We start from the raw sequence: 69,711 nt of genomic DNA on the forward strand, positions 1-69,711 counted from the left end.
GTGGGGATTCGAACCGCCGACCATGCGATCCGCAAGCCCTAGGCACTGAGGTTTTACCCACAGTGCCACCCGCGTCCCCATTAGGCTATATCCAGTGTTATATCACAGCCAGGGAAGACCCACTGACAAAAATGGATATGGGTAACTCAGGCCCATTAATTTCAAGGAGTCTACTCTGCTTAGAACTTAGCTAGCTGGCTGGCCACTACTGCAGCCCGTCTTTTGTTAGCCCAAAAATGGAAAACAAGCGAGGCAACTTAAGCTGACGGAATATTGTGCAGCTTTCAAGCTTAACATATAGAATAAAAGAACAATAAGAACATCTGTTTAGAGAAGATTGGAACATGTTTATTGAATATATGGGAGGGTTGTGTACACATAGAAACTTTGTCAGCATTAAGATGAATTCAACAGTGTAAATAAGTTTTGATGGATGTAATTATGGAATACTGAATGGTTTAGTTTATGTAAAAAATGCAGAGATTTATGATATGCAAAATGAACCTTGGAAAGAGAAGAAGGGGGAGTCATTGATATTTTAAGGATGTTTAAATGAGTATTCTAAATTGAATGAACTTAAATGCCTACATCCCACTAGATGGCCCATCAGGGGCCATCAATGGGTCCAACAGCAGAGGAAGACAAAGAGGAAGAAGTTTTCCTCTTCTCTCTCACTAACACTAGAACTCAGGGGCATCCTGTGATGCTCTGTGTTGGGAGATTCAGGACAGGCAAAAGAAAGTAGAAAGATAAGAGCATTATTGATTAAAATAAAGCAGGCATAGCTTAAGTTGTCATCAAACCAGTTCGCAAAGACCCTCGTGGTCAGATAGAATTCCTAAGTGTTTGTTGCTTACTGGTTTGAGGAGGAAGTATGCAGTTAACTTGTGAAGCTGGCTACTGCAAGGGGTAGTGATGGTCAGGAACATGGATGTACTTAAAAGAGGATTAGACAAATTCATGAAAGAGAAGGCTAAGTTCTTCCTCTACAGTTAAAGGCAGCATGCTTCCAAATGTCAGCCGCTATGAGCTTTCTCAGGCACTGCTTGTGCGTGTCCCAAGAGGCATCTGTCAGGAATGAGCCAGCTCCCAGTGTAACTTTGCATCCGGCTGCTGAATACAGTCAGGAACAGAGAAGTTTGGAGTCGACGCCGGCTGAGCAGAGCACACAGCTGCCAGCATCAACTCCCTCTAACCTTGGACGGCCAGTTGCCAAGGGAACAACTGAGAGCGGGCTGGAAAACAGCCAAAGGTCTCAGGAAGCTCAAAAAGGCTTGAAAAGCCACACAGACAGTTTTTCGGAAGAGGCTGTAGCTGACAAAAAAGTCCAAGGCAGAGGTGAATTGGGGGGCTGCTAGACAGGAAGCAAAATAAGAGACGTAAAGGTCGAAACTTCAATATCTTCTGTCGACACCAGAAGGAGTCTTCAGAAGGGTCATTTGGAGTGATAATGCTTGGCTAGAGCCATCCAGAGTTATCTGTTTGTTTTTACAATAAATCCTCCTTTTTAATTACCTACGCTTACTGTGTTATCAAGCTGGCAACCTGGACTCTTGACAGCATCTACCTGGTCATTGTGAGAACAGTATGCTAGACTAGGTGGACCATTGGCCTGAATCTGTAGGGCTTTTCTTATGTCCAGCACATTGACTTTAATAAATTAGACTGTGCCAAACATTTGATCTGACTTTCAGTTTTTTTAATGTTATGATTGGGAGAGCAGGGCATGAAAAAGAATATGCCTGCACAGAAGGGGAAGACTACCAGCGCTGGACAAAACAGGCCATTTATTTCTATATACGTTTTAAGAAATCTGCTACGTGCTGCAAACATTTCCTTGCAGCTGGAAATTCAAATGGCCCCAGGCCAAAAGATACAGTCATTCCATGGAACCCATCCTGAAGATGACACCATGTCACCGGCACACCATTGTCCTCTAGACGTTTCTTGTATAACAGTCCGTCGTCCCGGATAAGATCATACTCACAGGTTAAAATGAAAGTCTCAGGGAGCTGGCAGATGATGTTATCCTCCTCTAAGAGGGGGGAAAACATTGTCTCAAAACCTCGTTTGCAGAGTTCATGGAGCTTTTCCGAAAATGGAGGAGGTACTGCCGGGACATAGCCCCTGCCCTTAAACTCTTCTGGGATGTTGTCAGCACTAATCCATTTCCGGTGCTTCAGCCATATATCTGCAGAGACATGGGCGCCCTTTATGATTCCATCCACATTGATCATCTTCCCTGTGAGATACTTGAAACCGTGTTTGACAGCTCGTTTCCTGAACAACAGAGGAATGGAACGGTTTTGCTGATAGGAAGGCAAATTGAAGTCCACTGCTTGGAGGAAAGGGTAGATCAGGAACTGAGCTCGCATTCTTGGGAGATCCTTCCTTGCCACTAGTTGTTGACAGACGGTTGCAGCAATCGTGCCCCCGCCACTGTCCCCTCCAATGGCAATTTGGTTGGGGTCCACTCCGTATTCCTTTGCATGCTTCAAAAAGTGGATTGCAGCAGTACGGCAGTCCAATACCTGAGTTGGATACAGATGCTCAGGAGCTAACCGGAAACTTACATGAAAGAGAGAGATTTTATAAATTCAACAGTGTACATTGCATAGAAAATGAGCATGTTTCTTCATGGCATATTGAAGGTTTGTATGGGGGGGTCTTTTTTTACCCCATGGGGCAAATTCCTGTCTGTGCAACCTTCTGGGGACTACATGATGGGTGGAACCAGAGCCTAAGCAGACATAAAATGTACTCGTAGGCTACTTCCTATGAACACCACACATTCCTCCAACTTTGCAAAATATGCACATTCCAGCCAGGCAGATGAAGTGTGTGTGTGTGTGTGTGTGTGTGTGCGCGCGCGCAAAACAGGGACTATGGAGGTGGTCATCTGGGGTGAGTTCTGAGGGAAAGAGTGCTCCATTCAGCCTGCATCCCTGAGGTTTCCAACCCTGGTATATTGCTTTGAATTTTCAAGCTATCTGGGTTTTATTTTAATCTCTCAGTTTAGGGCCACTGTTTTTAATTTTCTCATCAAAATAAAGCACCCTCAGATTATACTAGTATACTGTGGAGCTAAATAAATGCCACAGCTCATCTCCAACTAAGAGTAAAACAGTGGAAATCTAGAAAGAAAAGTTGCTGATTTTCCTGGACATTTTGTCATTTTCCACCCCGACATTGCTGCCGATTGCAATATTTTGGATACGTCTGAGAAATTCCAGACATATGGCAAACCCTAGAACTCCAAAAAAATAAGGTAAAGCTGAAACATGAAAACAACAATAGGGTTAAGGGGTAAAGGTAAAGGACCCCTGACAGTTAAGTCCAGCTGCGAAGGACTCTGGCGTTGCTGCGCTCATCACACTTTACTGGCCAAGGGAGAGACGTTAGTCTGCAGACAGTTTTTCCATGTCATGTGGCTAGCATGACTAGGCCACTTCTGGTGAAACCAGAGCAGCACACGGAAATGCCGTTTACCTTCCCCCTATTTATCTACTTGCACTTTGACGTGCTTTCAAACTGCTAGGTTGGCAGCAGCTGGGACCGAGCAATGGGAGCTCACCCTGTCGCGGGGATTCGAACCGCCAACCTTGCAATCGGCAAGCCCTAGGCTTAGTGGTTTAGACCACAGCACCACCCGCATCCCAAGAAGGGTTAAGGATTACCTATGTATATTCTGAGGTATTCTTGCAAACTGTGCTATGCCATTATGATGTCTGTTTCTACTTCAATTGAAATGAAACAAAAATATCTACATGACACTGAGAAAGAGAAATGATAGTTGTGGACTGAGATTCTATAAGATTTTATAGGAATTTTGCTCCTCTCATTCTTTTCATGCTCCACCTTGGGTAGCGTTGGGGAAGAAATTCCAGTTCAGTTCACCTCTGCAGATAAACACACCTACTGTATTTTTCGCTCTATAAGACGCACCAGACAACAAGACGCACCTAGTTTTTGGAGGAGGAAAACAAGAAAAAAATATATTCTGAATCTCAGAAGCCAGAACAGTAAGAGGGATCGCTGCGCAGTGAAAGCAGCAATCCCTCTTGCTGTTCTGGCTTCTGTGATAGCTGTGCAGCCTGCATTTGCTCCATAAGACGCACACACATTTCCCCTTACTTTTTAGGAGGGAAAAAGTGAGTCTTATAGAGCAAAAAATACGGTAATTTGAAGTTTCCATACACAGTGCACAAACAGAAACACAATCATCCTTTGAAACATACACAGTGCAGTTTTCCAGCCGAGGAATGTATAGAACTAAATGCTTTACTGGGGTAAAGTGGGCATAAAAATGCATATGTATATTCATGAAAATAACATACAAAAATAAGGGTGAATTCAAACAAGAATTCAAACAGTTTTTATGAGGACTCTTTTTTAAAGGCAAGCTTATGTGAAGAACTGAATTTAAGACTTAAGCGAAAGGAAGAAACCGAGAAAAAATGAAATGGACAAACTAGAGGCCAGGGGTCAGCAATTTTTTTCATCAAGGAGGGGGGACGGTCCACTGCCCCTCAGACCTTGTGTGGGGCTGGACTATATTTTGAAGGGGGGGAAACAGATGAATTCCTATGCCCCACAAATAATCCAGAGATGCATTTTAAATTAAAGCACACATTCTACTCATGTAAAAACATGCTGATTCCCAGACCATCCGCAGGCCGGATTGAGAAGATGATTGTGCTGGATCTGACCCCCGGGCCTTAGTTTGCCTACCCATGAACTAGCCCATCGGTCCACACTAGGGGTAGGAGAGGTTCAGAGGTTTCAGATCATTCCCTGAAAGTGGCTGTGCTTGAACAAACGCTACAGATGATGCAATATGCACCTGAATATGACTTTCTGAGAATCACAACTGGGGAGAGGGCTGTTGCACTTGGTTTCCGCTTGCTGGCTTCCCATGGGCAACTGGTTGCGAACAGGATGTTGGATTAAATGGGCCATTCACTGACCTGATCCAGCAGAACTCATCCTATGATTGGGGCCTAGAACATAAAAAATATCCAAATGCAAAACGGAATGTCCATTTGAGAGGTTGGCCAAATTGCTATGTAAATTTTAGCAGGCTTCTGCCGGGCTCAGGTCTTAGGAAGGATTAGAAGCTGAGGGGACTCTCACACACCTTTTTTTTACAAAGAGAATGTAAGCACTTACTTGACATTCACAACCACTGACTCACTTTGCTGGGCAATATAGCAGCATGATCTTTCAAAGGCTCCTGGGGGGTGAAAACACACAGACACACACAGTCAACAGCTATAGGGGGCAGGGAGCGTCCATAACAAAATTTCCTAGTCATTCATATTGAAATCGTTTTGAGTTACACCCAGCGTTAGCCCTCCTCAAAGTAAATCCATTGAATGAATGAATGAACTTGGGGGGCCACCAGATGGCACGTTGGAAGATGGCCGACAATAACATCTCTCTGACCCATACGAGGTAATTAAGGGGCTGCTATGGGAAGTATGCAGTCTTCCTACCCCCCCCCCAGGAGATGGGGGGCACTGGCTTGCCAGCGGTGTTCACAATCCTGATCCGAGAGATGGGGGTGCCGAACATTTGGCATGAGCCCTCGGTGAAGTCAGATCTTCCTGACGCCAATTCCAATTAGCGCGTGCTGCTTGCTTCAGCTCGGAATTATAATTGGAAACATATGATTGGAATGAAGCTGAAGCACATACATCAAGTAATGTGCGAGAGATAAGACTGCTGATTAATGGATCTCTGTGACTGGAAGTGATGGATGGATAAGTAAATCTTCTGATGAATCACCACTAGGAGACTGTATGTTTGGAATGAAGGGGGGGGTGGAGGAAAAAACTTTTTTTCCTCTTTGCACAATGTGATATTAATAACCTTTCACCCCAGATAGAAATAAGATTGTTGCGTTTTTATTAACCACAAGCAGGAATTCAAGAACTGTGTGGGATGGATTATAACAGGAGAGAGGATTGGTGAACGGTGAGAAAGAGGAAAAATGTTATGACGCAGTTTAAAAATGGCATCTCGCCAAGACAGACTTGCTGGAGAAAGAAGGACAGAGGGAGGAGAATCAGGATCGTTCAAAAGAGAAGGAATGTTGGAACGCAAGCTTGACCTGACAGAGCCTCCTGATTCATTTGATTTATTTGGCAAGCCTGAGAAAAGTAAAGGACAGACTGAAGATTTTTTTTTTTTATGGAAGCGTTTAACAGAGGCTGTCCCTGAGCGATATGATCTTTGAAGAGTACAAAACCCACACAGAGGATGCCTGTTTTCAATCTGCTTGTGAAAATTATCAGAAATCGCAAAGAAAGGAATATACGATAACAACAAGAAGAGAAAGAAAGTAATAAAGGACTATCTGGATTGAACTGGATAGAGCTGTCTAATTAAAGCAGTAATATAAGTGATGTTTGGACTCGTTCGGAGTTTTGGACTCGTGCGGAGCTTGATGTATGGGTATCCCCAACAAAATTTAAAATTTGGCTGTATAATTTGGAACTAATGTGATTTGGATAATGTGATGTGATTGGCCTGTTAATAAAAACTATTTTTTTTAAAAAAAGAAAGAATGAATGAACTTTATTACGTTCACAGACCAGGATAAAAAACAAACAAAAAAACATATAAATAAAATAGCAGTTAGGATTTTTTTAACTGATAAATGTTGGAGCAGATAAGGACAAAGAAACAAGCATAGGATAAAAACATCTTAATAAAATACAAGATTAAACATGGATAATGGGTGGATAAAAACTGATAATTAAAACAGATAAGAACTAAAAACAAATAAAAACATGCAGTTAAAACAACTGTAAGAGCATAAGAACTAAAAGACTCGCAGTTAAAACAACTAAAAGAGGCTGCAGAGTAGAAGCCTCTGAAATAGAGGACACTCACAACATTAGAAACTGATGTGCAGATATGGTTAAAACAGACAATTAAAACAATGTACAACAATAAATTTAGAAACAATGTACAACAATAAACTATCCCAGGGAGTTGACTCACAGTCACCCATGGAACTGAGTTTGGGGATTTTCATGCCGGACTATTTTGAATTGGGCAATGGTCTGCGCCTACAGATATGTAGACAGAATCTGGCGACCACCCAGGTCATCTTCTGATCTTTGCCTAACAGCAAAAGGTCAAATATTTGCTTTTGCAGGAGGTCGACGAACCTCACCAGTAGGGGATCAATCATCTTATTACGTGCCTCTTCATAAAAGGGACATCTAAAGAACAAGTGTTCTGGGCTTCCTATCTCTCCCAATGGACAGGTGCAAAGTCTCTGAGCATAGGGGATTTTTCTAAAGGCTCCATCCAGGACCAGCGAGGGAAGAGCCGAGCTTCTGGCGAGTGTAAAGGCCCTTCTTGTATTTCTAGATACGAGAACGTAGAGATATGCTGCCGGTGTGGCTATATATCTCTCAATTTTTCCAATTTTATAGTCGGGGCACCTTGCGCAGTCCTGTTGTCTCTTGGTATATAATATTCTTTGCCTGACTGTGGCTTTTGCCTGGCCCAAGCCCAGACTTAGAAGGGCTTGAGGGGCAAAACCCAGTTTCTGGAGGGTGTTCAGGACTGCAGTCTGCCAGCCTGACTGGAATTGGTCGCAGAGGATGAATGGGGCTATCCCTCGGGGGAGCATATTCAATGTCAGCCATTTGTAGATTGATGTTAGGCAGATGCTAGCCTCCACTCTCATCATCCCCATTTCCAATCTCACCCAGGCCTCACTATACCCTGCCTTCGTTGACCTAAAAGCAGCCTTTGATACAGTCTCCAGAACCAGACTTTGGGACAGACTACAGGGTACCAATATAGATAGAAGGCTCCTGCTCTTAAAAAAAAAAAAAAAAAAGTAAATCCATTAAAATTAACAGATATGACTAATTTGGGTCTATTTATCTTATTTTACTTATTTATTGAATAAAATTTTATTTAATAAAATTTATAGGCCACTAGATTGTAAAAAAAAAAAGGAAAACAAAACCCTGAAACCTAATGAACCTACTCTGGGAGAAACTTAGTTGGATTGAACCAAATAAATATATATATAAATATAAACAGGACCAAGGCTCAGTCCACATTTCTGCTTAATTATTTCTGACCATTTCTGGAACCTCTTTTCAAATCATTTGGCGTACAAAGCAGAAACATGCTCTTTGGCATTTTAAGGATTTTTCATTGACCATTAAGGCTGGTGAGAATACAGAATTGGTCACCAGTGTGAATGGATTTCTCTGTCTCATTTTCTTGTAATAGAATCCCATCCTGCCATGTGAATTTAACTTGAGCTGCATACAGGGGCAGTACAAACCACTCCCACCAAACCACTTCCATGGGAAACATTTCAGGACTCCCAAATTATCCTAGAACAATATAGTTTTAAGATGCTTTCAAAGAACTTACGCATTGTTCCGAAGAGAGCAATACCTCCATGAAAATACATCACTCCTCTCCTGTTCTCAGCAGGTGATGTTTGGGGCCAGTGCACCCTGACTGGCACCCCATCGAAAACCAGGTCCTTTATTAAGATCCCTTGGTAGTGTTTTGGTGATATCCAAACATCTAAGATCCTCCAGATCATATACCTGTGGCAAATGCCAAGTTTTTCCAGGAGCAGCCCCTATTTGGACCAAAACATTTAGCATTTATGATCCGTTTCGGATCTTTTTGCATTCACAGTGAAAAGCCCAAAGCCCAACCTCCCGCCATGGAGAGAACCATAACTGAGAGGCAGAGAAATGCCAACGTCCACCTTAGGTAAAGGTAAAGGGACCCCCGACCGTTAGGTCCAGTCATGGCCGACTCTGGGGTTGCGGCACTCATCTCGCTTTATTGGCCGAGGTAGCCGGCGTACAGCTTCCGGGTCATGTGGCCAGCATTTCTAAGCCACTTCTGGCAAACCAGAACAGCGCAAGGAAACACTGTTTACCTTCCCACCGGAGTGGTACCTATTTATCTACTTGCACTTTGAGGTGCTTTCGAACTGCTGGGTTGGCAGGAGCAGGGACCGAGCAACGGGAGCTCACCCCGTCACGGGGATTCAAACCGCCGACCTTCTGATCGGCAAGTCCTAGGCTCTGTGGTTTAACCCACAGCGCCACCCACATCCCGACTTAAAATGGCACAAATCAATCACATCTTTCCCCCTTGCCAGCCCTGACCCTAACAGTTGGGATCACTCTCATTTCCCGAATCTCTTCTGGCTTCACCCACTTTTTGTCACCTGTAGTGATAAATAGGGATGGGGGAAATTAAATTTATTTGCCTTTTAACAACAACAACAACAACAACAACAACAACAACAACAACAACAACCCTACCTAAACGTCTTACCTAATGACATATGAAAATACAGCACATTAAGGTCCATTGCTTGCAAATACGTTTATTAGTCACAACCGAGCAGAAATAATAGGAGGGATATTAGATGCTTAGGAGCCAAATCCTAGGGACCAAGGTCCCTACCCTAAGATATTGGAGGGGGCCGAAACACCCCACCACCACCACCACCACCATCCGGTTGATGGGCTTTCAAATATGTCACATCCCAATATTTTATTCAAGTTGGCACCCCTGAAGAAGTATGTACTAAAATGCTCGTGCATTTTCACAAGGATTAACATTTAATATTAAGAGGGGGTGGGGAGAAATGGAGAGAAACCAAACCTGAGCGCTTTTTTAAAAAGTTGGGGTGGGCAGGATGAGTAGCCGGATGGAGAAGAGGTTTCAGAATCAAAATGCAATGGAAAGAGAGGTGGGTTTCCCCCTTTAGGTAGGAATGTTCTAACACCACAGTAGGACACAGTCCTCTTTTTATGCTCCTCCTGATCACAGCCGTATTTCCCCGGGGGTGCAAGGGGTGAGGGGCACCCGGGCGCTGAATTCTGGGGGGCGCCAGGTGCCTGCCGCTGAAGCCGCCTAAGCTCTTAACTATCTACCTGTTATGAAATTATAAATGATTTTGATCAAGCTAGAGAAACAAAATACATATATACCTAGGTATTACCGAAATGTATACCTACTGTTTCACTAAAGGACTTTCGATTTTGTGCGCTCGTTTACCAAAGACGAGCCGCACCAGCGGCGCCGCTTGTCATTTACAACAGTGGCGCTTGTCAGACTCAAAGGCAACGCTTGGCATTCACAATGGCGCTGTGCACGCAAAATTAACTCTTACATCAAAATATTATGGTATGTACTGCATTGAGCTGCTATGCGGCAGCGGCACCTTTGACACGACTGATGTTTCTCCTAAGCAGGTGCCTAAACAATACTTATGTTAAATGTGGTGGTGTTGTGTACTTAAGTCTAAGTGTATTGTAAATAAATGAGCAAATAAAAAAGTTTGTTTCTTTTTCCTCCCTTCTCTCATAAACAAGAGATAAGGCATGGTGTCTGACATAAACATAATAAAAGTTAATTTGGGGGCTACACTAAATTTGGGGGTGCTGAGCGAATCTTTGCACCCCAGCAGTGCATATGCTAAAGACGGCCTTGCTCCCAATGGAAACACGCCGATGGGGACAGATATAACCCTGCTTTAAGCCATTTACATACTGTCTTCTCTTGTATATTAGTTGCTACAAAACTCAATGACTAGCTATTTAGGGGCAAAACGTCGGATTACTGGAACAACGTCCGAGCACTGAACCACTGAGATATCACAAGTGGGCTCTTTATTACTGCATTTTCAGAGGGAGAGACTTGTAACACTGTAAATATGACAGCTGGACGGAATTCGTGTAAGTACTCTGAAAAGAAAAACCACTACTCAGGCTGCATGCAAGAAAACCCCCCCAAAATCCCTCATTTGCTTGAAGTGTGGAAGGCATTGTCACAATGTGGTGGGGGGGGGGTGGAGATATTACAGATGGGCAAAGTAATTCACAAGACACAAGTTGGAACTCAAAGATGCTCCCTCTTCCCTTGACAGACACAGGCAGTCTGTATCCCATACAAGTTGCTCAGTAAGAGAAAATGATCATACACACACTTACCAGTCCGAAGAGATATCCCGAAGCCATACTTATAATTTGTAATTTTGCACCATGGGTGATTCCTGGAGGAATGTGGGTCCTGGTGAGATGGTAATAAACTCCCCATGCAAGCAGCAAAGAATGGATTAAAATGGCCACATATAATGTCAGCATCCACAGACTTTCACCGAATGCCATTCTCCTTAAGCGAAGAAGCACCAAAGAAGGGAATTTCCTTGTAGCCGACGCAAGTGACTTTTGGCATGGAAGTACTTCATGCCTTGTGAAACACAGCATCCCTTGCCATCCCACACAGATCTCAGGTGAGAGGGGAGAAACTAATCACTTTAATAGTCAGGTCATACATTCCAGGCCATCCTTAATCCTAGAACATCACAGCTATTCTTCAAACGGGAAGTATGGGTGTGTCAGGAAAGATGAGTGCTGTGTGGCTGGAATGATGGAGCCAATCCTGCCTTGTCAGTTGCTCTTGCCAAAGACCAATTGCTGCTCATACAACTCCACTTTTTGCTTTTAGAGTTGGTTAACATTAGAGTTTAATCCTTACGCTGAAGCCCAAACCCCTCCTGCAAACACAGTGATAAAAACACCGTGCAGCTTTTATTAAGTCACTTGGTTACAGTAACATGTTTGAAACCGACAGATTCCGAAGCGCAACAGATTCAGCGTGAGCAATGCACTTCATATTTCTTTCCCAAAGATGTCAGAGCTGAATACAGCACTAGCCATCAATCCAGGAATAAATGCACTGGAATAGAAGAAATGCAACAAGATAGCTACACCGGAAATACAACAATTTAGAAAAAGAGTAAACATGAAAGGGGTCCCCACTAGCTCCCAAAAGCATGTGTACAGTTGGATCTAACTCTACAGCTCTACATCAGTTTTCTAGAAACTTAACAAAAACACTGGCCAGTACAGTCTTTGGATATTTAGACAAAGGACATCCTCAGGACAGTGCTGCAGAAAGTTTACCATCTCTTGGGATGGTGACTCTCCTGTGAGCCATATCTGATGCCAGGAGAATTCTTTTGAACCAGGAGAAACACAAAGAGGCCGCAAGCACACAGATATGCCTTCTCTGGGTTCATCAATGGCTTTGTATCCAGAGCACTCCAATGGACAAATGCTTCGGTTTCTATGTACAGCTGTTCCATGCATGGCACACTGAACTCCACAATGTTGTGGTTGGTGATCTCCTGGGCAGAGACCTGAGGGAACCATCCTTCCCCCCGTCATATAGCTGCTACCTTAAGTAATAGCCTTCTTCCCTCGGCAGGAACAAGATAACATTATCTTACCTTTCCCGCCCCGACCTGGCCACAGTGATCCATGCAACGGTCACCTCCAGGCTTGACTACTGTAATTCGCTCTACGCGGGGCTGCCCTTGAAGCTGTCCCAGAAACTCCAGCGGGTGCAGAATGCAGCAGCGAGGCTCCTCACGGGGTCTCTGCCATGGGAGCATATTCACAAAGTGCTTTTCCAGCTGCACTGGCTCCCGGTGGAGTACAGGGTCAGATTTAAGGTGCTGGTTTTGACCTTTAAAGCCCTATATGGACAAGGACCCTCGTATCTACGGGACCACCTCTCCCGGTATGCCCCACGGAGAGCCTCAAGGTCCATAAATAGCAACACCCTAGTGGTCCTGGGCCCTAAGGAAGTTAGATTAGCTTCAACCAGAGCCAGGGCCTTTTCAACACAGGCTCCGGCCTGGTGGAGCGCTCTGCCTCATGAGACCAGGGCCCTGCAGGATTTGATTTCTTTCCACAGGGCATGTAAGACAGAGTTGTTCCACCTGGCCTTTGGCTTGGAGCCAGTTTGATTCCCTCCCCCTCCCCCTCCTTCTTTTTCCTTTTCCTTTCTCCTCCTGTGATGAGGCTGCATTTTAATATTTTAATATTTTAATGTTCCAATATTTTAATTATTGTATTTTAATCTTGTTTTTAAGCTGTATTCATTCAACTTGTTTTTATTATTGCTTGTTAGCTGCCCTGAGCCCGGCCTTGGCTGGGGACGGCAGGGTATAAATAAAAATTATTATTATTATCAAGTGGAAGGGAATCTCATCTGTCTGCTTCACCAGGTGAACTTATGGAATCGCCCCCCACCTGAGCTCTCCACCCATGTCTTATTTGTGCATCAAAGTCATGATCCATCGGTGCAATCACTCGGGTATTCTGTGTCCACAGCAGTCTTCTGTTTGCCTTCACTGTCCTTGCTCATGATTGCTCAGACACATGGTTTCTGTGCAAAGTACAACTTGAATCTGGTTCGGTAGCATCTGGGTTTTCAGCTTTCTCTACTGATAGCTAGCTGAGTGTGGCATAGCTGAGGGGTGGGCAACTCTTGGTGATAATCTGTAAGAGAAGCATAGCTAACATGAAGAGGTAGCAGTTTCCACATTTAGAGCCCTTCTGGACTGCCTCCCTTTTGCCACGCTCAAGGAGAGGTTCTTTCCCCCCTGTTTTCAGCAGCCACCGGGAAGCAAAAATCAGTGGGGAATTCTATTTTTTTCTGAAATCCAGCTGCTTCTGCAGTGCATGTTCCAATAGTGGCCATTAGTAAAATAGGGACCTCTCCCCAATTACATGGTGTTCACCAGGAGCATGGAAAAAAAGACAAGAAATTTTCATAGGTGTACATGTGTACAAAGAACACCTCAACCATTAAAGACAAACATATCACATTTTTGTCACCACAAACGGATGTGGCCCAGACTAATTCATGCAGTTGTGGTGCAGGTATACATTTAATGTAGATTGTAATGCCAACACTAAATAAGTCAGAAGGATGGAGGAAATGGGTGGGATGGGAGGTTGTGTTATATTCTTGTGTAATCTTCTCCCACAGAAATTTAGGGAAAACCCAGCCCTCTGCTCATCTGCTGAACTATGTGTGGAGTTTTATAATTTGTGTCTATTCTGACTAACTGTGGAGATCAGGCAGGCTTGATAGGGTGGAATGTCCTGCTTTGCCCTCCCGAAATGTTGGATGGTATGTGATTCTATTTCCTTCTGTAATTGTAATGATCTCAGGCAGTCAAGCAAGCTCCGGTAAGAATGAATCAGTCTCTGGCAGTTTTATGGTACGTTTATTTACAATTAACACCAAGCTAGTGGCTCCGAGCTTGCCACTCTTAGCTATGAGTTGGTCACCCTGAGTCTCTGCCCCTTTTGCAGCACAAAGGGAGTTAGGGGGAGGCGGGTGGATGCTATCTAGAGACTGTGAATCTGTTAACTCTCTCTGTCTTTTGGTTTTCTTCTGCTAGCTGTTCTCCATCCAGTGTATCCCAGCTTCTGCCTTCTGAACTATGCCCCTCTGCAAAGACTCTCCTCCCTGCAAGAGAGGGGAGTGGTTGTGGGCGGGAGCCCAAGCACCGCCCCTAGCAGGGGGCGTTAGCCCCCTACCTCCACCTCACCTGGCTGGCACCCACGCCCCTCGGCAGGCATCCAACCAGGTGCCACAGAGGGGGCGTGTTCAGCAGCCTTTTGCTGCAGTGCCAGCCTCTCCCTGGCCTCATTCTTCGCTGCCGCCTCGTCGCGAGTCACCCACCCTCCACTCCCTTTGAGTTAGGGCTTAGGTCATTGGCCTTGCTATGGACCTTAGGTTGGTCGCCCTGGTTGCCCAGGGGGCCTGGTAGGAGTTTTTCCATTTGGCATTAGGCTTTTTGGTTTTTTCGCCTACCTCGTAGCAATCGTCACAACTTTTGTGGTATTGGTGGGTAGGTTAGGCATTGGAATAATGGGTTGTGGTGTGTCGAAGGGCTAGGTGTGGCCATCGCCTATGCCTTCAATTTTTGGGTATTCCGTTAAAGGAATCTGGTGGTCATGTATTCTGTCCGATGCCTGCTTGGCGGGAGGCCATGGCACGACCCTCAGTGACATCAGGGGAGAGCCTATAGTTGGATTAGCATCAACAGGCTCCACCTACTGGTGAATAAACCCACTTGTTTTAGAGATCCAATGCCTAAGCCAATACCTTTTCACTGCTGTAATCAATAAAGTTGTGGCCTTTCCTTGCCCATTAACCTTAAATCATGTGTCCTTGTGTATTCATTTCACATTGCGGGGGTTGGGTCCTCGAACCACAATGCCACTGTTCCAAATCTATACTGTCCTCCTGCTCCTGAGAAGATTCAGGATCAGTGTGAGGGGTGGCTCCCACCATTCTTCCTTGGTGCAGCCCTCCTCAGAATGGTCCCTGACAGTGCCAGGGCTCTAACAGGATGTTGGCGTCCTCCTGCCTCTTTCCAAGGAGACACCAGGGGAACACTGTGCAAAGAATGAATCCTGCTAGGTGGGCAGGAGCTGGGACCGAACGACGTGAGCTCACCCCGCCGCGGGTATTCGAACTGCCAACCATACAATCGGCAAGTCCTAGGCACTGAGGTTTTACCCACAGCACCACCAGCGCCCCCCCCCATATATGTGTGTGTGTGTGTGTATGCCCTTTTGCAGGTTGTGAAAACAACCATGCCACAAAAAAATACATTGATGCACAATTGAATGAACTTTATTACGGTCACAGACCAAGATAAAAAACAAAACACACACACACACGCATACACAAAAAAACCCCATATAAATAAAATAGCACTTAGGATTTTTTTTTTAACTGATAATTGTTAGAGCAAATGAGGACAAAGAAACAAGCATAGGATAAAACATCTGAATAAAATACAAGATTAAACGCGGATAATGGGACATTTGGACTTCCGGAGGCGGCGCGAACGGCAATGGCTGCCCTCTTCTAACTGCAGAGAGGGAGCTCCGTTGAGAACGGGTCGTCCGCTACGGCGAAGCGGAGACCCACATTGGAAATCCACAGGCAGCAAAAGCCTGTGGTCTCGGGACCCGGCGGGCGCCAGGAGCAACCCCCGAAACGTTGAAGGAACCCCGTAAGGGGCTCCGGAACGGGGAGGGGGTAGCGGCGCTGTGGGTCGTTTCGCATCAACGGAGTGAAGCCGCGCTGCTGCTGTCGGTGAGCGCTGACCTCTCTTCCTGGAAATTTTTGATTCGGAAAAGCAACAACCCGTGAGTAATAAAGGACTCTATAAAATTTCGGGATTTAAAAATATTGAATTTGGCTGAAAGCGGAGTGACGAAAAACAGAAAGTCCGTCTTCCGCTGTCATTGAACTTCAAAGCAAAGAGCTGGAGGAGTGGAGGCAAAGAGAGAACTTTTAACCTAATTGATCTGAGCACCTATTGAACTTCCTTGTAAGCAGAATAAGGACTTTAAGCGTTGGATTTTATGCTCTTTATCTGTATTGTGATACCTTTCTTCTACTGGAACTACAATTTAAGTAAGAAACCCAGGTGCTGGAGCTGCCTGAGTAACTGAGCAGCCAGTTTGCAGATTTGGATACTTTGAATTTAAATTTTGAAACAATCTGAGGGAGTCTGGACTTGCTACTTTGAAGCATCATTTGGAATACCAGTACGCACTGTCTGAAACATTGTGGCTACTAATACTAGCTCTGCTAAAACTTATTATTGAAGGTTCCTGGACATTAAATTTGACTTTACTAATTTCACCGGAATTGATCTCTTCCCTAAAGACATTTTAAGCTCCCCCTAGAGGATTTGGGATTTACAGCAGTGACATTATTTTACTTTCCTTTTCCCGGCCTCCTGTTTGACTGCTACCATCTGGGCTGTTGCTTTCTCATGGGAACAACTCAGCTTGACCTTGACTTTTAGATAACTCTGGAATGAGTGGCACAAGAAAGAGGGGAAGAACTAGACAAACAACCTTAACAACTTTAACTGCAGCCTCACAGACACGTAGATCATCTGTGCCTACTTTGCCTTCTGAGGAAGAAGCTGCCTCTCTACCACGGGCAGGGAAGGGAGAAACTGAGGAACTACAACTGGAAGATATGGCCTCAGGAGTAACTGCTACTATTTTAGAGAAAATCTATGAAAAATTGGAATCTTTGGATAAGAGAGTGGAATCTCTGGATAAAAAAGCTGACGAGCAAACAGCCAAAATTGATCAAAACACAGAATGTCTAAATAGATTAACTGGACAAGCAGCACAGAACGTACAAGCAATTGGAGAACTGACAGAGGCTACAGGTGAAAATCGGAAATTGGCTGAAGATACTAGCCAAAGACTTGGAAATTTAGAACAAGAGGTAAGACCACTCTGTAAACAAGTAGGTGAACACCAGACCTATCTTTCTATGATAGAACTGCGGAACAGGGAGAGCAACTTAAGGATAAGGTCGGTACCAGAAGCGGAAGAAGGCAACTTAGCTGAGTTTTTGACTAGAGAATTTTCCAAGTTTTGGAATTTAGAGGAAAAGGACTTTAAAATTGTATCAGCTTTTAGGCTTGGAAGTCTTATAAAGAAAGAGAAGCCCAGAGACTGTTTGATAATATTGAGATCAAAGGAGGAAAGGGACAAGATTTTGGGCCTACACTACGGAAAGTCACTGGACATTTCGGACAAAAGAATTGAAATTTACAAGGATATTCCTAAACAACTGCTGGACCTCAGATCTGACTATTGGAACTGGTTAGACTGTTGAGGAGCAATTCAATTATCTTCAGGTGGGAATTTCCCCAAGGACTATCTTTCACTTTTAGAGGGAAGAAGGTTAAAATTAGAACATTGGAAGACAGAGATAAATTTCTGACTGCATACGGAGAGGACCTTCAAAAAGGAATTGAACTACCCTCTGGGCCTGGAGCACCAGGGGTACCTGCACCCTTGGACTCGGAAGATCCAGCGAATAAGGTACCACCCCCAGGAAAATAACCAGATTTATTCAGGATGTCTCTGCAACTTTTGAGCTGGAATATAAATGGCTGTAACATCCCGGAAAAAAGGAGGAAAATTTTTCATATATTAAAAAAGGAACAATTGGACATTATTTGCTTACAAGAAACACATGTGACTAGGCTCCACAGAAAAGTGTTAATAAACAAAAGACTTGGCCAGGAATTCATATCTTCGGACAGAGTAAAGAAGAGAGGAGTGGTGATATATGCAAAAGAGAGCCTGTCACCTAAATTTTTATTTAAAGATGAACATGGAAGAATTTTAGCAATTGAGATACAACATCAAGGAGAGAAGATTTTGATATTGGGAATCTATGCACCAAACGAGGGGAAATCGGAATTTTACAAGAAGTTGCATGAGAGTATGCTGGATTATCTGGACTATAACAACATCATTATGATGGGAGACATGAACGGGGTCGTATCAACTAACATGGATAAGTCACAAAGCCAAAATATTACAAAAGACGGCAGACTACCAAAGACTTTTTTTGAAATGACAGACAATATGGATTGGATTGACATCTGGAGAACGAAGAACCCCTTGGGAAGAGAAGGAACATTTTTCTCTGAAGCCCAGCTGACTTGGACAAGAATTGACCAAATATGGATAACTAGAGGTCTGGCACCCAAGGTCAGAAAGGTGGAAATCTGCCCAAAGACCTGCTCCGACCATAACGCACTGAAGATGGACATGACACTACTACCAACCGGCTCCTTTAGATGGAAGATGAATGACAATTTGTTTAGAGATCAGGAGATTATTAAGAAGGCCCAAAAAGCTTTGAAGGATTACTTTGAGATAAATATGAACACTACGGTGGAAAAAAGAACTATCTGGGATGCAAGCAAAGCTGTGATGAGGGGGTTCTTGATACAACAGAATGCTGTAAAGAAAAGGACACAAAATGAGAGGAAAGATAAGATCTTGGAGAAAATTAAAGAACTAGAGAAGAAGTTAAGATCAAATCCGAAGTCACAGCCGATTTTGAGAGAAATTAAACTTCACTAAGCACAATATTCTAAACTGATAAACCAGGAAATAGAGTGGAAGATTAAACTAATGAAACAAAAAACTTTTGAATCGGCAAATAAATGTGGGAAACTGCTAGCTTGGCAGTTGAAGAGGAGACAAAAATTAAACACAGTCACAAATCTAGAAATTGAAGGAAGAAACATTCAGAACCCCGCGGAGATCAGAAAGTGCTTCCAGAGATATTTCAAAAAATTATATACTCAAGGGCCGCAAGACGAGGTTGAGATTAAACAATTTTTGGAAAAAACTATTTGATACAACCACTGATGGAGGTCAGCAATGAAATTATGGAGGGGAAGAGGGCGCCGGAATTGTGGAAGGAAGCTTTCATCACATTGATACCAAAATCGGAAACCGAAAAGACACAACTCAAGAACTATCGTCCCATCTCCCTCTTAAATGTGGATTACAAAATATTTGCAGAAGTTTTGGCAAGTAGACTTTAAAAAGTTCTAAATGAAGTAATTCATAAAGACCAGGCAGGCTTTCTCCCAGGTAGACACATGTTTGCTAATACAAGGAACATTATTGACATTTTGGAACTTTTGCAAACAGACATAAACACAAAAGCAGTGTTAATCTTTATAGATGCGGAGAAGGCCTTTGTTAATATCTCTTGGAAATTTATGAAGGGAAATTTAAAAGAAATGGGAGCGGGATGGGGTTTTGAGAATGGGATTGATGCAATATACTCAGAACAAAAGGCTAAATTGATAGTTAACAATGTGGTTACAGAAGAGTTCAAAATTGAAAAAGGAACACGACAAGGCTGCCCGATTTCCCCTTTGCTATTTATCTCGGTTCTGGAGGTGCTCTTGAATATGATCAGAAGGGACCGGTTGGTGGAAGGGATTCAGGTCGGAGCGAAACAATATAAACTTAAAGCCTTTGCAGATGACCTAGTTTTGACCCTGCAGGAGCCAGAATCTAGTACAAAAAGAGTATTACAATTGATTCAAGACTTTGGTCGGGTGGCGGGATTTAAATTAAATAGACAGAAAACCAAGGTGTTGGGAAAAAATTTGACAGATACAGAGTCAGAACGGTTTCAGAGAGAGACAGAACTAACTGTGGTTAAAAAAGTAAAGTACCTAGGGGTAAACATAACAGCAAAAAATCTGAGTCTATTTAAGGATAATTATGAAAAATGTTGGTCTGAAATCAAGAGAGACTTGGACAGTTGGACAAAATTAAAACTTTCTTTGCTAGGCCGAATTGCTGCTATTAAGATGAATGTATTGCCAAAGATGTTGTTTTTGTTTCAAACACTACAGATTGTGGACAAGACGGAGTGCTTCTGGAAGTGGCAGAGAGATATCTCTAAATTTGTCTGGCAGGGCAAAAAGCCCAGAATCAAGTTTAAGATATTAACTGATGCGAAAGAAAGAGGGGGCTTTGCCCTGCCAGACCTAAAGTTGTACTATGAAGCCGCAGCTTTCTGCTGGCTAAAAGACTGGCTACTTCTCGAAGACACTGACGTACTGGACCTGGAAGGTTTTAACAATGCTTTTGGCTGCCATGCATACTTATGGTATGAAAAGGTTAAGATCAATAAGGCCTTTAAGAACCATATTGTCAGGAAAGCAGTGTTTAATGTCTGGACAAAATACAAAGACTTATTGGAAAATAAAACTCCAAGGTGGCTTTCACCTCTAGAAGCTAAGGCCCGAAAAAGACCCAATATGGAGGCCAAATGGCCAAAATATTGGGAAATACTAGAAAAAGATGGAGACAATTGGAAATTGCAGAGTTTGGAGAAAATGAAGGATAAAGTGCGAGACTGGTTACACTACGCTCAGATTAAAGAAGTCTTTAAAAATGACAAAAAGTTAGGGTTCCCGGTGGAGAAATCGAAGTTGGAAACAGAACTGTTAGAACCTGTCAGGGGTTCAGGGAGAGAGACGCAGATGAGGGAGGAGACAGAAAGTGAGGGGGAAGGATTCCAGACTGACGAGGAAGAGGATGACAATGACCCAAGATTGTCCATGAGTCCGTCCAGTGAATCGGAGGACTCCCAAAAGGGAGCCCCTCTGGTCAAGCCAAGGGGAGCTAGAGGGGGAAGCAGTCAGGAGCAGGGAAACGAAGGGGGAACCCCCAGTGGGAGTTGGAGAGCGAGACCGGCTGCTCCGCTGGAACGGAGTGAGGGGGGAGGAGTGACCAGTGTGTCAGAAGGAGCAGAACAGGAAGCAGAGAGGGGAAGGAGATCAGGGCAAAACGTCCTGCCGGAAGGGGAGGAAAGTAGTATCGAGGGCAGTGTAACTGTCGAAGGGAAGGTCAGGAGCAACGTACGCGCGCCAAGTTCAAAATGGGAGGCGCGCGAAAATGAAGAGAGTCCTGGTCCCAAAGCCCGAAGGAGGGGGGAGGAGGCGGCAGAGGATTCAGCCTCTGGAGAGTCCCGAAGGGAGAGAACACAGGGGGGCAGAAAGACCCTGCGGAAAAGGAAAGAGAGAAAGAGGTGGACCAGTACAAGCCTCTTAAACTGGTGTAGAGGCAGTACTGACTCAGAGGGGACTTCAGCGGTCTAAGCGTAACAGACGTAGAGTCACGGACCTCGGATGTAAAGCTACTAATGTTCTTCAATAAAAGCTTTTGTACATAAGCTGGAGTGGACTTTGGTCTCTTGTGAGCTGGGACCACGGGTGACTCTGACAGAACCTAAGACTAAGGTACTCTCAAGAATGTATAACTTGCTGTTAAAATGGAACACACAAGATGAAATGGTTAAATCGGCTATGATAAAGTGGGCGCAGGACATTGGGCATAACATTATGTTTGAGGACTGGGAAAGGTTGTGGACCACTGGGTTGAACTTCACTGCATGTAATGCTCTGAAGGAAATTGTAATGAAAATGGTATATAGATGGTACATGACCCCAGTTAAACTTGCCAAGATATACCATTTATCTGATAATAAATGTTGGAAAGAAAATGAAGGAACATTCTTTCACCTCTGGTGGACTTGCCCTAGGGTGAAGGCCTTCTGGGAAATGATATATAATGAGCTGAAAAAGGTATTTAAGTATACCTTTACCAAGAAACCAGAGGCCTTCCTTCTGGGTATTGTCGGCCAGAAGGTGTTAAAGAAGGATCGAACATTTTTTATGTATGCAACAACGGCAGCAAGGATACTCATCGCTAAGAATTGGAAAACTCAAGATCTACCCACACTGGAAGAGTGGCAGATGCAACTGATGGACTACATGGAACTGGCCGAGATGACTGGCACAATCTGAGACCTGGGAGAGGAGAGGGTTGAAGAAGACTGGAAGAAATTTAAGATTTATTTAAAAAAAACAATTTGGTTGAATGTTAAGAAAGGATGCTAGATTATAAATAATTGTGCACCACTAAACTAGATGGAATTAAGATGACAAGTAAGTTGAGGAAAAATTATAAACCTATTTGTGATGGGATAATGAGCTGCTTGTGCGTAAAAGCTTGATCCCTCTGGGATTTGGCTGGTCAACCAAACCGAGTCACTAACGGAGCCCCCAAAGCATGACTCCGTCAGTCGCTGGTAGAATCTGACAGTGGGCGTCTACGGAATTTACGCCAGCATAAAAGCTGTTTGACGGACATGCGCCTCCGTGACTCTCTGCGTGACAGCTTCCGGCGAAGGGTGGGAGTTCCCAAGGGGGGTCCTGTTACCTCTTCACTATTCTCACTGGAAGTATCCCCGAGCCTCCCCCTCCGACTCCCCCTCCGCCGGAGCTCCTGCTCTCCCCCTACTGGTTCCTTCTTCTGCTGCAGAATCTCTCCTATTCTCCTGGAGCCTTTCCACCACCTGTTCCTCCGATGGCAGTTCCCTGACACTATTGAAGAATTAATAGGCTATATTTAAATGAATGGGACACAAGATTTTAAACAAGATGATAAATTGCGGGCAAGAATTGACAATGATGCAAGTGGGAGCGGGAGATGTGAGGGAGTCCAAAGAAGTTAAGAAAGTATGTTATGATATATGTTACATACATATATATGATATATGTTACACTGTTCTTTATTTTTGCATTTATGTTTAAAAATCTTAATAAAATATATATTTTAAAAAAAATAAACACGGATAATGGATGGATAAAAACTGATAATTAAAACAGATAAGAACTAAAAACAAATAAAAACATGCAGTTAAAGCAACTGTAAGAGCATAAGAACTAAAAGACTCGCAATTAAAACAACTAAAAGAGGCTGCAGAGTAGAAGCCTCTGAAATAGAGGACACTCACAGCATTAGAAACTTATGTGCAGATATGGTTAAAACAGACAATTAAAACAATGTACAACAATAAATTTAGAAAAAATGTACAACAATAAACTATCCCAGGGAGTTGACTTACAGTCACCCACGGAACCGAGTTTGGGGATGTTCATGCTGGACTATTTTGAATTGGGCAATGGTCTGCACCTACAGATATGTAGACAGAATCTGGCGACCATCCAGGTCATCTTCTGATCTTTGCCTAACAGCAAAAGGTCAAATATTTGCTTTTGCAGGAGGTCGACGAACCTCACCAGTAGGGGATCAATCATCTTATTACGTGCCTCTTCATAAAAGGGACATCTAAAGAACAAGTGTTCTGGGCTTCCTATCTCTCCCAATGGACAGGTGCAAAGTCTCTGAGCATAGGGGATTTTTCTAAAGGCTCCATCCAGGACCGGCGAGGGAAGAGCTGAGCTTCTGGCGAGTGTAAAGGCCCTTCTTGCATTTCTAGATACGAGAAAGAAGAGATATGCTGCCGGTGTGGCTATATATCTCTCAATTTTTCCAATTTTATAGTCAGGGCACCTTGCGCAGTCCTGTTGTCTCTTGGTGTCTAATATTCTTTGCCTGACCGTAGCTTTTGCCTGGCCGAAGCCCAGACTTAGAAGGGCTTGAGGGGCAAAACCCAGTTTCTGGAGGGTGTTCAGGACTGCAGTCTGTCAGCCTGACTGGAATTGGTCGCAGAGGATCAATGGGGCTATCCCTCGGGGGAGCATATTCAATGACAGCCATTTGTAGATTGATGTTAGGCAGATGCTAGCCTCCACTCTCATCATCCCCATTTCCAATCTAACCCATGCGTTTGAGACACATCTGGGGACTTGTAGGAGAGCTCTAAGAAGTCTAGATTGAACTCTCTCAAGGGGGGAGAAAGCAGAAGAAGGCAGACCCAAAAAGGAACCATAAAGGAGTTGTGCCAAAGTTTTGGCCTTGTATAATTTTAGAGCTGCGGGGACAAAGAAGCCCCCTTGTGCTCTGAAGAATTTAAGGATACAATTTGTGTTTTTTCCCACTGAACTCCCAATGGAGTTTATGTGTAGTTTATTGGTTCCTGAGGCCTGTACCACCATTCCTAGATACTTGTAGTTTGTGACTTGTTCTAATTTATGGCCTTGGAGTTCCCAGCTTCTAAGCTTTGGTTTTTCCACAAAAGCGAGTATCTTGGTCTTTTGATAGTTGATTTTGAGACATTCAGATTCACAGTATGCTGTGAGCTTTCTTAGTGCTCTTTTTAGTCCAATGGGGGTTCTAGATAGAATTACTGCATCATCGGCATATAGCAGGACTGAAATATGCTGATTTGCGAGCTTCGGTGGGTGGAGTTCTGAGTCATTGAGTGCAGATACTAAGTTATTTAGATAGAAATTAAATAGTTGTTGTTGTTTAGTTGTATAGTCATGTCCGACTCTTCGTGACCCCATGGACCAGAGCACGCCAGGCACTTCTGTCTTCCACTGCCTCCCGAAGTTAGGTCAAACTCATGCTGGTAGCTTCGAGAACACTACCCAACCATCCCGTCCTCTGTCTTCCCCTTCTCCTTGTGCCCTCCATCTTTCCCAACAGCAGGGTCTTTTCCAGGGAGTCTTCTCTTCTCATGAGGTTGCCAAAGCATTGGAGCCTCAGCTTCAGGATCTGTCCTTCCAGTGAGCACTCAGGGCTGATTTCCTTCAGAATGCAGAGGTTTGATCTGCTTGCAGTCCAGGGGACTCTCAAGAGTCTCCTCCAGCACCATAATTCCAAAGCATCAATTCTTTGGCGATCAGCCTTCTTTATGGTCCAGCTCTCACTTCCATACATCACTACTGGGAAAACCATAGCTTTTACTATACGGACCTTTGTTGGCAAGGTAAATAGTAGAGGGGCCAATAGGCATCCTTGCCTGACTCCTTTGAAGGTTTTAATAGGGTCCATTAGGTGTCCTAGGCGGCTGCACCTGACTCTAAGAGCCGTGTTTGCATGCAGTGCCTGAATTAAGAGCAGGAGCCTTCTATCTATATTGGTACCCTGTAGTCTGTCCCAGAGTCTGGTTCTGGAGACTGTATCAAAGACTGCTTTTAGGTCAACAAAGGCAGCATATAGCGAGGCCTGCCCTCCTGATTTGTATTTGTCGATGAGATGTTGTAACATTAGGCAGCGATCTGTCGTGGACCTTCCATGTCTGAAGCCTGCTTGTTCTATTGGCCAGGATATCTTCATTCTCTAGCCATTCTGTAAACTTATTAAGGAGGTGCTTTGAGTAGAGTTTACTAATCACACTTAATAGGCTAATTGGCCTATAATTCGCTGGGTCCCCTCTGTTGCCCTTTTTATAGATTGGAACTATTATGGCTGTTCCCCATTCCCTTGGGATGCGGCCAGTGTCATCTATGTAAGTGAAGAGGTTGGCTAAGAAAGGTGCCCACCAATCCGCCTTGATGCACACTTCTAGTGCAAACCTATCAAGGCAGAGCCTGTAATTCTTACATTTGCTCACCAGGGGGTGCTCCCATAAAGGAGACAATTTGATGCCTCACCAGAAATGTAAGCGCTGGAGAGAAGAGCAATTTTATAAAAGTGCATCATTTTTATGATGATTCCATTTTGTTTTGAGCCTATGACCTAGCTAAACTGAAAAGGCCTGTGCTTGCCTACCTTTTACAGTACAGAACAAGTACTGTACATAGTGAATGTTCGTTAAGTTTGCCATATTTCAAAAAGTGAAAATCCAGATACAAAAGCTGTTGAACTCTTTTTGGCAAAGTTGTTGAGCTGTTTTCGCAAAATCTCAAAATAATTATAATGATGATGATGATAATGATGATGATGAAGATGAAGAAGAAGTTTTTGAGCTATTTTTAAGGTAATTCGGTAAAATCATGACTTCCGAGGGTTGCCATAGGTCCAGATTTTCACAGACATTTAAGTGATTTCCACACAGACCCTTCTTTTGACTGCTCTATTCCAGCTATGTCCAGGAAATTCTGGATGAATAATAATAATAATAATAATAATAATAATAATAATAATAATAATTTATTATTATTTATACCCTGCCCATCTGGCTGGGTTTCCCCAGCCACTCTGGGCAGCTTCCAACAAAAGATTAAAAATACATTAAAACATCAGTCATTGCAAACATCCCTAAACAGGGCTGCCTTCAGATGGCAACCCTAATGTCCATTCCAGAGCACTGCAAAGAATAAATTCTAGGAATCATGGCCACTGTGTGCATGAAAAGAGAATAATCCAGGCATGACAATTGTGATTAACCCTGAATTGCTTTGTAGACAGATGAAAGAGGATACTAGGAGACATTTAATGAATAGGAAAATTAGTCAAAATCTTAATAAAGAAAGACTGTGAAATGGCAGGACATTATGATGAGGGCTGGTTCAGAATGTTGACATTGTGTTGAACTATTAATATTGTGACGTTGTGTTGCAACCATAAGATTGTGATTAAGATTGTGACATTGTGTTGCAACTATTAAGATTGCTGAAATCCTTTGATGGGTGGCTAGTAATCTGGAAGTGTATTTAAAAATATATTGTTTTGGATGTGGTTCTCTGCAGCCACCTCCTGAATGCTGGGACTATCCCTATGCACATTTGTATTTCAGCAATCTTTTCACTCGGAGCCTGCATCATTTTCTTTTGGGTTTCTGAGAGGGATACCTTCAGTCTAGGAACCCCCTTTTAAACTTCTCTAAAAGTTTGGGGTCAGGAGTGGGATGACTGGAACCCTGTGAAGTCTCAGGAACTGGACTGGATTGGGGAGACTGGGACTGGCAGAGGTGCCTCAGAAACAACCAGAGTGGTAAGGGATCCAACATTTTTTTAAAAAAAACTCACTCTTTGCCTGTCCTGCCCTCACCATCATTCAGCTCTAGCTTTTCAGAGGCTTGCATGAAGGTAAGTCTTAATTCCTATGTTATTTAATGCAGGCTTTAACTGCAAAATTTCTTTCAATTTGTTTCACAAGGTATTTTCAAGCTGGTTTGTTGTTTTTGTTGAAATAATGTTTTAGTTGTTGTAGGTTATATTGCTGGATTTGCTGCTTGTCCTGGATATGCAGGGTTGCAACCAAAATAATTATATAGGGGAATTTTCTGTTGTTCTGATTTGTTTTGTTAATATGAAAACCACAGATAAAATACAAAAAGCTAAAAAGGTGCAAAAGGCTATCATTTAAAAGTAATTAAACCCCTATAGAATTAAAACCCCCAAAATCAAATCTATTAAAATACAGATAATAAAAACAGCACTACACTATTAAAAGAGCTTTCCTTAGTTCCTCAAAGCCTATCAAGAATAAAACAGTCTTTGCTTGCTGGCAGGACAACAAGTAGGGAGCCCAGTGCAAAATCCCCTAGACCTATTTGTTTGGAATTGAGTGACTACTTTTCATCCCCCACTGAGCCTGCAAAATTCATCTAAAAGCAGTTATAACCATTTTTTAAAGCAATAAAAGTTGCCATAATAATTGGGGAAGCATAAAGCTTCTGTTCACTCCATTGGGATTCAGATTCAGTCCTGAGCTAAATCAAACAGCTCCCTAATCAAATCAGTCCAAGACAAATCAGGTTTTTTTCCAGAGCACCAAACGGGTGTCGGAAATTAATATTGTCATCAGCACACCCTACTACTGACTATCATGTTCACTTCAAAACTCATCAGTTTGCTGCATCCAGTGCCAGTCCTATTCAGGGTTGACCCACTAAAGTTAACAGGCACAGCTAACTTGAGTCTATTCATTCCAGTGGGTCTGCTCTGAGTAGGGCTTAGTTGGCTACAACCCAGTATGTTTTGCAGGAAGCACCTGCATAGGTAAAAATGGACATATTATCATCCCAATTTAAAGGTGTTAGTGTTGAGTTTGTGTGCGAGGAAAGGTTGCTGCCTGAATAGCTCAGTTGGTTAAAGCGTGGTGCTGATAATGCCAAGGTTGCAAGTTCAGTCCCCCTATGTGGAAACTGTATATTGCTACATTGTAGGACATTGAACTAGAATTACTAGATTATTCTCAGGGTCCCTTCCAACTCTACAATTCTATGATTCTATGATTTGAGGGTGGCCATGTAGCTTGTTTCACAGAAGACAGCCCTCAGTTTGAAGGGCTACTAGAGGATAGGCTTCTATCTGAAGGGTTGATTTGTCCAAGTCTGGTTTAAACATACAGAACTTTAAGAAGGGAGAGGAGGGAGGCCTTGAAATTGTCTGTCAACAGGTGCGGTGCCAAAACTATGGGCGTTTAGCCAGGAATTTTGTGCAGGGTGAGGCCTCCAGAGGGCGCCAGTTAGAATTGTTTCACCAACTCTCCCAGTATCTTTGCTGAGCTTTACCCCTCAACCTTCTATTTTCATCACAGGGAAGGCAAATGTCAGTGACCCCTTCCCTGCCACAGGCCACACCCCCCCCCCCCGGCTAAACCACCATTCGTTTGGATGCAGTTCCACCTTGGCTTCGGCTTGCAGAGACAATCCTGCAGCTTGGCCTTCTAAAGATTAAAATTAAGCCGACTCAGTTCGTATAGAGGATAGGAAAGGAATGTGGGAAGGAGGAATAAACTTGCAGAGGAAATAGTATTTTCTCTCCTTCCCCCAGTCCTTTCCATGGCCTTGCATTACCTTTGAACTCAACAGTTCCTTTCCTGCCAAGTTCCTGGCCAGAGTGGAGTGGCTTCTGTCACTCCTGAGCACTGCATGAGCTACCGGGCCCAATCGCTGTGCCTTTGGATGAAGGGGAGTCCCAGGGCTGCAGGGATCTGCAAGGCAGGAAAGTGAGGAGGGGGGATGGGAGACAAGGGTGGGTGGTAGTGTTGGAAAATTCCATTCCACCTTAAGTTGCAGACTTTTGAGATTGTTACATGCACTACAGACTCAGGATCACTAGTCAGAAGTCTGGGGGTCTTGAGATGTTTGCAGATGCAAGTTTTAGAAGTGACACCACAGATGGCACAAGCACTTCCGGGGTGTGCTACATGTACAACCAGTGTCTGTTTGACTGGTTGTGCAAGAAGCAGACAACAGTGAGCCTGAGTTCTTGTGAAACTGAACTCAATGCACTGACCAATTCACTTATGGATTGTGAATGGTTGTTGCAGCTGTTTCAGGACGTCAGGGTTAATGTGAAATGTCCTATACAGGTTTATCAAGGCAACAGGTCCTGTTTGGCTTTGCTAGCTTCAGAGAGTTGCAAGCAAAGAACCAAGTACTTGCAGATAAAGTTACATAGTGCAAAGCAGTGTATTCAGAAAGGACTCATTCAGGTGTCCTACATGCCAGGAAACGAAATTCCTGCAGATCTGTTGTCTAAAGTTGTTAACAGGGAACACCTTCAGGTATATGTACAACAGTAGCAGCTAGGTTGAAATACTGCATGACAGGTTACATGGAAAGGGGGAGGATGTTGGAAAATTCGATTCCACCATAACTTGCAGACGTGTGAGATTGTTACATGTCACATGTCTGTTTACATTCCAGCACAGTTTGCTGGGCACATCCGTTGTGTGTAGCTGTTGCTTTTGACTCTCTCTGAAGAGAAAAGAGATGACATGTTTCATTTGTCCTGATTTATACTCAATAAATCTGTAGCTTGTTAGTATGTTTCCACAAGCCTCACACCACTTCTGTTTGCGCAGTATGCTCTACTGATATAGTGTGCTCGGGCTTTGAAGTCTGAGTCGCTGATTTACGTCACACCAGAGGTTGAGGAATCATCACACCTGGAAGGGCATGATCCAGCTGGGGGCTAGCCAGCTAGCATCTCAACCCCCAAAGGATGCCGACAGGTAGATGCCTGGATTTTGACACCAGGCAGTGAATGAAGGAATAAATGGGGGACTAACTGACTGGGAGAGCTCATCAGATGAGATCCTCCCCCACTGCATCTCATAGGATGGGAACCTCCCACAACAACACCCACATCAGAGCTTCTACCTTTCCTCTGCCTGTGCTGTTTCCAGATGCAACAAGGAAATGTTACTTGGTTTAACTGTAAATATATATTTTTAAATTTCTAGAGGACACACACATGAAACCTAGGTTTTCTGCATATGTGGATAATGTTATGCTTCTCTGGTTATTCTCAGATCCCAGAAGATGCAAGCCTCTCGCCAGTGCAGGGATTACGCTCTTAAAGCCCAAGGCATTTCAGCACCTGTGGCGAAACACCCATTGCTGCACCTGCAATGGGAATGCAATCTCCTAAAGGAGTCTCCCCTGCTCTCCTCTTTCCAACTCAGCAACAGGGGAAGCGTTCCAGAGAGATCTGTTTCTAGTGCCCCTAGAGACAAGGGAGACCAGAAAGGCTTTTTTAATCAAACCTCTAAATTTGAAAAAGAGCTGTTAGAAAATAAGATTATGTTGCTTTCTAAAATGCATAAATTAATGCATACAAAAGATAAACAGGTTAAATCAGCTATGATACACTGGGTGAGGGACTTCGGAAATAATATACAACTTACAACATAGCAGAAGTTATGAAACTGAGACTTGAGGTTTACAGCATGTTATGAAAATGATGTATTGTTGGTACTTAATTATTAGTAAATTTGCTAAAATGTATAAAACAAGGTCACATACATGCTGGAAATGTAAGGAAAAAGAAGGTAAATTTTATCACATGTGATGGACATGTAAAGTAGTAAAAGAATTTTGGGAGATGATATATAATGAACTGAAAAAAAAATGTTTAAAATAACCTTTCCATTAAAACCCCCTAAACTTTCCTTCTAGGAATTCTGGATGCCGAAATACCAATGGGTCAGAAAAGACCGTTTATGTACACGACCACTGTGGCTCGGATGTTACTAGCGCAGAGATGGAAAGAAGACATATCAGAGAAGAATGGCAAATTAAACTGATGGCGTATGCCAAAATGGCAAAAATGACCAGAAGAATTAGAAAGCAGGAAGACCAAAATTTTAATAAGCAATGGGGAAAATATATTATTTACCTTAAAAATCACTGTAAACAATTAAAATTATTATTAGGATGGGAATGATACTTTCAGTTTAATGTTGAACTTTGCTTGTAATGGAGATTTAACAGATTTGGATTAATAGTGAAGTAACAGGAGGAAAAATGTTAACATAAGGACCCATAAAGGGGCGGAGGGAAGTTCAGGGGCATCTATGGAATTCTCTTTTTATTGGTTGTTTGATCATTGTTTGTAAATTTCAAAATTAATAAATCTTATCTAAAAAAAGAGATTCATTTCTAAATCAGCATATGCAAATGTTATAAGAATCACTGTCCTCTTTTCTCCTTTCCTCCCACCCATGGTGTTTATGGTGATCCCTGCTTGGCCCCTGAGCCGTCTATTCAGATGTCATTTTTTCAGATGTATTCAGATGTAATTCTCAACTGATTTCCCCCCTCCAGATTCATGCTGGAGTACCAGATCACATCCACATCTTTTTGAAGTGATGCATTAGGATTTCTTCGTTGTTCTCCCCATCCCACTCACTTTTCATCCCACTGTTGCTCAGTTTTGTTGTTGTGGTGGTTGCTAACTTTTGGATTCTGCAGCATGGAAGGCCGCTTTCCCAACACACCACCTTTGTTGCATCCACAACAACTGCATTCTATAACATGCTTTGCTGAACACATGACGTACTGTATAGATATACAATGACCATGATACAAGCCAGAGTTTATTAAAGGTTTCATTTCAATTAAGCTCTCTTTACTGATTCGTATCGGTGTGGAGGTTGAGAGAAGCAGCAATTATGTACACTTGAGAAATTTGCTTCCTATATGACACATTTGGGGAAAGTCTAAACAATTCAAAAGACAGGTACATCCATACCTCTTGTTACATTCGGTTCAGGTTACGTCTTTTCAGGTTGCATCCCGCGGAAGTACCGGAAAGGGTTACTTCCGAGTTTCACCGCTCGCTCATGCGCAGACACGCAAAATGATATCACACACATGCACAGAAACATCAAATTGCGACCCACGCACGCGCAAACACGGGTTGCGTTCCTTTCAGGTTGCGAATGCGGCTCCAGAACGGATCCTGTTCACAACCAGAGGTACCACTGTATTTGAATTCTGGACAATGATTTGTTAAGAAATAATCAAAATACTACAATATTCAATTCCAGCTTCACTGCAGATTTGTTTACTAACTCTTTGGGACAATCACCTGAAAGGTTTCAGTTCTCAGGAATTATTGATGTGGGTGCTGATGGGTGCCAGAACTTCAAGTGACCCCAAATGGAAAACTTACCGGAATTGCAACTTTCGCTCTGGGTTAAAAATATGTGGCGTTTCGCACAAGCTGAAAAATAACACATAAACTACATGTTGACCAAGGCTTGGAGAATCTCCAAAAATTCTAGGCTGCTTGGTCAGATTTTATCACACATACAACAAATGCAGACACACTGGACTCCTTCTCAACATGAATCTTGGCTTTCCTTGTGGTCTTAAGTTCTCTACCTGCCTGATTTAAGTCTTTTCCAGATATTCTGCACTACCCTATTTTGTATTTGTGATCATGAAACACAAAACCTCATTCTCTTCTCTTATCTACTCAATGAAAGCAGAATATTGCTGAAATTTTTGCACGACAAAGAAAAGTTTGTAAATTTATAACCTTTAATAAGTTTACAAATGTACTGAGTTAATGAAGACATACACAAACAGCATTCATTGGGGAATCATAGCTATGTCATAGCGTTACCCTGTATACAAACTCAGAACAGTTTCTTTCGAGCTCATTTGGATGCAAACTTAACAATTAAAATCATTAAGCCACATGTTATCATTTTCTGTGCAGAGAGTGCTTATATAAGACAACCATTGGGGACATTGTTGACTGTAGATCATTCTTTATCCTTTTTTTGTCTAGGCAACAATCTTTTGCCAGTACAGCTTGTAACCATTAAACACAGGAACAATCTGAACATTGTTTCCACATCTGCAAATTTTCTCCTGGAATATTATTTGATACATATCTTGTGAGGCTTAAATTTTCTTTTTCAGGTTGAGCTTGCTTGGCGTACAAGTGGAACTGCAAGAGTTCATCAGCCAGAACCAGGTCAACACCATTTGAATACTCTTGCATCAACATCTTGATGCCATTGTGAACCTGTTCCTTGGTTGTTGCAGGTTTACCAAAAATAAAAAACTGCCAGCCGCACTCCTTTACACTGTTACTCTTCTGTCTAGGTTGGCTTCCAGAACTACCATGACAGGGATAAATGAATTTATCCTAAACTTGTCTCTTGCAGAAAATTTGTCTAAGGCTTCAGGTGCTGTCCAATCATTGGGGGGGGGGTGTTGTGTGTTGTTGTTTTTTTGTACTCCCTTCCTTCTTTTGATAGTTTTGTACTCTGCATCTGATAAGAGTAAATTTTGCTTGCTGTTCAATTTCATCTCAAATCCTGTTCTCCAAATGGAACTGCCTTTTGGTCTTGCAAATATTTCATGATGTCTTCTTTCTAACTATATCATTGTTTTTTGTGCTCATGAGAGAGGCATTGTAGGTGGTTCATGGCGGCTTACTCTGCCAGATCGGAGCCCCATTTTCCATAAACCACTGAACAGTTGACTTTGCTTGAAATGCATTGAAAGTGACACGTTTCCTTTATAAAATAATAAGAATAAGCATAATTCTATTATTTATTCCCCAATATGCTTTGTTTGACCTCACCCAGACAAACACCCCAGGTATCTGTGCTTTGGGTTGTCCCTTTTAAAAATAAAATTAAATGGGGGGGGGGTTTATTGGGTTGTTTTTTTAAAAAAAAAATTATTAATGGTTTTTTTTAAATTACAACATAATAAACAAAACGTACAAGAAATATCACATTTTATAACATATTTTCTTATCCTTTTTGGACTTCCTCACATCTCCCGCTCCTTCATTCCAAAATATAAAAATTAATTCAGCAATTTATCACCTTATCCCCATCTTATCTAATTTTCCAATGTTATATCTTGAATTTTAGATATATTCATTTGACTTTTTGAAACTTTTAGTTTAGCCTAATCATTATCTAAAAGTTGATTTTTTCCTAAATTTAACTTATCTTCATAGTTCACTTTATCTAATTCAATGGTGCCAAATTGTTTATGATCAAGCATCCTCCTTAACATTCATACAGTTTACAATATTTTTGCAAATAGTCCTTAAATTTCTTCCAATCTTCTTCCACCGTCTCCTCTCCCAGGTCTCGGATTCTGCCAGTCATCTCAGCCAGTTCCATATAGTCTATCAGTTGCATCTGCCATTCTTCCAGTGTGGGTAGATCTTGGGTTTTCCAATGCTTAGCAACGAGTATCCTTGCTGCTGTTGTAGCATACATAAAAAATGTTCGATCATTCTTTAGCACCCTCTGGCCAACAATGCCCAAAAGGAAGGCCTCTGGTTTCTTAGGGAAGGTATACTTAAATATCTTTTTCAGCTCATTGTATATCATTTCCCAGAAGGCCTTAACCCTAGGGCAGGTCCACCAGAGGTGAAAGAACGTTCCTTCACTTTCCCTGCATTTCCAACACTTATTATCAGACAAGTGGTATATTTTTGCGAGTTTGACTGGGGTCATGTACCATCTATATATCATTTTCATTACATTTTCTTTCAAAGCATTACATGCAGTGAAATTCAGCCCAGTAGTCCATAACTTTTCCCAGTCCTCAAACATAATATTATACCCAATGTCCTGTGCCCACTTTATCATAGCCGATTTAACCATTTCATCTTGTGTGTTCCATTTTAACAGCAAGTTATACATTCTTGAGAGTACCTTAGTCTTAGGCTCTAACAGTTCCATTTCTAACTTCGATTTTTCCACCTGGAATCCTAACTTTTTATCAAGTTTAAAAACTTCTTTAATCTGAGCATAGTGTAACCAATCTCGCACTTTGTCTTTCATTTTCTCCTGACTCTGCAATTTCCAATTATCTCCATCTTTTTCTAATATTTCCCAATACTTCGTCCATTTGGCCTCCATACTGAGTCTTTTCCGGGCCTTAGCTGGGTTGTTTTTGTTTTGATCATGGATTTTTTGTTTTTATATTTGTAATACAAAGCCCATTGTAGCATAGAAGCAGCTGTATAGTGGCATGCCACTCGTGGCTTTGTGTCGGAGGCTGTGGACAACTTAGGGTTGTCTGCCAAAAGTGGGAGTTCCTGCACCTCTTTTTCTAGAAAAAGAGCTCTGGCAATTAGTAATTACCAAGCAAACCAATGATGATGATGAAGATGATGATGATGATGATAATTGATTTGTACCTTGTGGCAATTAGTAATTACCAAGCAAATCAATGATGATGATGAAGATGATGGTGATAATTGATTTGTACCTCGCCCATCTATGGGGTGGCCCCAGCCACTCTGGACAGCTTCCAGCAAATATAAAAGCATTATAAACACCGAACATTAAAAAATACCCGAAGGGCTGCCTTTCGATGTCTTTGTTTGACATCTGATGGGAGGGCATTCCACAGGGCGGGCACCACTACCGAGAAGGCCCTCTGCCTAGTTCCCTGTAATCTCACATCTCACAGTGAGGGAACCACTAGAAGGCCCTCGGAGCTGGACCTCAGTGTCCGGACTGAATAACAAGGGTAGAGCCACTCCTTCATGTATACAGGGCTGAGGCTGTTTAGGCCTTTAAAGGTCAGCACATATATGAGCTGAGGGAGTGAGTTCCATGGTTTAACTTCTCATGGAATTCTACTCACTATTGATCCAGAGTAGATTCCAATGTATAGTTAGCAGTTGTTGTTGTTGTTTAGTCGTGTCTGACTCTTCGTGACCCCATGGACCAGAGCACACCAGGCACTTCTGTCTTCCACTGCCTCCCGCAGTTTGGTCAAACTCATGCTGGTAGCTTCGAGAACACTATCCAACCATCTCTTCCTCTGTCGTCCCTTTCTCCTTGTGCCCTCCATCTTTCCCAGCCCCAGGGTCTTTTCCAAGGAGTCTTCTCTTCTCATGAGGTGGCCAAAGTATTGGAGCCTCAGCTTCAGGATCTGTCCTTCCAGTGAGCACTCAGGGCTGATTTCCTTAAGAATGGATAGGTTTGTTCTTCTTGCAGTCCATGGGACTCTCAAGAGTCTCCTCCAGCACCATAATTCAAAAGCATCAATTCTTTGGTGATCAGCCTTCTTTATGGTCCAGCTTTCACTTCCATACATCACTACTGGGAAAACCATAGCTTTTACTATATGGACCTTTGTTGGCAAGGTGATGTCTCTACTTTTTAAGATGCTGTCTAGGTTTGTCATTGCTTTTCTCCCAAGAAGCAGGCGTCTTTTAATTTCATGGCTGCTGTCACCATATGCAGTGATCATGGAGCCCAAGAAGGTAAAATCTCTCACTGCCTCCATTTCTTCCCCTTCTATTTGCCAGGAGGTGATGGGACCAGTGGCCATGATCTTCATTTTTTTGATGTTGAGCTTCAGACCATATTTTGCGCTTTCCTCTTTCACCCTCATTAAAAGGTTCTTTAATTCCTCCTCACTTTCTGCCATCAAGGTTGTGTCATCCGCATATCTGAGGTTGTTGATATTTCTTCCAGCAATCTTAATTCCGGCATGGGATTCATCCAGCCCAGCCTTTCGCATTATGAATTCTGCATATAAGTTAAATAAGCAGGGAGACAATATACAGCCCTGTCGTACTCCTTTCCCAATTTTGAACCATTCAGTTGTTCCATATCCAGTTCTAACTGTAGCTTCTTGTCCCACATGGAGATTTCTCAGGAGACAGATGAGGTGATCAGGCACTCCCATTTCTTTTTTTTTTTTAATAGAATATTTATTAGGTTTTCCGAAATTAATACAAAAACAAAAAGAAAAAAAGACAAAAAATAACAAGAATACAAAAATACAAAATTAAAAAACGATTAAAACAAATACCATTTCCATTACTTATTTCCATTAACTTATTTCTCAGACCTCCTCTCACCTCCCCTTCTTGTATTCCAATTTAAATTATTAATTCAGCAAATCCTTATATCCCAAATTTAAACATCAAATACTTAAACATCATTGCTCATTCTTCAACATTTTTCCCTAAAGTCGACAAAAATTTCCCTTCCATGGCTTTCCCCAGTTCCAAGCAAATAACAGAACAGAATAAAAATAAAACAAGTTATAGTTATATACCCTTTGGATTTCCAGACTCCACCCACCCCTTTCCCGGTTTCAGTCCCCAACAAGTGTTCATCAATTCAATATCTTGTCTAGCCTGGAGATCTCACGTCCGAGGCTTTTAAATCTCTTTCAGTTCCTCTCTGCCGGCCTTTTTGATAGTCCTTAATGTTAAACCCCAGATTTCGGAAAGGCTTCGGCCCAACAGGATCCATATTTTTTCCAGCCAGCCCTCCATACTTGAAAAAAGCGCCTATAGGGTACCCCGACATACTCCTTTCAAGTCCAAATGTCCCCAAAGCTCCGATTTCCACCTTGATCAAATTTGTAATCCTTCGGTCTTCAGATCTCCACAGGAGGGGATCTCTCAGTTTTAGGCTCACCAATTCAGGCCAGGCTTTCCACATCAGATTGTTATTCTCCTTTATTGCCTTCATGTCAGGCCACAAATTGCAACTCTCATTTGACATCTGGGAAATTACAGCTCCTCCTTCCTTCTCTTCAGGAGCAGCACATATCTCCTTTTCCATATTCTCATAACACTCAAGTTTCCCTATTTGCTCAGTTGTATGAGCTTCCTGCTTCGAATCCTTATCAACTTCAACAAAATTGTTTACTGCTGAGACCAGAGTTGTAACACTTGTAGCCAAAACATCAATTTCCCCTTGTAATTTTCCCAAGAGAACAAATGTTCTATCCAATTCAGTCTGAATTTTCCCTCCTCCAGCCATTGTTGTAATGTCCTAAACCCCCGCTGGGGGGGTTCGTTTCTTAATATTTTTCAGCTCAAGTCCAATAGCCAATTTATTGTATCAGTCCTTCCTTATTCTCAACAAATTGTAACAAATATAACCAGCAGAAGCAACAGAAACAAAGTTCTCTTTTTCCCTCTGACAGCCAATTTGACAGCTGTCAAACTCCTCAGTACTTCATCAGCAGGCTCTCTAGCGGGACACTCCCGGGTCCGGGGGGGGGGTGAAACTTCAGCTCCCACAGTTAATCTTTTATCCTCCGGTAAAATTTCTTATATTGTCAAACCATGAGGGTTAAAGTCTTTTAGTAAAAGAAAAAAAAGGTCCTCTCGACCTTAGATGGCAAGTTCTTTGCTTTAAGTTATCTACAAAGGGGGGGGGGCGGACTTCCTTTTTAACCCTTCCCCGCTCGTTCCTAATTCAGAATTTTTTTTCTTTAAATTCCGAATTCCATATTACTCACGGGTTTTTACTTTAAAATCCAATTGTTCCAAGGAAAAAGTCAGCGCTCTCCGTCAATGGCTTGTGGCTTCACTCTGCAGAAGGAGCAATGAACTCACAGCACCGCGCCGCACCCCGTCCCCGTTCCGAAGCCTTTAAAAAGGCTCCTTCGCGGTTTGGGGGGGCGCAAATTGTGCCCGCCGAGTCACCAGGTTCACAGGCATCCGAGCCTGTGATTTTTAAGGGTCTCCGTGTCGCCGCCACAGACAAGACCCGATCCTGTGGAGCCGATTCCCTCCGAAGCTCGGAGGGAATCCGCCATTAAACAATGGCGCTAACCCGGAAGTCCCAGGCACTCCCATTTCTTAAAGAACTTGCCATAGTTTGCTGTGGTCGACACAGTCAAAGGCTTTTGCATAGTCAATAAAGCAGAAGTAGATGTCTTTCTGGAACTCTCTAGCTTTCTCCATAATCCAGTGCATGCTTGCAATTTGGTCTCTGGTTCCTCTGCCTCTTCTAAATCCAGCTTGCACTTCTCGGAGTTCTCGGTCCACATACTGCTTGAGCCTTCCTTGTAGAATTTTAAGCATAACCTTGTTAGCGTGTGAAATGAGTGCAATTGTGTGGTAGTTGGAGCATTCTTTGGCACTGCCCTTCTTTGGGATTGGGATGTAAACTGATCTTCTCCAATCCCCTGGCTACTGCTGAGTTTTCCAAACTTGCTGGCATATTGAGTGTAGCACCTTAACAGCATCATCTTTTAAAATTTTAAATAGTTCAGCTGGAATACCATCACTTCCACTGGCCTTGTTATTTGCAGTGCTTTCTAAGGCAGAGTAACAACCTAAACACGTTGCAGGATTTCCAAACTATAGACCGGAGGCAATTGTGTTTCATCCAGCAGAGCTTTACTGCCACTGAAGGCAAATGAGCATAATGGTCACAAATCCAATACATTCAGGATTGACACTGTCCATAAGAAATCCAGTTGCAGCAGACTTTACTTAAACTATGAGCTCCTAGCTATAGCAACCACAAATTAATTGCAGAGCTATCTTGAGTGCCAAGATGGTGTAAGCACAGCTTCCGGAACAGTTCACTTTCGGTGCAGCACACATTTCAACCGCCCGGCCTTCAACCACGAAGAGTTGAAATCACAGATGTTAAACGTGTGTAAGTTGCGCGCTACCTGTATTTTATCAACGTTGTCCACCATTGCTACTGAAGGCCACCTTCTGGACTGAACTCCATGAAGGTAGAGTGCCAACGACAGAGGTGAAAGATCTCATGGGGTTTAGAGAGGAGGGGACCGTGGACTAAGGGAAAGCAAACAGGTGCAATGGGTCAGTGTGTCTGATGGTTAACCAGAAGTTTGGTGGTTTGAGCCCACCCAGGGACAGCTGTGGGCAGTATTCCTGCATTGCAGGGGGTTGACCCTTGAGGTTCCTTCCAACTCTATGATTCTATGAAAATATCAGCAAAGTACTCTACAATGAATGACCCGATGCCTGCATACACTCCTGCTATTTTTCTAACTTGACCATAAGGTGTTGGGGAGGAGATATGGGAGAAAGGGGACAGGAAAGGATTGCATTCTTATCCCCTTATGTGCTTTAGGGTAATTGTTGATCACCCTAATAAGCTGCTAATGGATAACAACAGAGTGCCTGAACAATGCCTTTCAGAACATTGTAATTGGAGTGCTATTTTGTATCATGCAGACTGATGAAGCGTGTAGCAAAACCTGTAATATATCCGGAGAACAGGTCTCCTTTTGCCCACTTGGGTTATTCTCACCAGGGTGGTGGCTTTGATTTGCCTTCCCGTGATTGATCCATGCACACGGCTTTGTGTTTCCAACTCAAGACCCATTGAAGAACATCTCATCCAGTTCAATCTTTGAAAAACAGCTTTGAAAAACTTTTTCATATTCTCCAGTGTGCTACCTTTGCCGTTGTGGCGGCACGGGGTTGCCATTCTGTGACTGGACTTACGCTACTTGTTGAACGGTTCATTTATCCAGTCTGTATAACGTTTACTGCACATGTAACTTGTTAAGATAGAGTTGTACATTTATCCACTCCATGTTTACAGTATCTCCAGGCTTTGTCTTGCACATGGCACCTTAGGATGTTTGTTGTTTGAATGGTTATAAGTCTATCTCTAGTCTAGCTATTATTCTAGTAAATTTGGTTTTATACTTATAAGCCAGTTTGTGGTGGTGTTGTTTTGTTGTATTTCAGAACGATCTGCCTTTGAGAAGGGTACAAAGTTTTGATCGCTACTAACAGCTGAGGTCATCAGGGTGAACTAGGATTATCTGTTCTAGATTACACTGATTATGTCTTGTACATGTCAGGTCAAAGCATAAGAGTGCTGGTGGAAGAATGAATGAGATTCAGATCTGGGATTGGGAGGTTCTGGATAGATGCTCTGATAGTGAAGATTCCTTATGCCTAGGTCACACTTGCTAGTTTACAACAGTGGAGGAAGTATTATTCTCCTTTGCCCAGGGCTAATATCCCAACCCTGCAACCAAGCCACAATGATGCCCAGGGAAATTTCTATAATGACCACATGTTAGTCATGCCCATTAATTTTTATAAACACCTTAGACAGGCCAGCTAAACCAGGTGAGGGTAGCTGATGAGTCCCAAAGCCTCGGTGAATTAGGGACTTCACCTGCATGAGAAGACAGGCTCCAGCGGATTGAGTAAACAATACCAATAGTGGGCCCAACGGTCAAGGAGCTGGTTTCTGTATGTGCTGTTGAGGGAAGTGAGAGGCAGGTGGGGCACATCAATCTAGGACGCTAACCCATCTAGTAGAAGGAAAACTCTGGGACTAAACCTAAGCTGCCTTTCAGGAAATCTCTGGGAGAAGAAAAGACTAAGGAGTAAACCCTACACAAATTCTGAGTGGAGTCCCTAAGATGGTCGTATGTCACCTTTTACACCTCCTTCCAGCAACTTAGAATCAGCTTGTTAAAATCAAGGAATCATTCATTATCAGAGTTTACGGCCAAGAGATTATTTATGGGAGGGAAAGCAGCACCAGGAAGTTCCTGAGTGCAATGATATCAGGAGGTTCTATTTACCAGAAGCCTCACTTGTGCAAACTCTGTGTAATTCAACTGGGTTTTGCAAGAGATGCTCCTTATGGCTTTCAACTTGTGATTAAAGTATCAGATGTGACCATGGTCATTAAGCATAGGTATGGAAACAGTAATTAACTATGAAACATATACATGGGGAAGCTGTGATGACACATCTTGTTTTATTGATTTATAGACTACCGTATTTTTCGCTCTATTAGACGCACCGGACCATAAGACGCACCTAGTTTTTAGGGGAGGATAGCAAGAAATAAGAAAGCAATGCAAAGCCTCATGAGTGAAGAGGGAGCGCTCCTCCCTCTCTGCTCAGGAGGCTTTGCGGGGCTATCCCTGAAGCTAGGAGAGCAAGCAGGATCGGTGCGCACCCATCCCTCTTGCCCTCCTGGCTTCAGCGAAAGCAAGCCTCCTGACTTTCCCCCCACCTCCCACAAGAGCCGCACGCTCTGTCCCTTCCCCCACCTCCCGCAAAAGCCAGTGATAGCCGCACAAAGCCTCCACGGGGTAACGGGATGAAGGCTCCCCGCTGCCCTGTGGAGGCTTCACACCGCTAAGGCAGAAGTTAGAACAACTAGAGGGAGCACTGCACAGCGCTCCCTCTAGCTGTTCTGGCTTCTGGGGTAGCCCACGAAGCCTCCGCAGGACAGCGGGGAGCCTTCATCCCACTGCCCTGCGGAGGCTTCGTGGGCTACCCCAGAGCTGCTCAGGAGCGCAGGGCATCTGCGCACAGCCTGCCCGCTGCTCCCAGGGCTCGAGGGGGAAGCTCGGGTTTTGGCTGCCAGCCCCAAAGAGCAGCTCAGGAGCATGCCACACTCTGGCAATTTAGCTCCAGGGACCACACATTCGCTCCATAAGATGCACAGACATTTCCCCTTAGTTTTTGAGTGCGTCTTATGGAGCGAAAAATAAGGTACTTTTCCTTCAAGGTTCTTACCCTTCCCATTTTCATTCCCACAACAGTACTGTGAGGTATGAAAAGTTGGAAGGGACCCTAAGGGACCATCTAGTCCACCCGCCTGGCAATGCTGGGATCTCAACTAACGCATCCCTGACAGGAGGCCATCCAACCTCTGCTTAAGAAAACCTCCAAGGAAGGAGATCCCATCACCTTCCAGGGGAGTCTGTTAAAAGTTCCTACCATCAGAAAGTTCTTCCTAATATTAGACAGAATCTAATATTAGTTTTGTCCTTTGAGTCCATTGTTTCAGGTCCTAAGCTGTGCAGCAGCAGAAAACAAGCCTTCTCCATCTTCCATGTGGCAGCCCTTCAGATATTTGAGGAAAACCTCTGTCTTCCCTTCTCCAGACTAAACATACCCAACTCCCTCAATCATTCTTCACAAGGCTTGGTTGCCAGACTTTGTTTTGTTTTTTAAAGCACAACTTTGGCTGAAACTGAAATGATCTTGGAAAGGCACCAGAGCAAATACTCATTAAAGGGTGTGTCCTACTCAGTGTAGACCCATTGAAATCATTAATTTCAAGGGGGCTACTCTGAGTAGATGAACCCTAAGAATGCAATGTGTCTAAACAGCAATAGGCAGCCTGTAGCCTTCTAAATGTGGTTGGATTCCAACTCTCATCGTCCCTACTCATTGACCATGCCGGCTGGGGATGATGGGACTTGCAAATCAGACATCTGGAGAGCCACAGGTTTCTGACCCCTGACTTAAAGACACTCACTGGTTTGTAGAACGCGCTTGAACTCATTGTGGCTTTTGAGAGAGGACATGTTCATAGGACTGTAGTTCATTCTTGGCTTGGTTTATACATGGCCACATTAATTAAGAACTGATAGGCACATATGCAAATACAACACCTCTATAAGACTGTTTGGTCTGATAATGACATGGCTTAGTGTGTTTTGCAATCTAGGACTTCTTGTCATCTAATGGGAGCATGATATTAGTCTTCACACCTACTGTTCAGGGGAAGGGCAGTAGTACAGTTGTAGAACATCTGCTTTGTATACAGAAGGTCCCAGGTTCAATCCCCAGCATCTCCAGGTAGGAGATTCACCACAGTTTCCCAAACTTGGGTCTCCAGCTGTTGTTGGACTACAACTCCCATCATCCCTAGCTAGCAGCACCAGTGGTCAAGGATGTAGTCCAAAAACAGTCTCCTTTCTTGTGGCTTCCAGCAGCTAGTATTCAGGACCGTTGCTAACTCCAATAGGGCTAGTAGCAGTTGTTAGTCTTCTCCTCCATGGATTTGCCTAATTCTCTTTTACAGCCATCCCTGCCTCCTGAGGGAGTGAGTTCCATGGTTTAACTTCTCGTGGAATTCTACTCAGTATTGATCCAGAGTAGATTCCAAGGTATAGTTAGCAGAGTAACAACCTAAACATGTTACAGGATTCCCAAACTATAGACCAGAGGCAATTGGATTTCATCCAGCAGAGCTTTACTGCCACTGAAGGCAAATGAGCACAGTGGTCACAAATCCAATACATTCAGGATTGGCAGTGTCCATAAGAAATCCAGTTGCAGCAGACTTTACTTAAACTTACAATAACTTATAATAAGTCTAAACCCTAACACTAAGCATACTATGTGCAGAACACCACACCAGAAGGAATAGAGATAGAATGAGAAAGTGAAACCCAGGCTCCTTCTGGCTTTACTTTTATAGTCAGCATGACCTTGACAGAAAGAGATAACAGAAGGAGTTTAAGCCAGCTGTACTCAGCTTCTCTGAAGGAATAACCCAAACATCATTAGATCTCTACACATCAGATCAATACTTTCTGTACTAAGACATGCAAACTGACATAACTAAGCACTGCATGAAGAAGGAAATCTTTTAATCCAGCCTGAATTTTCCAACATCCAGTTTTCTTCTCTGAAGGCCTTCTGAATGTTCACAGCCAGCTCTACCAAACATTATGCTGTAGCTATATCAGATGGGCTCCATTCCTGGCACTGTTGAGTCAAGGAACATGCCACCAACAGAGCCTGCTCTTTGTCATTGCAATTATGGGGTGAGTTGAGAGGACTCATCACCTGGCCATTCCACATCCAGAGGCAGGTTGTAGTTAGGAGAAATAAGCCAACTGCGCTAATACTACAGAAATGCTCCTTTGACCTGACTTGTCCTACATTCTATGGCGAATCCATTAGCTCACTAGCACAGGTCTACTATTATTACTTTCTTTTGTAAACAACGAACACTGCCACACAGGCAGTATTTATTTATCGTTTGTTTCAGAAAATGCTTATATTGCAGTTTTTTAAACACACACACATACACCAACCTCAAAGCAGTTTGCAAAAAGATAAAAGACGAAAATCAAGGTGTGTGTGGGGGGGGACCTAATATTCTAAAACAATGCAGTGGTTAAAATACAATAGTTAAAATACTAAAGCAAATTAAAATTACCTCAACTTCCTAAGCATCTAGGCAGGCTTGTCTAAAGAAGAAGGCAACTGAAATAGTACAGTGAAGGCACCTATGATCTCAATAGGCAGGGAGTTCCAAAGTGTAGGTGCTGCGACACTCAACAATTGCAGACTGGGTATTATGTGACCCCCGAAGTGGTGTAGGGTTGCCATACGTCCAGATTTCCCCAGATACATCCTCTTTCTCAGGCCTAAAAATTCTATGGGACTGTGCTTTGGGGGACTGAACTCCAGGTTCCCTGAACCTGGATTGGCTGCAGAGGCAGGTTCCTGGCCTGACATGGCTGGCTGTATTGAACCTCAACCTGTTAGACTGCTGGACCACTCGCTAGCATTTGCTTTTGGGACTGTGTACATCAGTGGGACTGGTTGCCAGGTACGCTGGGGTTCAGGGCATGCCAGAATGCAGTCCTGAAGTGTGTGAAATCCTGTGGCGAGGCTTTACAGGTCCAGGAATGGCTGAAGCTATCAAACTATCCGCACTTGGTCAAAGGCACTTCTAGCCACAGAGACTACCTGAGCTTCCAGTGACAGAGCAGGATGCAGAAGCACTCCAAACTGCAAACCTGCTCCTTCAGGGTCAGTGCATCCTGGGTAGGCAAGATACCATGGTTGATGATGCTGAATGCTGATGAGAAAGTAAGAAGCAGGAGCAAGGTTGCACTCCAATAGTCCTGCTCTCTGCATCAGGGTAACCAAGGTCAATTCAGTTCCATGGCCAGGCTGGATTGGAATGGATCTAAACAGCATGACAGTGCCCATTTTAGGTTAGGATCCTACTAATTCCTCCTTAGATCTCACTTGACTTCACTAGGTTTACTCTGAATAGGACTAATGTTGGCTACAACCTATTATGCTGAAATGACCTCATGAGAAGGATCTGTTCTCTTGTCTTCTATAAAGCAACCTGCACACTAATGGTGATGTCCATGTATAAATACAGAGAGACACACACTTTCTAGACCTGTGTTTCCCAAACCTGGGTCTCCAGCTGTTTTTGGACTACAACTTCCATCATTCCTAGCTAGCAAGACCAGTGACCAAGGATGATGGGAATTGTATCCCAAAAACAGCTGGAGACCCAAGTCTGGGAAACACTCTTCTAGACTAAGCAGGGATGAGCAATATCTCTGTCCCTGCAGATGATTTTGGACTTCAGCTCCCATGAGCCCCAGCCAGCATGGCCAAGAGCGATGGGAGTTGTAGTCCAGCAACATCTGGAGGGCCACAAGTTCCCCATCCCTGCCCTCTTCATATCTCTGTCTATTTCTCTATATAAACATATGAGTGCAAATTTAATAAATAATAAAGTTTGGAATATTAATTTCCTTAGAAATGAAGTCCATTTTTCCTATCTAACTTGCTCCCCATTGCAACCTCCTTTGATTTATTGATGAGCAGCTCTTTGTTGTCATATGGGTGTTTTGCATCATGGGCAGAGGTGGAGCCAGGCTGATACTGTCTATTCTAATTTGTCCACCAGACCTTTTGCCCTGTGACAAATATGTGTCGAAGCTCTTTCATCGCCTACATAAAGAAACAACTGGTTGACACAGCAGGAGGAGCTGCCATAACCACAGCATTTGCTTTGCCCACAGCAAAGTGGAAGGATGTCCTTTGGCAGGTTCGTAGCATCTGCTCTTGTTACAGTTTGCATCTATCCAGCCTTGTTTTTGGTCTCCACTGTCATCCACTTTGCCCAAGCTGTCTTGCCTCCTGGAATTGACCAGCCATTAAAGCTCCGTCTTTGTCATATTATATTCATCTCCTTGTTCCCTCTGGTAAGTTTTCCTTAATTCTAAGTACTCAGAAGCTCTTAATCTCAGAGTTATAGGTTCAAGCCCCATGTTGGGCAAAAGATTCCTGCACTCCTAAGCCTATTGCGGAATGGTATTATAGCCTCCAGGGTCAGGGAAAGTCTAGCCATGCCTATTAACTATTGAGAACATTAGCAGGGTAGGGTTGAACTAGATGTACTCTTGGTCTGAACTGGAATGGGAGGAACTGTCAATTTTGTTTTCTCACCTTTCCAGTCTTAACTTCACTCTACCTTTGCCTCAGTTTCTGGTACATGTTTGCTTGTTCCTTTTAGAAATGTTTTCAAAAAACTTCATGCATATTTTTGAGCTCATTTGCTCGTTCTTAGTGTCAGTGAAGTTAATCCTCTTTATTCAAAGAAGCAAAATAGCTCAGGAGGCCAAGTGAGCACGGCAACTCTTCCCCAAAGAGTTGTTGTGAGGACTGAAGGTCCCTGCCTTCCCACAGATCCCTAAGTCTCTTCCCCCACCCAGGTCCTTCTCAAGCAATCTGAGACTCCATTGCCTTATCTGTCTCTGCTCTGCTCTCTTCATACCTCTTCTGGTCCTGGGAAACCAGGGGAGAGGGAAGCTGATTGCAGCAGGAGGGGAAGACTCACTGTCTTCTTCAGCAGCCTGCTTGGCCTCCCTCCCTTGTAGCCTTTGCTTCTACCTCTGCTTCTGGACTCTTCCTGCTCACCAAACCCTGTTACCTCTTCAGCTCCCGACACCGCTTCTGCTCCCTCTTCTCCCTCTGACCATGTATTGTGGTCCCACTACAACTCTCCAGAACAAGATAGAGGACTGGATGAACCAGTGGGCTAGTCTTCTTATGTCCTTACCTGTCACCTTACCCCTATCATCTGCAACCTCCGGCCATTCTGGCTGCAACTGATCTTGACAAGACCTCCAATCTTCCCCTTGAGTTCCCAAATTAAGTTCCTTAAATATGCACTTAAACTTTACTTTCTCTATGTTATTTGACTTACTATAATTTTTTTTTTATAAAATTAACCTAGTTACACACCAAAGCTCAATCAAGACCTGCCAATTGATTTTTTGACAGTGTTCTTTTACATATACTCTGTATGTATCCCACTCTCTGATACATTTTTCATCTGTAACATCTCTTAACCTTTCTGATCTCACCAGCTCAGCGTACACTCTTATTTTGTTTTGCCATTCTAATTTAGATGGAATCTCTCCCTTCCAGCCTTTTGCAATTAGCATACTAGCAGCAACTATAACATACATAAAGACTCTCCTGAAATTTTTGGGGATTTCATTACCCATAATTTCTAGCAGGAAGGCTTCAGGTTTTTTAGGGAAGGAGCATTTGAACATTTTCTTGAGCTCATTATAAATCATTTCCCAAAATTGTCTGATCTTTTTACAGTTCCACCACATGTGGATCCATGTGCCTTCAGCCTCCCTGCATTTCCAGCAAGCATTTGTCTCAGATCTGAACATTTTGGCAAGCTTAACAGGCATTAGATGCCACCTGGAAAGCATTTTCATGCAATTTTCTTTTAAATCATAAAAGGGTAAAGGTAAAGGGACCCCTGACCATTAGGTCCAGTCGTGGTTGACTGTGGGGTTGCGGCGCTCATCTCGCTTTATTGGCCGAGGTAGCCGGCATACAGCTTCTGGGTCATGTGGCTAGCATGACTAAGCCACTTCTGGCGAACCAGAGCAGCACACGAAATGCCGTTTACCTTCCCGCCGGAGCGGTACCTATTTATCTACTTGCACTTTGACGTGCTTTCGAACTGCTAGGTTGGCAGGAGCAGGGACTGAGCAACGGGAGCTCACCCTGTCGTGGGGATTCGAACCGCTGACCTTCTGATCGGCAAGTCCTAGGCTCTGTGGTTTAACCCACAGCACCACCTGCATGTTAAATCATAACATGCTGTAATTTTGACATCTTCCTTCCAGAGTCTCTCCCAACTTTCCATGTAGATGTTGCAGCAGCGGCGGTTCCATTTATTGCAACTCTATAGTCATCTGACCTTCTCAAACAAATAGTTCACATCTTTTTTTTCCTTTTTTTCTTTTTTTCTTTTTTCTTTGCAAACAGGGAGCAATTGGGAAGAAACTGGGACTGTTCTCTGTTTTGGATCTTTGGAGACTTGTAGCAAATGGGATCCCACTCCCCCCGGATGCATCCCTTCTAATTCAGAACCAGCAGTTTGACGAGGTGCCGGTCAGGGTTTATCAGCCTAAGAAAACAACTACTGGGAAAAGGAAAGCTTTTGTTTTTATTCACGGAGGGTCTGGTATCTTTGGAAGTCCTGGTAAGAAAAAAAGGCTTCTTTAGATGACGACTGAGCAAACAAAATTACAGAGTGTTCTTTTTAAGTCAAAACAAAAACGAAACCCCATCAGTGCTGTGCTACATTTTTGGGTGATTTAGTTTTTTCAGTTGGGGAAAAAAAGCTGCAGAGGTGTGCTGAAAAAGTTGCAACCTACCCTTAAGGTCCAACTCTTTCTTTCTCTCCACTGGAGGTTTTTAAGCAGAGGTTGAATGGCCATCTGTCAGGGATTCTTTAGCTGTGATTCCAGCTTTTCAGGGGGTTGAACTAGGTGATCCCTGGGATCCCTTCCCGCTCTATGATTCTATGATTCATTCACACCCTGCATAGTCTGCTTGTCTGCCCTGCTTTTGTAGAAGCTTATTACCCACACCCCCTCTCCTTAGGCCACATCTTTCCCTTGCTCTGCTCCATGCTCTCCTCAAATATACGGGGATAGCTCACTCAGTAGAGCATGAGACTCTTAATCTCAAGGTCACGGGTTCACGTCCCATGTTGGCCAAAAGATTCCTGCAGCGGGTTGGACTAGATAACACTCATGGTCCATTCCAACTGCACAATTCCATGATCCTAAGTGTCCTGAACTGTGATGAAGCTTTCTGCTTGACTATCTGCACGGACCTCTAAGTCTGTAGGCTACATTCCAGCCAGAGTTAGCCTATAGCAGTACAAATGTAAGATCTTTGTCCATTGCTCCACCTAATTTGTTCGTTTGTTTGGTTGTTGGATGTTTGCATCAGGCCCTCCCCACCACCCTTAGCCTCTGCCCTCTAATAATAATAATAATGATTATCATAATTATAAGAATATTTATTTATTTACACATACATACATACATACATACATACATACATACCATCTGGGCAGCTTCCAACAAAGATTAAAAATACATTAAAACATGAGTGATTAAAACTTCCCTAAACAGGGCTGCCTCCTAGAAAGTTTCCTAAGAGGGAATCTAGGACCTGGGCTGAGAATAAAAGATCCCCCCTACCCCTCGCTTTAGGACATCACCTGGCCATCTCTCTGCAAACAGTTTAAGGGGTTATAGTTGGTTTGATTGACCTTGTATGCATTTCAACTGTCTCACTTTTAGAGGGCTACGAGAGATTATTGCGGCATATTGCCAAGGAATGTGGAGTGGTGGTTGTAGCTGTTAGGTAAGTGCCATCTCCATCTTGCCATTGCTCCCTGATTACGCTCTTAAAACCCAAGGCATTTCAGCACCTGTGGTGAAACACCCAATGCTGCACCTGCAATGGGAATGCAAGCTGCTAAAGGAGTCTCCCCTGCTCTCCTCTTTCCAACTCAGCAACAGGGGAAGCGTTCCAGAGAGATCTGTTGCTAGTCCCCCTAGACACAAGGGAGACCAGCGGCAAAGCTGCGTGCAGGAATGGGTTTGCTGCCCCTTCATGGTTGCCTCCTGAGGCAGCCATCTCACCCAGCCTCATGTGTAGGTTGACTCTGGTGAGGTGGCCGATCAGATGTCTGTGGGAACCAGCAAGAAGGATTTGAGGATATAAAAGCACTCTGCCCTTCTGTGGGTCTTCCAGCAAGTCCTATTCAGAAGCATTGCTACGTCCAAATATGGAAGCAGAGCAGAGACATCTTGGAGCGTAGCCCTCAATAGCCTCCTCCTCTATTAATCTGTCCAATCTTCTTTTAAAGCCATCCAAGATGGTGGCCATCAATGCCTCCTTTGGGATAGCACTCCCTAGATTAACTATGCACTGAGTGAAGAACCCTTCCAACATTCAGCTTCATTGAATGTCCGCGAGTTCTAGCGTCACAAGAGAGCGAGAAAAACCTTTCTCCACAAGAGACCGAGAAAAACCTTTCTTACCTTGTAAGAGCCAGCTGTGACCATCAAACTGGCTCTCTAGCCTGTCTGCATCTCCCTCCTCACACCAAGGTTTTCAATTTCATAGCTTAAAAATGGAACATGTGTGCCTTTGCCAGACCTTACTAGGGACACGGGTGGCACTGTGGTCCAAACCCCTGAGCCTATTGGGCTTGCCGATCGGAAGGTCGGCAGTTGGAATCCCCTTGACAGAGTGAGATCCTGTTGCTCTATCCCAGTTCCTGCCAAACTAGCAGTTCGAAAGCACACCAGTGCAAGTAAATAAATAAGTAGCCCTGTGGCGGGAAGGTAAAGGGCATTTCCGTGCGCTCTGGTTTCTGTCACGGTGTTCTGTTGCACCAGAAGCGGTTTAATCATGCTGGCCACATAACCCAGACAGCTGTCTGTGGACAAATGCCAGCTCTCTCGGCCTGAAAGCAGAGATGAGTGCCGCACCCCACAGTCGCCTTTGATTGGACTTAACCATCCAGGGGTACTTTACCTGCCCCCCCCTTTGATGGGTTCATGGTATGTTTTCTGAACCAGGATGTTTATATAAAAGAGAGACTGAATGATTCTGAGTACTCAAGATCACCTCCATGCCCATGGCTGCACTGCTCTTGGGGGATCAGCCCCTAGTTCTAATTTCAGTACCTCTATCACCAATTGAAAGGGACGCGGGTGGCGCTGTGGGTTAAACCACAGAGCCTGGGACTTGCCGATCAGAAGGTCGGCGGTTCGAATCCCCACAACGGGGTGAGCTCCCGTTGCTCAGTCCCTGCTCCTGCCAACCTAGCAGTTTGAAAGCACGTCAAAGTGAAAGTAGATAAATAGGTACCGCTCCGGTGGGAAGGTAAACGCCATTTCTGTGTGCTGCTCTGGTTCGCCAGAAGCAGCTTAGTCATGCTGGCCACATGACCAGCTGTACGCCGGCTCCCTCAGCCAATAAAGCGAGATGAGCACCGTAACCCCAGAGTCGACCACGACTGGACCTAATGGTCAGGGGTCCCTTTACCTTTACCACCAATTGAAAACAGGATAATAATTCTTCTGCACATATAATAAGAAGCAATGACACCCCTTTTTTTCCTCTCCAGGTATGGGCTTGGTCCAGAGAATCCTTACCCAAACCAGTATGTTGAATGTCTCAGGGCCCTTGTGTACTTCATGAGGAATGTTGCTGATTATCATGTGGACTCCTCCCGTATTATTGTTGGGGGGGACAGCTGTGGGGCCAATTTTGCCACCGGGCTTTGCCAGTTGCTGGTGGACAGAAAAGATCTCCCCAAGATTCATGGCCAGATGTTGATTTATCCAGCACTGCAGGGAATGGACTTCAACCTGCCTTCCTATCAGCAGAACAGCCAGGTGCCTATCTTGTTCAGGCAGGTGGTAGGCCATCATATATGCCTTTACCTGAATAAGAATACTTCCCTTGCGAATGGTGTCCTGGAAGGCTGCCATGTTCCTGAGCATATCAGACTGAAGTACCAGAAATGGGTAAATGGGGACCTCATTCCTGAAGAATTCAAAGTCAGAGACTACAAACAGCAAGACCCCAAAATATGTAAATTTAAACCTAAGGTGTATGAAGAAATGAAACAACTATTGGAGTTGCCATTTTCACCACTTTTTGCTGAAGATGCTGTCATCCGCAAGCTTCCACAGACATACATTTTGACCTGTGAGTTTGATGTGCTTAGGGATGATGGGCTTCTGTACAAGAAGCGGTTAGAGGACAATGGTGTGTCTGTAAAATGGGTCCATCTTGCAAATGGCTTTCATGCGGTGGCCATTTGTTTTGGCTATGGGAATCTGTCATTTCCGACGGCAGATCAGATTGCGGAAAGTGTAGTGGAATATGTCAAATCTTTATAAGGCAAAGGGACAAGGAAACAAATGGTCTTGTCCCACCCTCTCCTGAAATGTTGAGACCACATTACATCTCTAAGGAAATGATGTTGGCTAAGGCCCCCTGCCACTCACCAAAAAACCCCAAAAACAAATGGTGTAGTACAAATGGTTGTATTCCATTAAATCCAACACAGAGTAGACCTATTAAGATGAATGTACCTAAGTTAGCCATGCTCACCAATTTCAGTGTGTCTACTCCAAGTAGAGCTATCATAATAGAAATCAAATTGTTGGCGTACATCTGTCTTGGGAGACAATGGAAAAGTGAGTCTTTGATTGTGAGGTCAAACTGTTGGAAGGTCGCAGTGCCTGCTGTGGCTGTAGGGACCGATGCAGGAGAGACATGTTTTGTTGCATCTGGGGCAGATTGATGCATTCGGTTGTGCTGCTGGCGTTTCTTCTTTCTGCACTCCTCCCAGGGAACATTCCTCCTCTGGTCACTGCTATGGACACAACCTGACTGTCTGTCTCCAGGCACTGTGGTTGTCTGAAAAGGATTATCACACGGCTGGGTTGATGTTGCCAACCTTCACAACTTTGGGACTCTGTCCTGCCATGTGATACCCCAAATCCTCCTGAGACAGTGCATGTGGAAGGTGTTGTGGCATTGCTTGTAACGGTTGCCCACGACTCACTTCCATAAAGCAGCATGCTCAACACACAAGTGGCCCTGTATATCTGAAGGAGCGCCTCCACCCCCATCGTTCAGCCCGGACACCGAGATCCAGCGCCAAGGGCCTTCTGGCAGTTCCCTCATTGTGAGAAGTGAGGTTACAGGGAACCAGGCAGAGGGCCTTCTCGGTAGTGGAGTCCGCCCTGTGGAACGCCCTCCCATCAGATGTCAAGGAAATAAGCAGCTATCCTATTTTTAAAGACATCTGAAGGCTGTTTAGGGACGTTTTTAATATTTAATGCTTTATTGTTTTTAACACTTGATTGGGAGCCGCCCAGAGTGGCTAGGGAAACTCAGCCAGATGGGCGGGATATAAATAATAAATTATTATTATTATTTTTATTATTATTATTATTATTATTATTATTATTATTATTATTAGCTTGGTAGACCTTCATCTTTATATTGGATGTTAGTATCATATTCTCCCATACCCTTTTGGAGAGGTGAGTCATTGCCATAATTGCCTTGCCAATATGCTTATCCAGTTCAATATCGATGGAGAGGTTGCTGGTTATGGTGGAACCCAGGTAGACAAATTTGTCTGCCATCTTGCCTACTCTGAGCTAACATAATAGAAACCAAACAATGCATTATTTATTCAGGGACACAACAGGGATTTCTTTCACCTAGGTCAAAGACTCAGATCAGCACTATCCCATGTGTGATTGCATGCACATGTACACACACACAGCTCAACAAGTTTGTTTTTGAAGGGCATAAAAAGTAGGCAATATGATATTTGAATACACACATACACACAATTTTTATTGGTTTCCAACATAATTTAAGCAACAAAATATCCAACAGGATTTGGGGGGGGGGTGAATAGGAGTCGCAGGGGAGTGTGCCTGGGAAGGGAAGACAGGGCAGAAGAGAAGCCCAGACATTAAAATAGTTGGGAGGCTGAGAGCAGCTATGGCGCCTTCTGAAGGCTTCACCCCGGGCAAAATTCCTGGCTAAAATGCCCTTAGTTATGCCACCGATTTATTTCTTTAACATATTCCTATCCGCCTTTCTCCCAAACTGGGATTCAAGGAAGCTTCCAACATATGAGAAACATTATAAAATACAAAGCAATAAAAACAAGCTAGTTATAAGCAATAATTAAAATAATGTACATAAAGAACACGTTTAGAACCAGCAATCAAATTATAACTTGCCCTGACAGCAGCCTGGCAGTTAGCATTGTCTGCTCCTTAGTTTCCAAAGGCTTCTTGGAACAAGAAGGTCTAAGCCTGCCAGCAGAAGGATAACGATGAGCAAACCGGTCTAAGAGCTTTTCGGGGAGGGAATTCTGCAACACAGGAGCGGCCTCAGAAAAAGCTTTGCTTTGTGTCACCACCCACTGTGCCTCTGATGTTGACTGGACTAAAAAAGGTGATCGCCTGGGCAGGTTCATACAGGGAATCTTTAAGGTAGCATGGGATAAGCTATTCATCCATCAGTCCTAAGCCTGCCTTGAGCATCAGAGCCTACCTGCAAATGCTAATGTATAATCCAGTGGTTCTCAAAGTGTGTGGTATACCACACTGGTGTGGCAAGAGAGGCTGGCAGGAATAATAATAACAACAATAATTTATTATTTATACCCTGCCCATCTGGCTGGGTTTCCCCAGCCACTCTGGGCGGCTTCCAACAAAATATTAAAATACAATAGTCTGTTAAACATTAAAAGCTTCCCTAAACAGGGCTGCCTTCAGATGTCTTCTAAAAGTCTGGTAGTTGTTTTTCTCTTTGACATCCGGTGGGAGGGCGTTCCACAGGGCGAGTGCCACTAACTTGGCTTCCACAGGGCGAGTGCCCTGTAACTTGGCTTCTCGCAGTGAGGGAACCGCCAGAAGGCCCTCGGTGCTGGACCTCAGTGTCCGGGTAGAACGATGGGGGGGGGGTGAAGAACGATCAACTAAACATTTAAATATTTCAATATAGTATAGTGTAGCATCAAAATAATTTTGTTTACCTGAAGAATATGGAGAGATGCTGTATCTTTTGGAAATCAAACACTGCTAGGAGATTTTTCTTTTTGTTTCCAGGATATTTCTTACCAATACAAAAAATTGGTTTTGCATGAGCAAATTCTTATTCTGAAAGTGCGACCAACAGAAAAATGTTTGAGGACCACTGGTATAATCCTTTCATTCCTGCATTACAGGGACTTGGACTAGATGACTCTCAGGGTCTGCAATTCTGTGAACCTTTCTGCTTTCAGACAACAGTGTGAAGAAACAAATGCCTGCCTTTGCGAATTAAATTAAATTAGTTGCACCATTGTTTGGGAAACATACGTGGGACTAGCATTGGGAAATGCAATTTAAACCAGTGATTAATAGGATGAGTAAGATTGCTACTTTGTGGGAACTGTGGGTTCTTAACTGCTGCAACAAATGCAGCAAATGAATGGACTAATTTGCTTGTATATCCATAAACTATAATTCTTTAAACTGATCTTTTATCTTGCTTGATTTTATTTATTTGTTTGTTTGTTTCCTGCTTTTTGTCTGGGATAGCTCAGTCAGTAGGGCATGAGACTTCATCTCAGGGTCACAGAATCGAGCCCCACTCTGGGCAAAAGATTCCTGAATTACAGGCGGTTGGACTAGATGGCCTTGGTGGTCCCTTCCGACTCAATGATTGTAAAATAATCCCAAAGTGGGTTACAATAAAGCAAAACGGGCCATATCCAACTCAGTCCTACTCAAACTGGACCCATCTCAACTACTCAAATGTGTTAAGCCAACGTGTATTTTCAAGTGTTAGGGATGTGGGTGGTGCTGTGGGTTAAACCACAGAGCCTAGGACTTGCTGATCAGAAGGTTGGCGGTTCGAATCCCCGTGACGGGGTGAGCTCCCGTTGCTCGGTCCCTGCTCCTGCCAACCTAGCAGCTCAAAGTGCAAGTAGATAAATAGGTACCACTCCGGCGGGAAGGTAAACGGTATTTCCATGCGCTGCTCTGGTTCGCCAGAAGCGGCTTAGTCATGCTGGCCACATGACCCAGAAGCTGTACGCTGGCTCCCTCAGCTAATAAAGCGAGATGAGCGCCACAACCCCAGAGTCGGCCACGACTGGACCTAATGGTCAGCGGTCCCTTTTGCTTTACTATTTTCAAGTGTTATTTTCTTCTTTGGGTAATGTATATTTTTAACCACTGGTTTTCTTTATCTTTTTTAAAAAAATGTTTTTATTAACAATTTCAACATAACAAATTATCAAAACATATCATATTCATTATTTTCCCCCTTTTTCCCACCCTCCTTCAAACCGCCCTCCCTCCCAAGACTTCCCTCAGCTTCTCTCTCTGATTTCTCAACACATATTATTCTCTGCATGTTATAAAATTATACATATCCTTACTGTTATCAACTGTAATGGTTCTAGGGGTTGCTCGTGCGTAAACCAGCGCCACACCTGGCTGCGTTGCCGGAGTGAACCTTTTGTTTCCGGACAGCCACTCGCCCGTGGCTGTCTCAATCGCTGGCAGAATCCATCAGTGGGCGTTTCTTGAACTTCTTCCAGCAAAGAAGCTCTTTGACGCCTAGTCTCCGCCTACTTTCCCTGCGTGGAAGCCTTCTGCGCAAGGAGGGTGTGGGCAGCGGAGGACCCGTGCTCTCCCCGCTGGTCCCCGGTGAGGAGTCATGGGACCGCCTCGCCAATTCCCCCATCTGCCCCCCTTCTCCACTGGTGCTGCACTGATTTCCTTTCCCAGAAGATGGGCTGCTTCTCCCCATCCCGGGATGCTCTCCGGAATCCCTCTGGAGCCCCCTCTCTCCCTCTGGCCCCGATGGCAGTTCCCTGACATCCACCTCCTCCCCAGGAACCCCCACCCCACCCCCGCGCGATTTTTCGATACAACCTCCTCTTTTTCCTCGGCCGACGATGCGGGGAATCCCCTGAAGGAGTTGTCATCATCCTCTGAGGATTCAAAACCAGCCTCCCATCCACTCAGATCTCTTCCCGCAGGTTGAACCTCCCAGTCTGATTCTTCTCCCTCTGACACCTCCCCTCCCTCCTCTTCGGAGGCAGGAAAACCCACAAAGTCCCCTTCGTCGTCTGTGGGTCCAAATTCTTCCTCCCAGAATCTAGCTAGTGGTTTTGGCTTATCTGGGAACAAACTGTGGAATTCTTCCACCAGATACCCGTCATTGATTGATTCAGCGGGGACCCATGTGTTTTCCGACATGGGTTCTCCCTCCCAAGCTACCAAGTACTCCACCTGGTGACCTCGCCATCTTGAATCGAGTATTTCCGTGGCTCGGGTGCCCACCGGTCCTCGGGAAACACGTGTCGGGTCTCTGGGGGTCCCTCTCCTTCCATGTACTCTGGTTTCCGGGAGAGAGCATCTGCTCTTACGTTTTCCGCTCCCAACACGTATCTGATCTCGAAGGAAAACTTGTCGAACTCCTGGGCCCATCAAATCTATCTCTGGTTGAGCACTTGCGCGGTCCACCAGTATTCCAGGTTCTTGTGGTCAGTACAGACCTGGATCTTGTGCTGCGCCCCTATCAACAGATGTCTCTGTTGCTGAAATGCCGCATAGATCGCAAGCAGTTCTAGGTCATACACTGTGTAGTTTTGCTCTGTCTTGCTCTGCTTCCTTTAGAAAAAAGGCACACGGCCTCGAGCACTGCTTGGCCCCGGGCTGCAAAAGGACCGCTCCAACGGCTCGGTCGGATGCGTCCGTCTCCAGTCTTATGGGCTTCTCCAGATCCACATGCAGGAGCTGCTCTTCCGAAGCGAACACCTTCTTCAGCCTTTCAAAGGATTGCTGCGCACTCTCTGTCCACGTGAACTTCCTTTTGCTACTCAGACAATCTGTTATGGGCGCCGTCAAGTTGGCGCCGTCAAGTGAGCGAAGTTCTTTATGAACTTCCGGTAGAAGTTGCTGAAGCCTAGGAACCTCTGCACATCCTTTCATTTTTGGGGGGGCTTTCCATTCCAGCACTGCCTTCACCTTGTCTGGGTCCATAGCTAGGCCCTTGTCTGACAGCTTGTACCCCAGAAACTCGACTTCTCTGGCGTGGAATTGGCATTTTTCCAGCTTGACCCACAACTGATGCTTCTGCAATCTCTGTAGCACCTCCCTGACGTCTCTGACGTGTTGCTTCTCATTGTCCGAATAGATTAAGACGTCATCCAAAAAGGCTATGCAATTCTTGTACAGCAGGGGCCCCAACACGTGGTGCATGAATGCTTGAAAGCAGGCGGACCCCGATTGTAATCCAAATGGCATGACTAAGTACTCAAAAGCCCCCAGGGGGGTGAACATGGTTGTTTTCCATTCATCCCCCTCCCTTATCCTAATCAAATTGTATGCTCCCCTGAGGTCCAGCTTGGTAAAAATCTTTCCCTGCCTCAGACGTGTCAAAATGTCTTCAATCCTGGGCATTGGGAAAGTCACACGTTCTGACACCAGGTTCAAGGCCCTGTAATCCACGACTAGTCTGGGCTGATTAGTCTCTTTTTTGTCCAAAAAGAACACCGGACTGCCCCCCACTGCCTTTGATTCCCTTATGAACCCTCTCTTCAGGTTCTTGTCAATAAACTGCCGCAACTCCTGCATCTCCCGGTCGGACATGGCATACAGCTTACCCACCGGCAACTGAGCCCCTGGGAGTAGGTTGATTTGGCAGTCAAAGGGCCTGTGGGGGGGTAGTCTATCTGCCTCCCTCTCGCTGAAGACCTCCTTCAAGTCAGCATATTGTGGTGGCACCTCCCCTTTCTGTTCCAAGGCCAGCCCAGCCACCCTGGCCACCGTCATTCTTGGGTCCTTCCCTCCCAGACAGTGTTCTAAGCAGTAAGCTAACCCAAAGGTGACTGACCGCTGATGCCATGACACTACTGGATCATGTATTGCCAGCCAGGTCATTACCAGTATTATTGGGGGTCCTGCCAACGTGGCCACGTGAAAGGCAATGGTTTCCATGTGCCTGGAGACCCTCATTCGCATTTGCGGTGTCTGGTGTGTCACCTCCCCTCCCAGAAGTTCCTGCCATCGATGGTGGTCACCTGCAAGGGAAAATCTAGTGGTAACAGGTGGAGTTGGTGCTCCAGAGCGAAGTCTCTGCTGAAGAAATTACACGAGCTGCCCGAATCCAGCAGTCCCTTAACTTTGACGGGGTGCCCATTCGGGAGTTCTAGCACCACTTCTATGGCTATAGAAGTTGTCATGGAAACGTTCCCCTCTTATCTCCCGCTTCTCCTGAGCCCGCGCTTCCTAGCGTACACCGATAGCAAGCACAGCCTTTGTGAGTTCATCCATGGACCGTGGCCGGGGCGCTCGGGACAATTCTTTTTTCACTTCGGGGGATAAACCCGCCTCAAACAACATTTGTATCGGTTCAGAGTCCAGATCCCACCCGAGTCAGTGGACTAACATCGCAAAACGCGACCAGTAGTTTCTGATGGACTGACCCCCTTGCTTGCACCCCATCAGTTCCCGCCGTGTCACACTTTGCTCAACCTCACTGGAGAACATCGCGTCCATTGCCTGGTAGAATTTCTTAAGGTCCTTCAAGGCATCATTCTGTGTCACCATTAGGGGCCTGATCCATTCACGCGCCCCATCCTGCAGATGTCCCACAATGTAAGCCACCCTCTCCCCGTCATCAGCAAAGTCATCTTTCTGCAGTTCCAAAGCGTACTGCACTTCCGTTCAGAAAGCATTGTAGTCTTGGGGCTTTCCCCCAAACTTGTGTACCAGCCCCGGTACCTTCCTTGTGATGGGGGTGGTTCTAACCTGTGCATCCTGAGCCCGTCTCTTGTCCAGCCGCACCATCAGGGTAGCTACATGCGCTTCCAAGTCTCGGTTCCTCTCGACCAGACTCCTCTCGACCAGCTTGTTGCTCCGTCTCTCCAGCTGTCCCTGTTTGGCTCATCGTGCTGCCTCTCTGGGGCTGCGCACAAGCAACGTCAGTGACTGACGGATAGCTGTAATGATTCTAGGGGTTGCTCATGCGTAAACCGGCGCCACACCTGGCTGGGTTGCCTGAGTGAACCTTTTCTTTCCAGACAGCCACTCGCCCATGGCTGTCTCAATCGCTGGCAGAATCCGTCAGTGGGTGTTTCTTGAACTTCTTCCAGCAAAGAAGCTCTTTGACACCTAGTCTCCACCTACTCTCCCTGCGTGGAAGCCTTCTGTGCAAGGAGGGTGTGGGCAGCAGAGGACCCGTGCTCTCCCCGCTGGTCCCCGGTGAGGAGTCATGGGACCGCCTCGCCAATTCCCCCATCTGCCCCCCTTCTCCACTGGTGCTGCGCTGATTTCCTTCCCCAGAAGATGGGCTGCTTCTCCCCATCCCGGGACTCTCTCCGGAATCCCTCTGGAGCCCCCTCTCTCCCTCTGGCCCCGATGGCAGTTCCCTGACATCAACCAATAAATTTGTGTATGTTTATTCAAAACCTGCCAAGGAGTCCAATTCATTTTGTGGTCTTTTTAGATAAATTGTAAAAAGCTCCCATTCTTCCTTAAAATCACAATTGTCCTTGTCCCACAATTTGTATGTCAATTTAGCCAGCTCTGAGTAGCTCATCAATTTTTCTTGCCACTGTTCTTTCATTGGGATTTCCTCATTCTTCCATCCTTGTGCTATCGAGACTCTTGCCGCTGTTTTCCCATACATAAATAAGTTCTTTGTTTTTCTTGGCAGGTCTTGTCCTACAATCCCTAACAGATATGCTTCTGGTTGTTTTTTTTACAAATGCCGTTTTAAACATTTTTTTTCCAACTCAAACTACTGGTTTTCTTCATATTTGGAATCAGCTTGCTTTTAGCTTCTTGTGAGATATAATTTCCAAGTGTATTTTATGCTTAATGTAAAATATGCTTAGTGGTTTCAACAATCAAGCATGGTACAAATCTTGTTAAATAGATAGCTGAACTTAAGTTACATGTGCCCATTCCTTTCAGTGGGTTGAAAGCATTTCTCTATAAGCAGGCTTTTGGGTAGTTAACATTCAATGGCCTTTTCAAATGTGGGGGGGGGGAGAGAAGGATATTGGTTTATTTTAGTTTTAGTTTTATTATGTATTTTGTGTTCTCGTTTTGTATTTTTATGTTTTGAACCACCCAGTGACCTTCAGATGAAGGACGACATATACATCATAATTGTAATCATAATCACAAACACAATCATAATCATATACAGTGGTACCTCGGGTTAAGTACTTAATTCATTCCAGAGGTCTGTACTTAACCTGAAACTGTACTTAACCTGAAGCACCACTTTAGCTAATGGGGCCTCCTGCTGCCACCGCGCCGCCGGAGCACGATTTCTGTTCTCATCCTGAAGCAAAGTTCTTAACCCGAAGTACTATTTCTGGGTTAGCGGAGGCTGTAACCTGAAGCATATGTAACCTGAAGCGTCTGTACCCCGAGGTACCACTGTAGATGATTTAATGCTCAGGTCTGTGTGACAGAACAATGCACCTCCAAATTTGGCAGCTAGTAAAAGTGTGCATGGTCAAACAGCCAGTTTGCCCTGTGCGGAGCTTCCTGTATACAGTGGTACCTCGGGTTAAGTACTTAATTCGTTCCGGAGGTCCATACTTAACCTAAAACTGTTCTTAACCTGAAGCACCACTTTAGCTAATGGGGCCTCCTGCTGCTGTTGCGCCGCCGGAGCACGATTTCTGTTCTCATCCTGAAGCAAAGTTCTTAACCTGAAGCACTATTTCTGGGTTAGCAGAGTATGTAACCTGAAGCATATGTAACCTGAGGTACTACTGTATGTGAAAGTCTGGAGACACAGAAATATTTGCCACTAGGTGCCGCCAAAGAACTAACAAAAGTTAAGCATGCTCCTTATATTCCGCCTACAAGCAAGCACGTGTGGGAACTACATTCTCATATTCAGGAAATGCAGAAATACAACACATGAATGGAGCCTGCATTAATGAGCACCTGGGGTCTACTCCCTCTCCTTTTCCACTGCCCTCCACAAGTTGGAGGCCAACTGTAATGATAGTGCTTGTAACTTATTGACACTCCCTTAGTGTTAAGGACGTGGAGATTCGGGGACTTCCCTTGCATCAACATGATCTGGACAGTTCCTTAGGCAGTTAGCTTCCATTCTTGCAGAAGGTCTTTGAGGCTCCTCTGAATAAAGCTCTCTTTATAAACCTATTCCTCATTCTTAGTGCCTGTTATTGGCCCCATGAGCATTGCATGGTGTCAGAAGGTGGAGAATAAGGGTTGCATTAACTGGCAGCCAGTTTCTGGTTGCAGGGCTACAAAGAGAAGATAAGAAGCTGCAGCCTCCATGCCCAGTGGCAGTAATAAAGCATTCATAGATACTGCCAGGTCTTTGCAAACATGGAAATATTGTAGCCTTGCAAGGGCTATTGGACATAACTGGAAGAAGTCTGGACAAAGGTTTGAACTGCACCTGGCAGCAAAATGGTTAACACCATATCCTTCATGTGGTGGGAGAGGAGGCTCTAAACATCTATCAAAAGGTCTATCAAAACTGAGACCAGCAAATATCAAAGTTACTGGTTATTGTGCAACACATATTCCAATACTGGCGAGATGCATTGCAAGTACAAAAAAAATACAACTTGTTCCTTATTGTACTGAAGAAAGTGATACCCATCCTAGGTCCAGCAGCCTGTGGAAAATTAAATGTGGAAAAACACATATTTGCATTACAGGACCATACTGAGCAAGGGTATGAGATTCTTATAGCTGAATACCAGGACTTGTTTGTTGGTTAGGCTGCTTGCCAGGTGAACACTCCACCCAGAATAACAAGGCCTTGCCCTCCAGTTGCTCAGCCATGCAGGAAAGTGCTATTTGCTCTTCAAGACAAAACTACAAACTGAGATTGTTGTTGTTGTTGTTGTTGTTATAATTTGTATACTGCCCTTCATCCATAGAGCTCAGGGCAGTTCACAGGGTGAGAGGACTTGGAAGTAATTAAGAAAATAAATGGACCAACTGGCTGGTTGAGACTTGTGGAAAAAGCATAATGGCCACGTCGGTATATGCTTAGATTCAAGAGATCTCACCAAGGCAATTGTAAGAGAACTCTTTGAACTGCCAACCATTAGGTCCAGTTGTGACCGACTCTGGGGTTGCGGCGCTCATTGCGCTTTATTGGCCGAGGGAGCCGGTATACAGCTTCCAAGTCATGTGACCAGCATGACTAAGCCGCTTCTGGCAAACCAGAGCAGCGCACGGAAACGCTGTTTACCTTCCTGCCAGAGCGGTACCTATTTATCTACTTGCACTTTGACATGCTTTCGAACTGCTAGGTTGTCAGGATCAGGGACCCAGCAACGGGAGCTCACCCCGTCGTGGGGATTCAAACCGCCGACCTTCTGATTGGCAAGTCCTAGGCTTTGTGGTTTAACCCACAGCGCCACCCGCGTCCCTGCAACTAAGTGCAACTAAGTGCAACTCAGGAAGAGCATGATCAACAGCTCTAGCAAGTCCTCAATACTGCGAGAGCCTGAACCCTCAAGCTGAACAGGGATAAACGTATTTTTGGTGTTAGAAAATTTGATATTTATAGGAGCCGTTTTTTCTGATGAAGTTGTGAAACAAGCACAAATAATATAATGGTTATAAACAGGATGCATGTGTGTAGAGGACATTTGCCATTACTTACTACAATGTCCACTATATGCAGACCCAGGAAATCGATTCATAAAACCCATTTTCACAAAGGAAGCAAATCTAACCAGGCTGGGGTGGTTCAAATGGCTCTATGACTTATAAGGTGGCTCTCTATGCCCTGGCAGCTAGGAAGATTAGGAAGACAGAACTGGCTGGACTAGCAGTCAATTGCAAAGGGGGCTCTGAAATCTAATCTGCACATTTTATTTGTGTAATGAGAACTTTTGGTGGATTTGACCATGGTTTTTCTGCATATGTAGTGACTGCTGTTTCTCTCTCCCCCCTCCCGCCCACCTCATTTGAACATTGCTATAGCCTTTGGCTAGTGTAATAAAATATCTGAAAATTATATATATATATGCCATGCTCAACATTCAAAGAAGTATGTTCAAAGATTTGAGGGGGCAGAGATTACCTTGGGCGGAAATACCCCTAATTTATCCACAGCAGCAAAACTTCTTTGGCAGCTTCTGGAAGTGAAAAATGAATGGTGCTGGGATGAGGAACAGAAGGCTTCCAGGAATGTTTTGAAGCAACACCATAGAAGACAGCTGGTGTTAAAGTTCACTAACCAACCAGACCTATTCAGATTTCAGCAGCTGTCTCACGGTCTAGCTTGGGTGCTGTGCTCTTACAAAAATATTGGCATATGATGTTTGGCAACCAGTAGCATATGTCTCAAGGTCCCTCGCTGATGCTGAAACTCTGTGCATATTGATTGAGAAAGAGCTACTTAGTATATTGTTTTCCTGTGAAAGATTTACTGGATATATATTAATGCCCAGCGACTGTGGAAACAGATCACAATTCTCTCACAGCTTTCTTCCACAATCCCTTGAATACTGTCCACTACAGATCCAACAAATGATGCTCAAGCTGCAGAAGTATCACTTAGAGGTGACTTGCACAGCTGGGGGAAAATTGCTCACTGCAGGAGCACTTCCAAGAGAAGAAGAAGAGTTTGGATTTGATATCCCGCTTTATCACTCCCCGAAGGAGTCTCAAAGCGGCTAACATTCTCCTTTCCCTTCCTCCCCCACAACAAACACTCTGTGAGGTGAGTGGGGCTGAGAGACTTCAAAGAAGTGTGACTGGCCCAGGGTCACCCAGCAGCTGCATGTGGAGGAGCGGGGAAGCAAACCTGGTTCCCCAGATTTCAAGACTACCGCTCTTAACCACTACACCACACTGGCTGTGCCTTCCACTGAACTAGTAGAAAACAAGAGGCAGGAATGGGAGCTCGTGTAGATATGTTTATTGCTTCCCTTCCTGTGGCAAATGAAAAATTATAACAACTCAGTGAGGACACTGATAAAGACCCATCACTGTAGATCCGGAAACATGTGTGATTTGAGATTCCTCAAATTGCGGGCATGAACTGACAGTGATAGATGACATTGTCTTCAATCGAAACTGTGGTGATAACTAGTAGCCTCTGTAAAGAAATGTTACAACTAATCTGTGAGAGTCATTGTAGCATTAAGAGGTGCATGAAAGGTGATGTATTAGCCTAGGATTAAGAAGGAAATAGCAGCCATTGTAGGAAGTGGTTCCACCTGCTTAAAGTGTAACTCACAGCAACAAGCAGAGCTAGATGATGAATTGGGCCTACTAGAAGATAGGAACTGATTTATTCTCATGGCATTCCAAGGACTACCTGATAGTCACAGATCTCTCCAGAAATATGCACGCTGCAAAGTACCAGCACTTAATCAGTGATTGCCAGACAACCAGATGCATGCCCTCCAACATTTCTCCAAAGAAAATAGGAATGTCCTATTCCATAATAATTCCACTCTGGGTGACTTCCAACGTATATAAAAACATAATAAAACATTAAACATTTAAAAAAAAAAACTTCCTTATACAGGGCTGCTTTCAGATGTATTCTAAATGTTGTGTAGTTACTTATCTCCTTGTCTAGGGGGTTGTATAACTCCATACCCTCCAGTGAAAATAGAGACATCCTACCATACCATCCAACATTTCTCTGATAAAAATAGGGATGTCCTAAGGCGAAAGACCCTGATGTTGGGAAAGACTGAGGGCACAAGGAGAAGGAGATGACAGAGGACGAGATGGTTGGACAGAGTTCTCAAAGCTACCAGCATGAGTTTGACCAAACTGTGGGAGGCAGTGGAAAACAGAAGTGCCTGGCGTGCTCTGGTCCATGGGGTCATGAAGAGTCGGACATGACTGAATAACAACAACAAGGCAAAGAGGAACATTCCAATATCGAATAAGAAACCAGGACAGCTTTTGTAAATCCAAGAGTGACCTTGGAAAATAAGGACACTTGGTGGGTTTGCAGTTGCTTTTTTGACAGCATGAAAGCAAGATATCAGCTCTATGCACAATATTAGCTCTATGCTTCTGTAGTGAGGAAGAAGAGCAGAAAAAAACACACATCTGGCAACCAATGCACCCCTTTGATTTCAAATAGTACATGGGTAGAAATGTATACTTGATTCTGACCAAACTAAACCCCTCTAGAGCACAATATATATATCAGGAGGCTTAGTCTGGTCAGAACTGAGTAAAGTGGTTCCTTTGTTGTCAACTGGCTTGGCTCCCAAACAAACTGGCTCCTGAACGTAGCAAACCCAGAAGTGAGTGTTCCAGTTTGCGAACGTTTTTTGGAAGCAAAACATCCGACGTGGCTTCCATGGCTTCCGATTGAGTGTAGGAAGCTCCTGCAGCCAATCAGAAGCTGCACCTTGGTTTTTGAACAGTTCCGGGAGTCGAATGGATTAAGTTCGACAACCAAAGTTCCACTGTATACACTTTTAGAGTTAACACTAAATACATTACTTCTGGTAAATGAACCACCATTGCTGCTAGAGGGCTGTGAACATTTGTGTCCTGGGCTTCTTAGACTCGTCTACCCATGTACCATTTGAAACCAAAAGGGCACATTGGTTGCCAGATGTGAAATATGCCTCCGATAGTAAAAGTAGTAGCCTTGTCCAGTAGACGGCAGTCATTGTCGCTACTAGCCACTCATTCTATTACTTATTTTCCCTTTCCTTTTCTCCCCTTAAGGCCTTTTGCTTTAATTTTTGTATGACTGTATTTTTTTCATTGACGGAATAGGCTTGTTTTATTTCGGTTTGTTTTCAAAGAAAATCTGTGGATCCTTATTATTAACAGGCTGCTGAAGGATGATTGCTCAAACTATATAGCGATAGAAGGAAAGGTCTGATAAGAGAATATAAGGAAACTGAAGACTGGAGGAGGGTCCCAGAGGATCAACCGTAGGAGGAGCTCTTTGTGCTGCACCGAGGTCCATCTTGGACCCTGAAGTCCAAGGCTCAGATGGTGTGGGCCTCTCAGATGCATCAGGTAGGACACTGTGGGAAGCAGGCTGCCTATGTAGATTGGTCTTTGATGTTATTAAGCAGGGTAGCTCTTGGACTCATATGTCATCTGCACTAAGCCTTTGAGAAAATGTCCTTAGGAGGCTCCTTGAACAGTTGCATAATTGGAAGCTAAACCTGCTGGGGCTCATTTGGAGGTGAGTGACGGCGGATGTGCATTGTATTCTTCCCAACATCCCTGCAATGTCACTGAAATGCAAGTATATTCCGGCATCACAAAAACTATAAACACTAACACTAAGTATTACACTTTTATGAATGCAGGAATCATGTTTCAGATAAGTCCCGAGGCAACCTGCAAGCATGCAATAAAAACAACTTAAATAAGTTTAAGAATAGTACAAACAAAATCTAAGATTGGCTTTGAAAAACAACACAAAGAAACACTCAAGGCAGAGACCTAATCACACACACACACACACACACACTGCTGGAAAAGATAAATGATCTACATTTGTTGTTCAGTCATTTAGTCGTGTCCGACTCTTCGTGACCCCATGGACCAGAGCACGCCAGGCACTTCTGTCTTCTGCTGCCTCCCGCAGTTTGGTCAAACTCATGCTGGTAGCCTCGAGAACACTGTCCAACCATCTCGTCCTCTCTTGCCCCCTTCTCCTTGTGCCTTCTATCTTTCCCAACATCAGGGTCTTTCCAGGAAGTCTTCTCTTCTCATGAGGTGGCCAAAGTATTGGAGCCTCAACTACACGATCTGTCCTTCCAGTGAGCATTACATTACATTCCAGTGATCTACATTAATTGTTTGCAATTAATCCAGAATGCGGCAGCTAGACTGGTGACTGGGAATGGCTGCTGGGACCACATAACTTCGGTCCTGAGAGATCTGCATTGGCTCCCAGTACATCTCCGAGCACAATTCAAAGTGTATGTGCTGACCTTTAAAGCCCTAAACGGCCTCGGTCCTGTATACCTGAAGGAGCGTCTCCACCTCCATAATTCAGGCCAGACACTGAGATCCAGCACCGAGGGCCTTCTGGCGATTCCCTCATTGCGAGAAGTGAGGTTACAGGGAACCAGACAGAGGGCCTTCTTGGTAGTGGCTCCCACCCTGTGGAACACCCTCCCTTCAGATGTGAAGGAAATAAGCAGCTATCCTACCTTTAAAAGACATCTGAAGGCAGCCCTCTTCAGGGAAGTTTTTAATATTTAATGCTGTACTGTTTTTAACACTTGATTGGGAGCCGCCCAGAGTGGCTGGGGAGACTCAGCCAGATGGGCAGGGTATAAATAATAAATTATTATTATATTATTATTATTAAAGTTCAGATAGTGGATCTCGAGAAGGATGCTGTTCCATTAGGGTTGTCAGGTCATGATCATCCTGAGAATTCAAGGCCTAAACCTGAAACCTGGGAGTTGCTGTGGGCAACAGAGGCAGCAGAACCTAACTCCTGCTGCCGCTCTTCACATATTCTGCTCACTTCTGCCACCCTGCACTAGATGCACAGTCAGACTCATAACCCCATCCTCCCTTTGAGCCTAGCTCAGTTCTTTTCCTTTCTCTGCACTCCCTCTGAGCCCTGGAGTCAGAGGTTAATTGGGAAAAGGGAGGAGGGCAGACTCCCTGGAGTATCTATGCAATAATTTGCAGAGGCGGAGGTTAATTGGGAAAGAGAATCTATGCAGTAATCTGCAGTTGACGCCTGCCAGGCTGAAGCTACATGCACAGTCTACTTATTTTTTAAAAAAATGGCATTATCATCCACTTGGAGAGTCAAGCCTGTGACCTGGAAAGGGACAGGCTAACTTTGAGACTTCGGCTCAGTCCTGGAGGTCTGGCAACCCTATGTTCCATAAAACAGAGGAATGGGAGTGGTTGTGGAGTGGACTTTTTCTATTTAAGGGACTGTGTTACAAGCATATGCTTTTGGGGAGCACAGTCCACTTTCTCAGATGCATGGAATGCCATCCTAAATTGGCAAGTATATGAATGTGGCCCTCTTGGCTTCTCTGTGTGGCCCTTCAAACTCTCTCCAGACCACATATCTCACCAGCTCTGTTCCAGGTCCTCCATGAGTGACTGAACTATGTCTCTGTACTGTGGAAATTCCTCTTCCATTTGTTTGTTTTCTGTCCTTTGCCCTAATATAAGACGGCGGTTTACAGCATAAAATGTAATATTACTGTATCTTCTCAAACAAGGTGGCAAGTCCTTGCCTTTCCCCAAAATCTAAATTACCTTTGGAGCTGGTTCTAGCTCAGTTCATGCCAAAAAGGCAGGCATAAACTGCTGTTAGCTCCAAGAGGGTGGAGAGATTGCAGCAGGGCAGCTCAAACTCTAATTTGG

The 69,711-nt window shown here is 44.2% G+C and overlaps 2 protein-coding genes and 1 long non-coding RNA gene across 5 annotated transcripts; 2 read left to right on the forward strand and 1 right to left on the reverse strand.

Moving 5' to 3' along the window:
- Positions 1–326: 326 nt before the first annotated feature.
- On the reverse strand, positions 327–11,448 carry LOC309346867 (arylacetamide deacetylase-like 4). 2 transcript variants are annotated; one of them, XM_081871159.1, is made up of 4 exons: positions 11,007–11,442; positions 8,413–8,629; positions 5,170–5,233; positions 327–2,568 (listed from the first exon to the last, which is right to left on the reverse strand). In XM_081871159.1, the coding sequence occupies exons 1-4, from the start codon at positions 11,280–11,282 to the stop codon at positions 1,794–1,796; spliced, it is 1,332 nt and encodes a 443-aa protein (XP_081727285.1). In that variant the 5' UTR covers positions 11,283–11,442; the 3' UTR covers positions 327–1,793. The 2 variants fall into 2 exon arrangements, with proteins under 2 accessions (XP_081727285.1, XP_081727286.1); XM_081871160.1 differs by lacking the exon at positions 8,413–8,629 and having other exon boundaries at positions 11,007–11,448.
- A 15,265-nt stretch (positions 11,449–26,713) lies between these two features.
- Positions 26,714–31,278, forward strand: LOC309347044. The gene is made up of 2 exons (XR_014158785.1): positions 26,714–26,980; positions 30,805–31,278. It is a non-coding gene; the product is annotated as an uncharacterized lncRNA (long non-coding RNA).
- Positions 31,279–46,383: 15,105 nt separating this feature from the next.
- On the forward strand, positions 46,384–53,147 carry LOC309346884 (arylacetamide deacetylase-like 4). 2 transcript variants are annotated; one of them, XM_081871202.1, is made up of 4 exons: positions 46,384–46,505; positions 48,755–48,971; positions 50,086–50,149; positions 51,927–53,147. In XM_081871202.1, the coding sequence occupies exons 1-4, from the start codon at positions 46,386–46,388 to the stop codon at positions 52,705–52,707; spliced, it is 1,182 nt and encodes a 393-aa protein (XP_081727328.1). In that variant the 5' UTR covers positions 46,384–46,385; the 3' UTR covers positions 52,708–53,147. The 2 variants fall into 2 exon arrangements, with proteins under 2 accessions (XP_081727328.1, XP_081727327.1); XM_081871201.1 differs by having other exon boundaries at positions 46,414–46,662; positions 51,927–53,144.
- Positions 53,148–69,711: the final 16,564 nt, after the last annotated feature.

This window comes from Podarcis erhardii (genome assembly GCF_964252035.2).
Source record: "Podarcis erhardii genome assembly, chromosome: 7".
Classification (NCBI taxonomy): Eukaryota; Metazoa; Chordata; class Lepidosauria; order Squamata; family Lacertidae; genus Podarcis; species Podarcis erhardii.

Excerpts from the sequence above, each read along its gene's own strand:
- LOC309346867 (XM_081871159.1), bottom strand. The coding sequence starts at position 11,282 with ATGCTGTGTTTCACAAGGCATGAAGTACTTCCATGCCAAAAGTCACTT. Across the intron at positions 5,234-8,412 it reads TGCTCTCTTCGGAACAATGC|GAGCCTTTGAAAGATCATGC; the intron begins GTAAGTTCTTTG and ends TTCACCCCCCAG. Across the intron at positions 2,569-5,169 it reads TCAGTGGTTGTGAATGTCAA|TTTCCGGTTAGCTCCTGAGC; the intron begins GTAAGTGCTTAC and ends CTTTCATGTAAG.
- LOC309346884 (XM_081871201.1), top strand. The coding sequence starts at position 46,492 with ATGTCCTTTGGCAGGTTCGTAGCATCTGCTCTTGTTACAGTTTGCATC. Across the intron at positions 46,663-48,754 it reads TCATCTCCTTGTTCCCTCTG|GGAGCAATTGGGAAGAAACT; the intron begins GTAAGTTTTCCT and ends CTTTGCAAACAG. Across the intron at positions 50,150-51,926 it reads GTGGTGGTTGTAGCTGTTAG|GTATGGGCTTGGTCCAGAGA; the intron begins GTAAGTGCCATC and ends TTTCCTCTCCAG.